This window comes from Panicum virgatum, chromosome 2N, assembly GCF_016808335.1.
Source record: "Panicum virgatum strain AP13 chromosome 2N, P.virgatum_v5, whole genome shotgun sequence".
In the NCBI taxonomy this organism is placed as follows: Eukaryota; Viridiplantae; Streptophyta; class Magnoliopsida; order Poales; family Poaceae; genus Panicum; species Panicum virgatum.
In genome coordinates, this window is record NC_053146.1 from 8307166 (window position 1) to 8378878 (window position 71713).

Genomic DNA, 71713 nt, shown 5'->3' on the forward strand with positions numbered 1-71713 from the left:
CATTCATTATGATGCTTCTTGGTTAATGATGCATGATAACAGATTTAATTTCTCATGCTTAACATTTTAAAAACCTGGGTTGTCACACTAACTCCATGGCACGAGCGGCCCCCGGTTCCATGGCGGATGGCACCTCCCTGGCGGACGGACGCGCGACCTCGTCACTGACTTGGGCGGCGGCGGCGGCGGCATCGCTGCCCTAGGGCGGCGGCGCTGTGGGGGCTTCGGATGGGGCCGGCGCTGAGCAGAACCGGCGGCCTCGACGCTGCCCTAGGCCGGCGGCGCTGTGGGGGCTTCGGATGGGGCCGGTGCTGAGCAGAACCGGCGGCCTCGTCGCTGCCCTAGGCCGGCGGCGCTACTGGAGATGGCCACCGACGGGGCTGTTGCAGGGCGGTCGGGCATCGATGGGGGCCGTCGGGGGCAACGCATCTGGGCGGTGACGAACGGAACGGAGGGGGCTGACGGAGCGTGACGGAATCGCCTGGAGGGGGGCCTGTGCAAATCGACATACTAGGGTGGGGGGAGAGGCGGGCGCCTAATTGCAAAATGTTCCCACCTATGCCCATAGCCCTTGGATGAGGATCCTGTAGTGTTGATTGGAGTTTCCAAAGTTTGCACAAGAGACTTGGTTTCCATAGAATACGGTGCCTTACATATTGGTAGTAGCGAATACTAGTAATCAAATCTTGATATTTCCACTCAATTGTTTCATTTCTTTTCTATGTAGAACCAGCAGCACTTCTTTTAGTTCCTGAGCAACCAGGCTACCCCCGGACCAAATAATCATGCTTGGCAAAAAATTTCCTGCTGAATAGTGAATACTTTTCACAAAATAACTGAGAATTGAACTAGAGTATTTGGAACTCTTCCAAGAATTGCACAGAAGTCCCCTAAGGCTATTGGTTCGCTGGTTCACTGGTCCAACGTACCTAAAGATCCGGTTGAACTGCTGGTTCGATAGTTTCGAACTGAAGAATTGAACCGCTCGTAAAATTTTCAAACTGGTGCAATATCATAACATATATTAGATAATTAGCAACATAGAGTTGACCACATGTACAAATAAACTGTTAAACAACACAATTATATAAACAAATTCCAACTAATCTAACCACAAGTCCACAAAAGATACTCAGAAATTATCATTTTGTGTGGTCGTGGTTGTTAACTCAAATAATATGATGACCAACATATAATAATCTATACCTATTACTAAAGCGAGTAATGTTTCCACCTAAATTTTTGGTTTGAACGTCTTGTGTCATTGACATGTGGGGTTTTTTCATCCCATATGCGAGTTGGACTAGCCTTTCGTCAATCGGAATCATAATTGGAATCTGGACAAATCAATCAGAATCATACTCGGAACTTGGATAAATCAATCGGAATCCAAATAGGATCACAGACAATCATTGTCTCGTATGATCACAACATGGCCTGCACATGGAGAACGGGAACAAAGTTGGTGATATTATTTTATTAGTAATATTATGTAGATTTATTATATTAACCGTAGCAACGCACGGGCACTATGCTAGTATAATAAAATAATAATATTTCATAATGTATCATATCAAGTATGTCTTAATTTTTATAAATTTCATAAGTTTTGGTACTCTAGAGTTGTTTTAGGGACATACAAAAAATAAATGTGCATGAAAATAATAATATATATAGCATTTATGAATTAAAAAACTTTTTAAATATTTACTATTATTAAACAACCTCATATGCTAAAATAAAGTTCGCCATTGGAAAGAACTCGTCGAAATAATCAAAGTTGACATATTATTAGTCTAATTTGGAGCCCATATGAAGTTCATATGAAAAACTATCCGGTTCAATTGAAATAGGCCAGCTCACCGGTTTCATAAAAAACTGGCAGGTCCAATCAGTTTTTACCTGTCTGATTACATAGACGGTCTGTAAAGCGAATCGAACCGCTATAGTCTCTGGTTCAATCTTTTACCGATCGGACCGCCGGTCTGATCCAATCCTCATAAGTCATAACCATGCGCTCATGTTCCGGCAGTGTAAGCTTCGCCGTAGATGGCAGGGACGGAGAGCGGAGACCACACCAGTCCAGGATCACATCAAAACTAAGGCAACAAGTACTCCTGCTAATGGGACGGGGTTTGACGGATTTTTTGGGTGGGTTTTAATACGGGTACTATTGGATGGGTGGAAACGGGTGACACTATAAAACGGGTTGGGGCGGGTTGGGTTGACGACACAGACGGGTTGGGATGAGTTGGGCGCTATGGTAGTAGATCGGTGCGTAAGTCGCATATCATCTTTTGTCGTGACTTCGGGTTGGGGCGGGTTGGGGCATTGGGCCGACGGGGTGGGTCGGGGCGGGTGGTAGTTAAAGCTCTTGAAATATGGGTAGGGGCGGATTTGGGGCGGGTTCAACCCCATTAGCAGGCGTAGCAACAAGTAAGAAATTCGAATGGTGCCGCCAAAACAATTCATTTTATTTGGCATACAAGTTCATTTTTATGTTTTTACAGCTCGTCGTCAGCCTACACAAAATTCAAGCACGCGTGCAATAACGCAAATAATGCTATGATCTCAACCCACACAAAGAACAGAAAATGTTACAGCACGTCGAGTGCAATATATATATGCGTTGCCTCCGTTGGTAGATGTATATATATAAATATATACATACACACGTAATCCGGCGCGCCACACGCTACTGCTGCGCGTGCGACGCCGGGGGATGCCCCATGCAGGCGCAGAACGCCGACGAGATCTTCCGCCGCCGCCTCATGTGCCGCTAGTGGCGCTCGCCGTCCGGCCCGACGACGACGGTGGCCGGCGAATCGGATGCCGCCGCTGGGCTCTCCACAATGACGGCAGCTGGCGACGACGAGGCGCCCGCAGCCGCGCCCCCGAACCCGACGGCGCCGCCGCCGTGGCGCATCATCGAGCGGGACACTATGCGGGGCGAGGGGTCCCCGGATACAAGGCTGGCGTCGGGGTGTGATGAGGATATCCTCCACTATTACCCGCTGACAAAGACGCAACAAAAATGAGCCAAAAAGTGGCCCAGTTGTAGTCGGGCGGCGACCGTGTGAGCTGCATAATCCCACCTTGCTTAGTTTGGGAGGAGAAAGCCACCTTAAAAGGGAGAGCCACTCTTCCCCTATTGGACTAGTCTTTTGGGGCGATTGGGCCTTTTCCTGAGTGGGCGCGCCGGAGTGCGGTGTTAAGATTGACGAGGCACAACAAGAGGCCCTAGTGGCATTGTAGGCCGAATCCGTGCGTCGTAATTTCGGATGCCGGTGCTAAGATTGCGGGATTCGGGAAATCCGGATCGGTGTGTCGGACTTTCCAATCCCATCTGGACCGAACTCATCATTTGGTATAGAGCTGGTCCCTTATTAAAGTTATTAAAGGTGTGGGAATGATGGTGGTGGTGGTGCGGCAGACGGGAGATCTCGACGGAGGACGTAATTGCTCAAGTGCTCTCAACGGCGGCGAGCTCGACCAGGCCGGCGGCGTCGATTTGCGAGGACTCTCTCGATCGGCCTCCTCTTCTTCTTCTTCTCTTGTATATATCGCGCCGGCCAGACCGCCGCGGCGGTGGCGATGAGTTGAAAACGAAGGGCGGGTGAGTTGGGCCGGGAAGGAGTTGAACGACAAGCTAGCGCTAGCGTCTCCAAGGAGGCAAGGATTCACTCCAACGCCCATCCACATGGGTTTCGATTCGAATGATTTTCTATTTTCCTTCGCGTTTTCTTTGGCACGATCTGCGCCTTCTTTATCCTTGGACATTGGGTTCGTGCCGTTTCTCAAGAGGGCAAATGTGCAATGCTCTCTGCCATAAATATTTGGCATTTTCAAAGCTTTTGTGCAAGTAATTAAAAAGATGCAGATTGCGTTTCGGATGTTTGGTTGATTGATGTATTTTTCAAGATATTTGGGAGCTTGGTTCGACTCATTTTGAGTTTTCTAGCCTCGTTTCCTAATTATAATTCGTTAAACTTTTCTATCTAAATTTGATCACTCGTTTTATTCAAAAATTTAAGTTATTTTAAATATTTTTAAAAAAATAAAGCAAGTCCTAACAAAAGAAAGAAATAATATTTTGCATAAATTTTTTGAATAAGATAAGTAGTCAAATTTAAAATCAAAAAATTCAGATGAATTATAATTTGAAACGAATGGAGTATTTACTATCATTCTCAGCGAACGGTGGAATTAGCACACGCATAAGAAGATACGACAAACAATCTCGACCAAGGCATCGACGGATATATAGTCGGAGCATGTGAAGGGGTGAGGATGACAGACAACCTAGAGCACCAGGGGGCAGGAGCTCGGCGCCACTGGAGCACTGCGTCGTGCTCGTGCACGCGGTGCAGCCTAAGCTCCTCGGCCGCGCTGCTGCAGGTGCTCGACGAGCTCGTCGATGTACCTCCCCTGCCTCGCCGTGTCCCAGAGAACCTCCCGCAGCTCCCCGGCGTTGCGCGCGAGCACCTTCCCTTCCTCCCCCACCATCACCCGCCGCACCGTCGCCGCGACGTCCTCGGCGGCGAACGCGCGGCCGTTCCACGGCACCTCCAGGCCGACGCGCCGCGCCGCCATCTGCCGCGCCGTGATGCCCTGGTCGGCGAACAGCGGCAGCATCACCAGCGGGTGCCCGAACAGGAAGCTCTCCACGAGCGAGCTCCACCCGGCGTGCGTCAGGAAGGCGCCCACGGCGGCGTGCGCGAGCACCCGCACCTGCGGCACCCAGCCGACGCGCACCACCCCGCGCCCGGCGGCGCGCGCGCGGGCCTCGAACCCGTCCGGGAGCTCCGGCCGCGCCTCCCCGAGCGGCCTCCGGAGTGCCCAGAGGAAGCGCACGCCGGCGAGCTCCAGCCCGAGCGCGAGCGCGCGGACGTGCTCCGGCGCCAGCGGTGCCTCGCTCCCGAACGCCACGTAGAGCACGGACCTCCCCGGCTGGGCGTCCAGCCAGCGCATGAGGCCCGCGGTCTCCTCGTCGTCGACGTGGTCGTCGTCCCCGGCATCCGAGGAAGCGCGGGTGGCAGCGTCGTGCGGCGCGAGGAGGCCGGATGGGAGGACGGGCTTGCCGAAGATGTCGCCGAGGAGGTCGCAGAGCGGGCCGTCGACCTCGCGGCTGCAGCGGCACACGAGGAGCGGGCAGCGCTCCGTCGTCTCCCAGACACGGGCGGCGTCGGAGACGCCCGAGGCATTGGGCCGAAACGCCCAGGCGATCCACTCGGCCTCGTGGCCGCGGTACGCGAGATGGGAGAACGAGGAAGGTATCCACGGCGGTGGGACGGTGAAGTCCGCCGCCGCGGACCTCGGGTGCGCGTCGTTGAGCACCTTGGGGCCAAAGAACGCGAGGCTGCCCGCGGGGATGATGAAGAACGCCGCGCACGGCACCCCGTGCTCGTCGGCGATGGGCGGGAGCCAGTGGTGCGCGAAGTCGAGGACGATCCAGTCCGGCTTCCTGCCGTGCCCTTCTCCGGACTCCCCGCCGGCGCAGGCCCCGGCGAGGAAGGCGGCGAAGGGCGCGGCGAGGCCGTCGAAGGCGACCTTGAGGAGCTCGACCTTCTCCGGCGACACGTCGGCCGTCGACTCGGCGCCGTCCGGGAGGCCCTCAACGCGCGGCAGGGGTAGTGGCGTGAGGAGGATGCGTGGCCTGACCTCCGGGACGACGGGCCTCAGCCTGGCGAGGTTCCTCGGGGCGGAGACGAAGGTGATGATGTGCCCGCGCTTGGCGAGCTGCTCCGAGAGCTCGAGGAAGGGGATCATGTGGCCGAAGGCGAGCCATGGGAACACCACCACGTGCAAGGGAGAAGCTTCGTCTTTCTTAGATTCTGCCATGGATGGTAGTCTTCTTCTTGGAGCTCGAACTCGATCGATGTAATTGTGAACAAGGTACACACGGATCTCGGTCTCGACGGGATGCAAGAACTAACAACTCGAGGATCTTACTTATAGTGGCAGATTGGCAGTGAGGCCACTGACATTATTGTACAAACAAATGCCCGCGCAAGTAAATCCGTGTATCACGTGAGTCATATTTTATTACAAGGGGCTTTTCAGACTCAGAATTGAAGATTTTTGCTGTTCTAATAAACTGTTCTAATTTGGACCAAATTTAAAGAAAAATGTGATAATATTTTGAATATCAAATGAGAATAATTAAGGCTGTTATAAAATATATTTTCGTAGTTTACTTATTGGATATGTTAGTTGTTGATACTTTTCTCTATAAATTTGGTTAAACTTATACTACTTCAACTTATAACTTAGGACAATACAAATGGCGGCGCAAGCAAATCTGTGTATCACGTGAATGATATTATATCAGGTGGCTTCTCAAACCCAGGATTTACTATAGCATTGAAGATTTGTAAGGATGGTCGTGAACTTCCAGTTTCATTACTTATGCTGCCTGTGAATATCAGAGTATATCTTATTGGCTCTATATTAGTTGGTGATTAACTTGTCGCCATTAGCTTTGACTATTTGAGAAGCAGAGTGCTTAACTATGATACCACGACAATGGGCTTTTTTTTATTTGATCATATATTTACTGAGAACCCAATGGCAATGCTAAGATTCAATAGTTTGCAATTGTCAAATTGTTTTTCTAATTTTCTAGTAGCTAAAAATCGATTTATCATCCGAAGGCTGCAGTTCTGTCTTTTTTTCTTCTTTTGTTTCTGGTATGGGCTGTGGGCAGAACATTACTTCCTTTTAGTCTGTATGATAGTTTCAGCCCATTTATGCGCCAGAGTTGGCCCGCTTCAATTTTGTTTTTTTTCTTTCCTTTTATAATTTGGTGTGCTATGGAGTCTTTAGGGATTTCTAATTTTCTTGTCCGGTTTTCTCTAAAAAAATTCCTTGTCCGGTTTCATATCCTTGTGTCCTCATCTGCATTATTTAACTTTTTTATTTATAACTAGTAAAATGTGCGTGCGCACGTAATATATTTTTGAACACGTATTCTATGTTCTAAATTGTCTCTATAAATTGCATTTGGATCACATACACTGTAGAATGAAAAAAATAGAATTATTACATTGCGGCGTCGAGGGAAAACTTGTGACTGTGGTAGTAAGTGCTCAATTTGCCGAGCTCCCCGCTTGAAGGGGCCATCGTTCTGATCGTCCATCATGAACTTGATGCTAGACACAAACTTGAGCCAAACAGGAAAACATTGAGAAGAACAGACATTGATTCAATATTCTAAATCAAAAAATGTCGAATTATAGGACCAAGAAAGTATCCAAAAGAAAGAATCATCATGCTCCAACCAATTTTAATTAGTTGGAGCTAGTGAGCACTCAGCCGCCCAATCAGCAACCAGATTATTCAACCAATGAATTTTCTTGTCTTGTTGAGCTATATACTCGTACTACTAACTACACATCCTTGCTTCATCTCTAGATGTTGATTCCATTGATTTACTACTAATCGCCGATGGATCGGAGGCCAAAAAATAAGAAGCAATCTGCGCGTTTACAAACTTTTCATCCCGAAAAAAAAAGATGGAGAAATCTGAGAGCAATTGAAGAGGAAAAAAGAAATCAAAACCCAAGCTTTGGATGGCCTCGTCGACTCGTCATTGGTCAAAGCGCGTCCAACTCCAAATGGCGTCGCGCACCCGCAACATGTCTCGGCCCTTGAGCCGGCCCGGCGCCCTGCACCACCAAAGCCCGAGAAATTTGTAAAAATGAGACCGCAAACATTGCTATTTGCAGTTTTGCCATTGGCCCCATATTTCACTGGGAGTGGCAAATTCACGAGTGGTCAGTGTTTGCAGTCCTAATATTGCAATTTTTCCCCAACGGCCGCGCCTGCCGCCGCGCGGCGGCACCCTCCACCCGCCGGCGACTGCCTTGCTATCGTCGTCCCTCTTCATCTCGAACAGCATCACTGGCTCCAGGTCCATCACGGCGAAGCAGCTTGGTCACACGGGGACCTCGACGGGCGCCGACGCCTGTCCCGGCCAGACGCGCAGCTCATGCTGTCTGCACCCTGTGTCGCGGCATCCGTCCGCCAACGCCCGTTGTCGCCGTGCCATCCTACCCTCCGCCTCCACCGGCCGGCAGGCCGCGGGGCAGGGCTCCCCAGCTCAGCGGCCGAGTACCAGACGTCAAGTGCCGGGATCGAGGTGGGCGCTATCGATCCCCTACTGCCGCCATCGCATCTAGTAGATCTGCTTCAGTGCAGGAGATGCGAGCGAGGGAGGCTGGGCGGCGGATGGATTACTGGATTAGTGGATCTCTGGTAGAGAAGGGAAGGGAGCAAGCACACGACATGTGATTGGTACGCGCGGCATCAAGCGGTGGCAGGTGGTGGCGCGCCGCCGCTATCGGGCGGCGGCGGCGGGCGAGCGGGAGGAGGGGAGGAGGCGGTGGCGCGGGGCGAGCGGGAAGAGGGGAGGTGGCGTGCGCGCGGCGAGCGGGAGGAGGGGAGGGGAGGTGGCGTGCGCATGGCGAGCGAGGAAGGGCGCGTGGCGAGCGAGGAAGCGGTGGCGCGCACGGCGAGCGACGAGGCGGTGGCACGCGGGGCGATCAGGCGGCAGCGGTGGCGTGCGCGCGGCGAGGGAGAAGTCAAGCGCTCGGAGCAGAGGGAAGTAGAAGCGCGCATTGACCGGCTGAACGGGTACGCGGGCGGGTAAGAAAATCATCTGGTGAGAAAAAAATGTCTTTTTGGCAGAAACTTCCTAACATGCGATTTTTACGGGTCTCCACCTCCTCCCACCTTCCTCGATCCTGACAGATGGGTCCGCGTGAGGGGTAAGGTGGACCCAGTATGGGTGAGAAAGATTTTCAATTTTTTCGATCTTTATAGTATAAATATTATTATTTCAATTCTAAATTGATGTTCTCATTTAATTTATTTTTTATATTTAAAATGCACTAGGTAGAGTTTTCTTAATTTGTTTGTAGCTCACTTTCACAAAGTACATCTATTCCAAAAATCAGCATGATTTTTAGGTAGACAAAGCGATACAGTTTGTGAAGAAATTTTGTCTAAGTTTTCTTTTATTTCACACTCCTACTAAATAGTTATTATTTCAAAAAGTTGATGTGCATAAAATTTTAGTGAAAGTTCGGTTGAATTCGTTTATTAGTTCTACATGCTCATTGCTGTTTATTTCACAAATCGAATCATTTTTTAGATTGGAAGATGTACATTTTGTCTAAAAAAGTTCAGAAATTGCTTTTTAGAAGGTTGCGTGAATTTTCTAGTTGCACAAACAACATGCATTGTGTGTAGTTTATCCATTGGTTGGTAAAATTCAAGTGAGAGCACTGAAAAAAATAACCAAATCTTATATAGAAGCACTTCAACATATAGCCCGCACGATATCAGCTGCAATGGATTAGCGTTAGCATGAGCATTCGATGACAAGTTTATTCAGCTAGCTGATTGTCACCGTTGAGGTGCCAACCCCAGCCGCGGTGTTCCCAGGTCAATAACCGGGTGACAATAAGGTAATTAATGAAGTTGATTAGACCAACTGAATAATTCGGAGGAGTAAATGGAGCATAAATTTTAAGTCTGGATTATGGACAAAGTGGATAGGTGAGAATATTAAAATATACCTTTTCAAGTATACTGTAATAAAAAAATTATTGTTAAAGTGAGTGCTTTGAAAATGAGTACAATATAATCTTTTTGTGATCAGAAGTGGCCATTTAGAAGGCAAGAATATTTAGAAATTATTTAGTTTGAGTCAAACTTTGTGACCGATGTACCTCCAGCAACACATCTAATCTTGCTCCATCAAGATTAGGTGCTAAATAAGGCTCAAAGCACATAATTTTAACTGTAGACATACAATAGTACATCAAACACCAATTAAAAGTTGACGGATGGCTCAAAAGCCTTATGCCCTTATTATGAGATATACAATTTTTTATCAGATTAATTATATCCTAATTGATCCTACATTCTATACCATATAAATTATAAACCATCCTGCAATTGTTCAACTTCAAGTTCCATCTCCTATGTATTTTCATAATTATCCAAAATATATGTGATAGTTTTGTTAAAAAGAATAATAGAAAAATTCTAAATTACTCCCCTCAACTATAGTTAAAGTTCGGATAACTCACTAAACTATCGTTTGGTTCATTTTACCCTCCAAACTATGCTTTTTAATTCAAATTACCCCCGTTTTAAGTTGCAATTTTACAAGATGTATACGCCATAACACATGTTAGAGAAAATACATCATATTTTTTTGTCATTATTTTGATAGATTAGGGTATTCAAATCTTTTGTCATTATTTTGATAGATTAGGGTATTCAATAAGAAATTAACCATTGAAGTTCAAAATTGTATGAAAAATAACAAAGAAAAATTTATTACAATTTTTTAATATGCACTCCTACCTTGAAAAACTTGAAATCAAAATTTAACTTGTGTATGGAGAAAAAAGGACAAATTATATTATAGAGTAAAATGAACTAAATAGCATAGTTTAGGAGTAAATTAAACTAAATTATACTGTAGGAAGCTGTTCAACTTTGGAAAAAAATTGAATTTTGTTTTCAAAATAAATAATTACGATGAACGCGTCGGGGTCCATGGTTGAATTGCATCCGAAGGAAGGAAACGCTCCTCATTTCCTCAACGACTGGCAGGCCTGGTACTGCCCCCGTCCTCTCTCTCGTTGCCAGATTCAGATCCATGCCGCCCGCCTCTCCACTCCTGTAAGCCCTCGCCGCCTCGCGCCTCCCCCTCCCCCTCCTCACTCCGCTGCCTCCAGCGAGGCCGCCGCCCGCGGGAACCCCTCGCGCCGCAGCCGCTCCCCCCGCCCCGGCGCCGCCGGCCCGGGCGCCCTCCCCCCCCGCCCGCGCGCGCCGCTCCGACAGCAGCCGCCGCCATGGCGCAGCCGCTCGTCGTGAAGAAGGACGACGACCTCGACGAGGAAGGTGCGCGCGTGCCCGGCGCCTCACGCCCTCCTCACCTCTCCCCCTCCCTTCGCTGCACCCGTGCGCGCCTCCGGTTGTGTGTGCCAGTGCGCGCGCGCGTGCTTGCTCAGATCTGCGCTCGCCGGGCCCTGGATCTGGCGCGATCCAGCCCGGACCGATCGCCGCGCCCTTCACCATTGCGGCTGCCTGGCTGACTGCTTGCTTGGTTGCTGCTGCAGAGTACTACTCGCCGTTCCTCGGCATCGAGAAGGGCGCCGTGCTGCAGGAGGCTCGCGTCTTCCACGACCCGCAGCTCGACGCGCGGCGATGCTGCCAGGTGCCCACCTACCCAGTCGCGTTTGATCCCCCTCCCCGTGGGATCTCGCGATCCATCTCGCTGTGCTTCTGGGAATGTGGATTTGCCTGCAGCCGCAGGCTCGCGTGAATGCCGTGTGGTTTCTGATGCTTGCTGTCCCGTGTCTGTAGGTTATCACCAAGCTTCTATACCTGCTCAACCAGGGTGACACCTTTACCAAGGTACAGTGGCATGTGGCTTGCCTTCCCGTGATCACAATTTGGCTGGGTTTGTCGACTTGGATTGCTCGGCCTAGAAGTTTACATTGCTCATGTACATGGAAAACTAATCTGAAGCTATGTGTACTCCGCATATATATTTAAAGTTTCTGTGATGTTTTGACGTCGCTAGTCATCCGTAAAGAAGTTGGTACTTGCAAAATTAGGTTGGGCACCTTGTACCTTGAATGACATTGGGTGTGGGGTTAGTTGCTAGTTTGATGTGCAGAGTATACATTGAGTTGTGCATTTTCCGAACACCCAAAAGTACAAAGGGGATCTGAGAGTACATAAAATCACATGTGTGGAGGTAGTGCAACTTCTTTAGTACATTAGTGTGGCCATTGTGAGTCCAGGACGTGTGGATGTGGTCTAGGTACATGAGTGTGGGAAAATTTTGTAGGTGGAGGCCACAGAAGTCTTCTTTGCAACGACCAAGCTGTTCCAATCCAAGGATGCAGGGCTTAGGAGGATGGTATACCTCATGATCAAGGAACTGTCGCCTTCAGCTGATGAGGTTCGTGAATATCAGTTGCTACTTTGTGATACTACTATGCATCCTATGGAATGTGAGAGTGACTTCATTTGTGTTTTATTGAGCGTAGGTTATCATTGTCACCAGCTCTTTGATGAAGGACATGAATAGCAAAACTGATATGTACCGTGCAAACGCTATTCGAGTTCTTTGTCGTATTATCGACTCAACTCTTCTCACCCAAATTGAGAGGTATTTGAAGCAAGCCATTGTTGATAAGAATCCTGTTGTTGCCAGTGCGGCCCTTGTTAGTGGCATCTACTTGCTTCAGGTATGTTCCACAGTTATATTTGTGCTCTTATTGGATATCTTGTTCCCGGCAGCTTTAGATCCTTATGATGTTTTCTGCATGTTTTTATTATTGGCAGACAAGTCCGGAAGTTGTGAAAAGATGGAGCAATGAAGTTCAGGAGGCTGTGCAGTCAAGAGCTGCTCTTGTGCAGTTTCATGCCCTTGCTCTTCTGCACCAAGTGAGTTCAACATTTTGTGCTTTTCTTGAGTAGGATGGGCATCTCCATAATATCATCAAATAGTCAAATGAATCAGACAATCGGGAAAAGCTTAACTATACAACCCTGGTTTATTTGCTACTTTGTGGGCAATAACAAGGAGCATTATGTTATTCACAATGAAGTCAAGCCACAAATAAGTTATAACATCATCTACTTGACATTTCAGATTAGGCAAAATGACCGATTGGCTGTCAGTAAGCTTGTTACTAGTTTGACCAGGGGTTCAGTTCGCTCGCCTTTGGCCCAGTGCCTGCTTATTCGGTACACTAGCCAGGTATGACTTCTAATTCTGCAAGATTTATATAGATAGACGATAGATATCTGAAATATGTTCCATCCACAGGTGATTAGAGAGTCTGGAGTAAACCAAGGTGGAGATCGTCCTTTCTTTGATTTCCTTGAGTCCTGTCTCAGGAACAAAGCAGAGATGGTCATACTTGAGGCTGCAAGAGCAATAACTGAACTGAATGGTGTCACAAGCCGTGAGCTCACACCTGCAATAACTGTCCTGCAGTTATTCTTAAGTTCATCTAAACCTGTTCTCAGATTCGCAGCTGTTCGCACACTTAATAAGGTTAGTCTACTTATTTTGATATAACTATTCTACATATTATGGTCGTCTCATTTAAGTTGAACTTTTGATCGTGTAATAGCTGCCAATAAAGAATCTATGATTTCCAGATTTCTGGGTTTCCTTTTCATCTCAGAAATCCAATAATACTGCAATAGTCCAATTTTCTGTACTATATTAATATTTATCTTGGCTTAAAAGGACTTTGCATTTTCATGAATGGACTGCCTAGAAAGGTCTAAAGCTTGAATGTTTGAAGTTAATAATCTTGGAATTTGTTTACCATAACATTCAGTTTGTGCTTGCTTTAAATTCTCCCAGTAGCCATATAATATGGCTCTAAGTTAGGACTGTCAATCTATCAACTCCTTGTCCTTGATGGTTCAATCAAGTCAATGCTTTGTGCCTCAACATCTATTTCATTGAATTCTTGGTTCTATGATTGTTTATACATTGTGATCCATAACAGTTGTCCTTTGGGTAGGACAAAGACATCTTTGGAGATTTGGTTATTAGACTGAATTGGTGTCATTTTTTTGGTGCAAGATTCAGAAATTACAGAATGACATTCTTTTATGATGCCTCCATGGACATTTTTTTTTATAACAAGTTCTGAAACTGCATTTATTTCCTTCTATTACCATACAAAACAACAGATGATGAGAGTAGCAACATATGATAAGAGTGTAACATTCACTTATCTTTTCACTTTTTGTTTGTTTGGTAACCATATATATTTCCATAATTTAGTTAAAACTAGGATACCTTTTCCTGTGTGATTGATCTATCATGGAAAATTTATGTGGCATTAACTTGCTTATCGATAGTACGACTTTGGGTTCTTGTATTTTCCCCCCCTCATAATCATATTCTATATTTTTACTTAGTGCGTGTGTTAATAACTGCACAGGTTGCATCAACTCATCCTTTGGCTGTCACAAATTGTAACATAGACATGGAAAGCTTAATCTCTGATCAGAACAGAAGCATTGCAACCCTTGCGATTACAACACTGTTGAAGACTGGCAACGAGTCAAGTGTTGATCGTTTAATGAAACAGATGACCAACTTTATGTCAGACATAGCTGATGAATTCAAGATCGTTGTTGTCGAAGCAATAAGATCCCTATGCTTGAAATTCCCTCTGAAATATCGCTCACTGTATGTGTAGTAGTATGTTTTCTTGTACTATTCCTAAAACTACCATTTTCATCTGAGCAACTTTCATATATTTTGTCCAGCATGAACTTCTTGAGTAATATTCTACGAGAAGAGGGTGGATTCGAGTACAAGAAAGCCATAGTTGATTCAATCATCATACTCATTAGAGATATTCCTGATGCAAAAGAAAGTGGTTTATTTCACTTATGTGAATTCATAGAAGACTGTGAATTCACCTATTTATCCACCCAGGTAATCATCTATTAATCATTCTGTAGGCATGAAATCTGGAAAATAGCAGTAAGATATTGACTTAATTTTCTTGTCTAGATATGTACCTTCTGCTGTGTAGAGAGTTTTTTTGCTTCTTCATATATAATAGGCTAATCGATTTGAAAACTGCAACTGCTGAGCATACATTATATCTCTAATTATATATCTTCTGCTGTCTAGAGATGATTATTTTCTTTTTCTGTAGATATTGACCTAATTGAATTGAAAACTGTACTGGACGCATTTTGTATCTTGCCATATTTACACTGAGATTGATTTATGGACTTGCCAAATATTTGTTCATAAACTTATATTTCTATATATTCTCATTTTGTGCTTGTGGACAGTTGTTTCCCCTTTAAAGTGGGGTGTAGAAATGATGTACTAGCATACCCTGAGCTACAGGGTAGTTTTTTACATTATAATCAATTTGTGTTTCTTTTAAATCTTGTGACAGATACTTCACTTTTTGGGAAATGAAGGCCCAAAAACATCAGATCCCAGTAAATACATACGATATATATACAATAGGGTGATACTTGAAAATGCTACAGTTCGAGCTAGTGCAGTAAGTACATTGGCAAAGTTTGGCGCATTGGTTGACTCACTCAAGGTAGGTACATAGTTTTTCATGATCCACAATATGTTTTTGCTCCGTCAAAAATCTATTGCACTTACATTTTTTTTATCCAGCCTCGCATATTTGTTCTGCTGAGACGTTGCCTGTTTGATGGTGATGATGAGGTTAGTGCAAAATTTCACCCATGATGAAAAAACTTATATGCTGTTTTGTCAAATTCAGTGACCTTTTCCACTGTGCACCTTCCTCATTTGCTCATTGCAACTTCGTCTAAGGAAGTCTAAATTGTGAAACGGAAGTTATGCTTAGATAAATGGCCTTGTTAGATTCTTATTTCTTAGACTGGAATGTTTCCTTTGCTGACATTTGCTATGCTATTTTTATCTCTCTAGGTGCGTGACAGAGCAACCCTTTACCTCAAAATGTTAGGTGGGGAAGCTACAGTTGGTGAGACTGAGAAGGATGTGAACGAGTTTCTCTTTGGTTCACTTGATGTTCCACTAGTAAACTTGGAGACAAGCCTGCGGAATTATGTATGTCTAGGTCACTTAAATAGAAATATTTTGCTCCATCTTCCTGGCACCTTATGCTATGGTAACTTGTTGACAGGAACCTTCGGATGCACCATTTGATATTTCGTCTGTTCCAAAGGAGACAAAATCACAACCAATTGCTGAGAAAAAGTCTACAGGCAAGAAACCAACTGGTCCAGCATCTGCTGTCAGTGGCCCTGTTGCAACTGTTGATGCATCATATGAGAAGCTTCTTTCATCCATTCCTGAATTCGCTGATTTTGGAAAGCTATTTAAGGTTTGTATGGATTACTTTTGCTTATATGGAATGCAAGCATAAGCACTGGCTGAATCACAATTCATGCTTTGTAACTTTTTATTCTCTCCTCCAGTCATCAGCACCTGTAGAATTGACTGAAGCTGAGACTGAATATTCAGTTAATGTTGTGAAGCATATTTATGATGGGCATGTTGTGCTCCAATACAACTGTACCAATACAATTCCTGAACAGTTGCTTGAACAGGTTTGCCACTTCTTTCATATGTAATTGCATATCATGTGTTATGATTAAGTGCCTTTCTTAACTCCTCAATTTCGCAGGTGGTTGTTTTTGTTGATGCTTCAGAGGCTGATGAATTTTTAGAAGTTTCCTCGAAGCCTTTAGAATCATTACCTTATGATTCCCCTGGGCAGACCTTTGTGGCTTTTGAGAAGCCAGACGGTGTCATTGCCACTGGCAAGTTCTCCAATATACTGAAATTCATTGTTAAGGAGGTATGTGTCTTATACTCTTCTCAATATACTGGACAGACCTTTGTGGCTTTTGTTATGTTGTCTTTCATACCCTTCTCTAAGCATTTTGATTTGAGTTTTGGTGTTCTGATGACATTTTTGACACCTGACCTGCTTTAGGAAACAGCGCTTAAAAATCTAGCTCTTTGGTTTTGGGTTCATACCTGGTTTTTTCACTGGAATTACCTCAACCAGGTTATTCCTAGGAAAAGGCTGAACCAGATTCATCAAACCTGGTTACTTGCAGAACTAATCTGGTTCTCCAGCCAGGTCCCTAGCTAATTCTGCTAATAATCATCTCATACCGACTTTATAAGCTGTAATTTGATCAAACACAAGATTTTGGTGTTTTGTCCTATATACTTGAAGGTTAGTCTGTACGTAAATAATGTTTGAACTCAGAATACTTATGTTTTACTTGACTTTTGTTTTTTTTTCTCTTGCTACTCATGCAAGTGGATTTAGCTTCTGCCTAGCACAGAGTTTGCAATTAAACTGTTAATTTGGTACTTCCTTGGCAAATGCACTAAACTGGGCTATAGATTTGTAAAATACATGGGAAAACACTTGAATTAGTTCTAAATAAAATCATATGACATACATACACACTTGAATCTAGGCAGAAAAAGAAAAAAAAAATTAGATGCTATTCATTTCCAATTTCATGTGGGAAATAATATTGCTTATGGGCTGTGACTCATTTTGTTGTATTTCAGGTTGATCCATCCACAGGTGAAGCCGAGGATGATGGTGTTGAAGATGAGTACCAGCTTGAAGATCTTGAAATCGTTTCTGCTGATTATATGTTGAAGGTGGGAGTATCCAACTTCCGAAATGCCTGGGAAAACATGGATCCAGAGAGCGAGCGGGTCGATGAGTATGGACTTGGAGTAAGGGAGGGCTTGGCTGAGGCTGTAAGTGCTGTTATAGGCATCCTTGGCATGCAGCCTTGTGAGGTTAGTCTTTCTGTTATCACTCGTTTTGCCCTATGAGATGAATGCCATGGCCATATAATAATAAGCTGACTTGTAATATTTTTTTCCTAAATTATCAGATAGTTGTTTCTACCTTATGCACAGAGAAAAGTTATGGGATTTAGAGTTTCTTATTTTTAAATAATTATCATGACCTTCACCAACAGGCTTTACACCGTACAGTTTGGTGCAATCCTTGTCACTTGGTTCAACTTGAATTTTCCTCAAACATTTGACAACATTATAAGTTCCAATAATTTCTGACTGAATCGATACATAGCTAAAAAAACTGAAAGACATGCTCTCCCCTTGAGCTATTACCAGGATTTCCAGTTCCTTTCCTGCTGATTATCACTGTGATTTATACCCAATGCAGTATTTAGCATTGATTGGCACCTTAACCTGACAATACCATTTGCCTTTTGGTTTGTAGGGTACTGACGCTGTCCCAAGCAATTCAAGGTCACACACTTGTCTGCTCTCGGGCATATTTATTGGTAACGTAAAAGTCTTGGTGAGGCTGTCATTTGGAATCACTTCTTCGAAGGAGGTGGCCATGAAGCTAGCAGTCAGATCAGATGATCCAGAGATCAGTGACAAGATCCACGAGATTGTTGCTAATGGCTAAAACATGAGCATTAGAGTTTTTCTTTGACTCTTCTTGTTTCGGCTTTAATACTACCGAAAGCTCGAGGGAATTCAATTAATTCTAGTATATGTAAGCTTGGTTTCCTGTTGGATCCATCCGTTGCACCGACATTCTTCTCGGCAGTCCCTAGTATACGTCAAAAACACATTTTTTTGGTTGATTTGGATCTGTACAATTTTTTTATATATGGACTGAGATCTGAATAGTGTATGTAGTAATATTCAAAGCGAAGTTTTGCCTTCATGTGTTGCGGATTCTCTTTGTTTTACAATTGTTCCACGTCAGCTTGACGGCTCTTTAGATAGCTCGCTCGCATGCCTTACGCACGACCTGCTGGAACTGGAAGCACATCCATTTTTTGTTTTGAGCATGCTATTAACGGATTAGCAAATCGGATTGCAATGTTCCACCCCGAAGGTGATTTCTTGAAAAAACGTTATCATGGTGAAATGACAAGTAACCTAGAAGGTTGCTAATACCCTCCTAAAGGAAATATCAGTAGAATTATGCCCCCACCATGCACCTAGATTACAATACGCTACTACATCAGTCCGAAATGGCAATTCGTTTTAGTTTTTTGATACATATATTTTGCTATGCATCTAGAAGTACAATATCTACATATATAATAAAAACTACATGGCTAATAAAGCTAAAATGAATTATCAAATTGTAATTTGGAACAGAGGGAGCAGTTTGGATAAGAGGGGATGGAGAAGCGTTCAAACATCATTAAGACCATTACTAATATTTTCATAAATTAGACCAAAATAGATCTTGTAGGCTAATACGCATTTAGACCCTCCCCAACTCCTTGTAGCAGCTTACAATCATTTTGCAGTATAGTTTCAAGAAAAACTGAATCTTTTGAACTGCACTATTTGCAACTTGCACCAAAGGCTTCGAGCAGATACACATACAAGTGACATGGAGAACCATCGCTGCCAGAGGATGTTTGGATCCAAATGTTAATGTCCAAAAATACTTTAGTTTAACAGTAGAACAATTATTTTAGCAAAAATATGTGTGCTCATATGTGCTAAAATTTAGCACTCAACTTTAGTCCATTTAAAATTGGTCTGCGGAAGGTTTGATTAAGTACGAGATAGTGACCTTACGTTGGAAAATTAAAAGAACGGACTTGATGACCAAAAAATAAACCGCTCATGAAAGCTACAAATGCTGAAATCATACGAACACAGGACGAGTGCGACCAGACATGATTCAAAACACAGCAATAAAGGTGGCAACTGGCAGGAGACATCTCAACTAGTACAGTGTAGAGAGCACCCCCCACCCCTCCTAATACACACACAGAGATGACGAGGGCAAAAAAGAAAAATCACATTCACATCTTACATTTACAGTCTACACCGATCGGGTTGGTTGCAACATCATCTTTTGAATCATCAGTGTCCTGCAGACCTGCACTCCCACTGTGCATTTCACTGCAAGCAGTGTCCAGCTCCCGCTGCCCAAGAAGCAAGAACCGGCCATCATGGTAGCAGCAGAGGAGGCCAAGCATGGAGGAGCCGCCTCTCCTCACCCTCTCCACGTCGTGGTGTTCCCGTGGCTGGCGTTCGGCCACATGATCCCGTTCCTCGAGCTCTCCAAGCGCCTGGCGCGGCGCGGCCACGCCGTCACCTTCGTGTCCACGCCGCGGAACGCCGCAAGGCTCGGCGCCGTCCCGCCGGAGCTGTCCGCGCGCCTCCGCGTCGCCGCGCTGGAGCTGCCGGGCGTCGAGGGGCTGCCCCGCGGCGCCGAGTCCACCGCCGACGTCCCGCCCGAGAACGTCGGCCTGCTCAAGAAGGCCTTCGACGGCCTCGCCGCGCCGTTCGCTGACCTCGTCGCCAAGGCCTGCGCCGGCGCCAACGGCGACGCCGCCGCGGGGTTCTCGAGGAAGCCCGACTTCATCATCATCGACTTCGCGCAGAATTGGATCTGGCCAATCGCCGAGGAACACGAGGTAAGAGATTGCATAATTTGCATAGCGCTTGTTTCTAGCCACTTGTTCGCAGAGGGGAGCTGCCCTCCGACGTTTGCAGAGGGGGGAACTTTCAAGAGTTCGTCCTTGCGATGAACAAGTTCTCCGGCCCAATTCCTGCGAGCCTCGTGTGGCTTAACGTTGGTTCCAACCAGTTAACCGGACACGTATCGAGCTTGGGGCCGTACCCGCAGCTTGTGGAAGCAGATTTTGTGAGGAACAGACTTCATGGGCATGTGTCCAAGGCCTGGGCTTCAAGTGTCAATCTGACCGTACTGAACCTGTCAAGAAACATGATAGCTGGAAGCTTGCCACCTGAGCTTTCAAACCTGGTAATGTTGGAGGTACTCCTGCTCCACACCAACAAACTGACAGGCAGGACACCACCAGAGTTAAGCAATCTGCGCAACCTGTAAAAGCTCAATTTATCGCAAAACCAATTTTCAGGTGGTATACCACCTGAATTTGGTCAGATGAGCAATCTTCAGTATCTCGTTATATCGATGAATGAGTTGAGTGGACCGATACCGCAGGAGCTTGGGAGTTGCAATGGGCTTCTATCATTGCTTATCAGCAGCAATAACTTGAGCGGAGAATTGCCGGTGACCATGGGTAATCCGGGGAACCTGCAGCTCGTGTTGGATGTGAGCAAGAACAGACTCACAGATGGGCTACCCAGCCAGCTCGGGAACTTGGTGAAGTTGGAGACATTGAACCTCTCCCATAATGACTTCAATGGGAGCATTCCATCTTCTTTTGCCAGCATGGTTAGTTTATCAGCACTTGATGTGTCATACAACAACTTGGAAGGGCCCCTTCCAACAGGGCAACTATTTCGGAATGCCTCAATAGGATGGTTCCTCCACAACAATGGACTTTGTGGTAACCTCTCCGGCCTTCCAAAATGCTCTTCAGACCCAAAACTGGAACACACCACAACTATTCGCAGTTTGGTGTTGAGCATTTCCATTCCTTTATGCATCGTTACTGTTCTTGCAACTTTTGGAGTAATTATGGTTAAGAGAAGTAAGACACCACAAAGGACTGCAGCCCCGGATAAAAGAGAGGTGCTTTCGGTGTGGAATTTCGATGGGAAACTAGCATTTGAGGATATCATTAAGGCAACAGAAAATTTCAGTGAAAGGTACATCGTTGGGTCAGGAGGGTATTGCACTGTCTACAAAGTTCAACTTCAAGAGGGGCGATTGGTTGCAGTGAAAAAGCTTCATGAAACCGAAGAAGAGATTAGTGATCAAAAGAGATTTATCAGAGAATCGAAGTGTTAACAAAGATTCGGCATCAGAGTTCGTCAAGTTGTACGGGTTTTGCTCTCATCATCTGTACAAATTTCTAGTATATGATTACATTGACAGAGGAAATCTTCATGAAACACTGGAAAATGATGATCTAGCAAAGGAGCTAAACTGGCAGAGGCGAGCTGCCATTGCAAGAGACATCGCCCAAGCTATGTGCTACTTACACCATGAATGCAACCCACCAATAATTCATCGTGACATAACAAGTAACAACATCTTTCTCGATGCAGATTTTAAGGCTTATGTTGCAGACTTTGGCATAGCAAGGATTATAAAACCTGATTCATCGAACTGGAGCGAACTAGCAGGGACTTATGGTTACATAGCACCAGGTATGTTGTTAACTAGTTTCTGCTTGCACCTAGCAAATATATAAAAATATTTTTTTCTCAGACCATCATCCTAATAGTTTGTAATTTTGGTTCTTGTGCTCTCTTCTAATGCAGCATACACATCTGTGGTGACGGCGAAATGCGATGTCTATAGCCAGTGGCGAAGCTACGTGTTGGCGTTGGGGTCAGCCGACCCCGACGATCCACAAAAGAGCACTTGTGCCCAGCATTTTTTCACCACGTTGGACCCCAGTAAAAAAATTGAATGACCCCGGTCCAGCAGCCCAGCACACGCAAAGCTTGTAATTGTAGATGGGCCCAAGCCTCAAGCCAAAGCCAATGTCTACGTACAACAACAAGCCAGGCACAAAGGCGCACACTGCTTGGCCCATGTCCACACCAGGCCACCAAGGTCCAATACTCCAATTGGTAGACCAAAAGACAGATCGCAACTTGGAAAAAATAGATCGACTCTTCCCCTTCTCTCTTCTTTTTCATCTTGCTCCGACCTGGCGAGGCGGCGACCCGCCCTAACCTTGTCCATCCATCTTGCCATCTCGTGCATCCTCTCCTCATCTCATCGATCACCGTGATGGAGCCTAGGAGGTACCAGGTAACCTCAATTCCTCAGCGTCAATTGGCAATCTGATTTCCCTATTTTATTAAACAAGCGAAAAAAAAATCTGCAGAGTTGAAGAGATGTAGGGATCCTTGGGTTTTTGTAATTATTAATTCAGTTATGCGATGAGAAAGGACTAAAGGAGAAGCAAAGAGGAATTTTTTTTGTTTGTAACCAGGGAAAAAGCTTTGTTTTTTAGCTGTATTCCTCGTTCCAACAAGATGCCAGGTAAAGAGATTGCATAATAGTGACTACTTTAGTGTTGCGTTCAGTATCTAATTTAGTGTTTATTTGTGTTGACTAATTTTTTAGGCAATCAAAGCACAATGGAGCGATTTTTGAAAAGAAAATTGCCCCTAGCTGATGATAACGATGAGAATCTTCATAGATGCACTTCAAGAAGAGATGGCACTGCACCAAACGCCAATCATTTTACTCATCTTTCTTCACGGGTCTCACGACAGGAGGTAAATTTTGATGAACTTCCATATGATCCAGCAGATAGAAGGAGAATATCAGATTATATAGGCGCAGTAGCTAAAAAGAATGATGATTCTAGTGATTTTTTTTGACATGGTATCCTTATTGCTTACTGTGGCGGGTGCTTCTTGCAAACGTAAATATATGATTCGAGAAAGTCAACAGGAGAGAGTGAAAAAAGCCATAGGCAGTGGACAGCTTAGTAGTGGAATTGGATTAAATCAAGAATAGGACCTTCAAAGAGCTGGAGACACACGTTGGGGTTCTCATTATAAAACCCTCAAGAGCCTTAACAATCTGTACCCTGAAGTTATTGAAGTGCTCCATTATGTTGAAAAAGAAGGTCCAAGTGATGCAAAGAGACGTCAAGCTCGTGGTCTCTTGAACTATCTCAAAGATTTTGATTTTGTGTTCCATTTACAGTTAATGTTGCTTATTCTAGGACATGCAAATTCTTTGTCACTGTCATTGCAAAGGAAGGATAAAGACATCTTAGAGGCCATGTTAGAGGCAAAGTTAACCAAGCAAAAATTTCAGCAAATTAGAGATGATGGCTGGGACTCTTTATTGGAGGCCATATACTCCTTTTGTGAAGAACATGGCATTCCTAAGGTTGATATGGAGGACTATATTGATCGTCATAATCCAAGAAAAAAGACCAATCGCACCATCTATCAACATTATAGATATGATTGCTTGAATCCAATTATTGACTTGCAGCTTGCAGAGTTCAGTGACCGTTTTAATGAGGTAAATTCTAAACTGCTTACTCAGATTGCTGCTTTCAGTCCCAAAAATTCTTTTGAGGCTTTCAAAGTTGAAAGCTTGATGGAGTTGGCTAAGTCGTACCCCGATGATTTTAATTCAACACAACTGAAAGATCTTGGACTTGAGCTTCCTATTTACATTGATAATGTGCGAGCTGATGAAAGATTTGCCAATTTGGATACTATTTCTGAACTTGCTAAGCTGATGGTGCGGACAAAAAAGGATCTTGCGTTTTCTTTGGTCTATCGGCTTCTCAAGTTAATACTAGTTCTTCCTGTTGCCACTGCATCAGTTGAGAGATGATTTTCAGCAATGAAAATTGTGAAGACAATATTGCGAAATCGTATTGGTGATGAATTTATGAGTCATTGTATCATATGCTTTGTAGAACAAGGATTTCTAGCCACAATTCTAATCGAAGATGTAATTGTTCGCTTTAACACGATGGAGGACCGTAACCGTAGAGGGCAGCCATAGGATTGAATGCTTACTTTGTATTTGTCACAATATGTGAATGTCCTTTATCATATCATTTTATTGATATTAATATTTTGCATGGTACTATATTTTACCAAATTTGTATTGTAAGTTTGTGCCGACCCCGGTGGCATTTTATCCTGGCTTCGCCCCTGTGTGGTTGTGCTGGAGATTGTGATGAGGAGATACCCTAGGGAGCTGCAATCCCTTGCTTCCCTGGGAGAGCTTAATGATCTTGCGATGGATCTATTGGACCAGCGCCCATCGTCGCCAACAGGTTTGGAGAAGAAAGAAATTGCTCTGCTCATCGAAGTGGCATTTGCTTGCCTACAAACTTCTCCCCAGTCAAGACCAGAAATGCAAGATGTCTATCAGAAACTGATTCACCACCAACCTTCATATTTTGCCTCACCTTCAGGTACACTCGCACTAGGACAAATAGCAGATGGCGAAGTGTAGTGTAAATTGTACTGTCACGAGGATAAATGGTCTCGATTTTGAGAAGCTGAGAGTTGTATAATCCATGATTATGAGCTTTACTACTTCACCGAAGAAAAGTATCAATATTGAATAAACTGTAAAGTCCAACGAAGTAGTATGTGGCCCTACATGCGCATCAAAGCAATATCATTGCTGCTAGTATGATTCCATTTAATTTTGAAAAAAACTTTTTTGTAAAATAATGTTTATAAAAGTATAAAAACATTTATTACTAGCATCATGGTTCAAGGTTCCTTCTGAATAAGAATAGTTGCTGTCTTGTGTGGAATCAAATTGAGATCTGGTGCGGACGGGCTATTGGCCCAGTGGTAAAGCCCCAGCGTGGGAGGCAGCCGGTCGGGGTTCGCACCGCACCTCGCCATATTTTTTTTCGGAGTTTTCTTCAGCAATGGGATGATGTGCCCGTCACTTTGCACTCAGTAGTCTGTGTGTAGGTTGTAATTTAAAGTTAAATAGAAAGTGCATGTGGTGTATGGTGTGAGTTCAGATGCTACAGTTTTTAAAAATGAGATCTGCTACAATAGCAGCTTCACCATGACGACTGCATCAATTTATGAGCATTACCACAGTGTTTCTAATCTGCTGGGACCTCCCAACGGCATCCCATTCCCATGTAGGCTCCGAAACACTTGCATGTGGGGAAAATTCTATAGGTGTTTAATCTTTTGGCAGTTTGATAGTTTATTATAATACTTCAGCCTCTTAGCAGCTTGAATGTACTATTTCAACATATATCGTTTAAAAATTTCACGTGCAAAATGTTGAGCTAATCTTCTTAATACGATTCGTGCACCAAAAGGTCGGTGGCGATAGTGGCCACGTCAGCGCAGTTCACCTCGGCCGTCGGATCGGCCCATGGACGGCCTGGATCACGCGTTACCTGTTTTTTTTCAAAAAGAACCCTGAATTCAGTAGAAATCAGCCCGCAGTCCCTCCGCGCCTCGCCAGCCGCCCCCGCTCGTGCGCCGCCGCTGCGCCTGGAGGAGCTGCCGCCGGCGCGGCGAAGCTCGAGGAGGGTGCCACCACCGCCATAGCCGGACGTCGAGGCTGCCAGATCCGGCTGCCGCCGCCACGGGCGGAGCTCGAGGCCACCGGATCTGGCCAGCCCCGCCGTCTCCCCGCGGTGCCGAGCTCCAGGCCGCCAGATCTGCCCAGCCCCGCCGTCTGCCGTCGAGGCCGCCCGATAGAGCTGCAGCTCGCCGCCCCGCTGCCCGCCACCAGACAGAGAGGGAGGGAGAGAGGGAGAGCAAGGAGACCGAGCCACAGCGCCTGCCACGCGCGCTCGCCCACAGCGCGCTCGCCGGCCCCCGCTCCCCGCGCGAGGGCCTCAGCCGCGACGCCGTGGCCCCAGCGGATCTGGCCAGCCCCGCCGTCCGCCCGCCTCGCCTCCGTCGGGAGTTGGCCGCAGCGAGGCCCGTCCACACCGCACAGCTCCGCGGCTGTGGGGAGGGAGGAGGGGAGGGGCGTAGCGGCCGGGGAGGGAGGAGCGGAGGGGCACAATGGCCGGGGAGGGACGATGGGAGGGGCGGCGCTCCCGGCGTAGCAAGCAGGGGAGGGGCGCCTCGCGTGCGGAGAGAGAGAGAGACCTCGCCCATGCCGTCCGCCGAGGGAGAGCAGCCTGGAGGCCTGAAGGAGCTGGACTACCTACAGCCGCCAAGCCTGCGCCGTCTCCAGCTAGCTCGCTCGCTCCGCTAGAGCTCATCAGCGTGTGCTCGATATCGCCCAAGGTCGCTTCGCCGCTTGAGCATGCCCAGAGCCGCACTGCTTGCCCGCGTGCAGGAGATGCGATAACCAAGAAGGGGTAGAAAGAAGATGAATGCGCAGCCGCATCTCATTCTCATCCGTGCGCAACGATGGATTGGGCAGTGGGTCCCACGCACGTGGTGGATGCCACGGCCACCCAGCGTCCCAGCAGCGTCCCACCATGCCAAGGAAGCTTCGAGGAAGCCGCCTCCCCTGCCCATCTATCGGCAAGTGTTTGTCTCCGGTATATACTTGGTCGTTAGATGTGACACGACACCTTCAATCTTTTAATATCCTAATCTATTCCCAATTAACATTAAGGTAGATACATTAAGCTAAATTTCAAATCACATCATTCTAAATTTCATAAAAACAAGCATAATCGATATCATTATATTTACTAGAAAATCGTAGCCAGGAGGCATTTCGTTGTTGGACTATTTCGAGATAGTTTGATCCTTGACATAATGACATGATCTACATTTTTAGAAATTGTAGTAAACATCGGAAATGCGAATTGGAATCTTTGATGATTCGAAAAGAGACATCATCGAGCCACGTCGACAGCAAATCTCGGCCGTTGCATCGCGCGACGGATGGTCCAGATTGGGCTGGTGGCCAGCAAATTTGCAAAAAGAAGCCCTCGGATTTTATAAAAATCATGCCCGCTGTCCCTCTCTCCTCTCAGACTGGCAGTACAATCCTCCTCTAAGGTAATTTTTTGAAAGCCCCTGTGTTCTTTAACAAAAATAACCCGCACTACATCCCTCTCTCTGAGGTACTTTTTACTCCACATTCAAAAAATCTACAAATTTCATATAAAGAATATAGAATTCAATGCTCTTTTCCAATTCTCCTACACAAATTTTCACATTTCAACCGAACATACACTTCAAAACAAAATATGCCTAATATTACAGAATCTACAACATTTATTTAAGAAAAATATTTATCCTACCACAAGTTAAAAAATAAAAAAACGTAGCACAGGTACATCCACTGTCCGCCAGCCATGGAAAGGCACCGGAGGAAGGAGCAGGAGAGGGCAGAGTGCCGGGTGCCGCAGCTACGCCACTACGCGCCCGCCATGGAAAGGCACCGGAGGAAGGAGCAGGAGAGGGCGGAGTGCCGGGTGCCGCAGCTACGCCACTACGGTCGAGCTCGAGCAAGCACGCGCGATGGCGCTGCCCTCCCCGAACCAAGACACCTACGTGAAAACAACAAAGCGACAAATTTGCCTTGCCTATGTCGCCTAAGAAAAAATTAAAGAGCTACCTACATAAAATAACTATTACTCTACATATTAGTTTATGTACCACTAAAGTTGTAAGTAATAATTATAATGTCGGAGCTCACTAAAAAAAATAACTAACACAGGCAAGAGATCTCAAAATCAACGGATAAGAAGCCCCAGTACCCATCCGATCCTTAGCTACCTCAACTTACTATAGCAGACGGAAAATCAGAGGCCCATCTGCAGTGGAAGCAGTCTACACACTGGCCATACGCGGCAACGCCGCTAGCATTTCTAGGACATTACATATTGTTGAACAAGGTTTCTTAATTGTTAAATAAAGTCTCTAAAGATGTTGAGTGCACAAGAAATATCTCTACTGAGCATGTAAAAAGTGTTGAACACAAATTTTTTTCTAAATTATCCCAATAGGTTTTAACAAATTTGATGAAAAGAAACCCCACGGAGCAGGACTCCGAGTTTGACGCGGACTTGGAAAGCCGAGTTCGAATCCGACTCGCCATGTCAGGCTGTCACCCGTGGGTGTACAAAACCAGAACCTCGCGGCCGCACGGCGCCCGCGCCATTCTCCCATCACCGCCGCGCCCTTCTCCCATCACCGCCGCGCCCTTCTTCTCCAAGGCTTTCCGATCCTGAATCCGACCGCGCACGGCGGCGGCACATGGAGCCGTCCTGCTCCGTAGCCTCGCCGCTTCCGGTGGAGCGGCTCCAGGGCGACGTTCTCGCCGAGCTGGACGAAGCCGCGCCGCCGCCGCCGCCGCCGCCGCCGCGCGTGCCGGTGGCGTGTCTCGACGGGGAAGTTCGCGACGAGTTCCTGCGGTTCCTCGAGGAGTCGCGGGTCGCGGCTGCTGCTGCCGTAGAACCGGAGCGGCAAGAGCCGCGTGTCGGCGGCGGCGGCGGTGCCGACGGATACGATGACGGCGGCCTCGTGGTGGACGACGACCACGGAAGCTTCGTAGACGACCGTGGCGAGGATGGCGACGGCGACGTCGGTGACGGTGCCAGCGCCATGGTGGAGGAGGACGACGAGGACGCGGAGGCGGTGCTCGAGCTGCTGCTGCCACACATCCTGGACCTCCCGGCGTTCAGGGCGCGCGCGGCGGCGCCGGCGCCGTCTTCTAGCTCTGACGAAGAGATGACCTCAGTAGAAGAAGAGGGCGCGAGTCTACGATCAGCTGCTGCCTAGTGATTGCAGATTCAGACATCTGACATCTCCTGATTATTAATCTGCTCTTTGATCATCTGAAAACAGAGTAACTCTGTATCACGGTTCAGCGTCAGATACACAACTCTGATTTTTTCACCTACCAGTTCTGGAGCATTGAAGTATAGTTTGCTAATCAATGGGGAAATTCATTTTTGTGCATGATTCAAACTTTTAAAGTTATTTTCTTTTACCATGCGATATATGGAGAGACAGGAGCAACAGCGCAACGCCTGAAGTAATCCCTGAGCAAACAGAAGTAAACAACGAAATTCATAGACAAAAGTGGTATCACCTAGAATCAAAAAACAACAACGAAACCTCAACTAATATGTTGTAATAGGGGCTCTGCCGCCTCCATGTAACCTTTCAAATCGTGGAAAGAAAGGGATTGTTCCCTAGTTAAATAATTGCATTATTATGATACAACAAAAAAATGAAAGACCATTAAATGTGACTCAATTCAGCAATATTGCCATAATTGAATAGATTGACATAAACTCATGTCACATTCATTGGTCTAGTGAGAGCATCAGTCGCAGCTGCAGCCTGCAGGAAAAATATATACGGGAGCCAAAACATATGAAAACATCTCCAAGAACAATGTTACACATCAGGTAGTTATTATTTTGCATCTAGCATCACTGAGGACTGCAGGGGATCTCATAATAACAATCAAATTCTACCCAGCAAGTCAGTACAATCGATGGATGCTGTAGGCAATTTGCTCCTAGGAATTTCATAAGAGAGACTACAAGTATACAACAATGGAGAACTGTGTTGTCGAACAGCATGTTGAAATAGAAGTGGCAATCTTTCTAGACTGCCATCAAAACTGAACATAATCTGGGCACACGAAGCTGCATGATAAATGCGCAGGCAAGATCAGAAAATTACTAATAGCTAATTATTTCAATAGAAAGAAGAAAGATAAAAAATACTAGTAGAAAAAAGATAAAAAATTTATTAATAGCTAATGATTTCAATGGGATGAAAAAATTGCTTAGAAAAATACATGCATTATGTCTAGATTACAAATCATTATTGTCATCTAAGAAAGGATTGCATAACATTATTAATAATCATTATTTGTGGATAACAATGTATTTTTGCCTTAACAATATTCTACAGCTACTGCAAAACTTCAGGTGTGGTATACTACCTCAAACAAAGGCAGCAAGCCATCTCATCTCTGAGCCGTTTCCATTTGATAAATAATAGATCTTTTTCCACTTCTCTTCTGAAAAACTCTCACGCCGAATGATCTTTTGCCTGGCCAAGAAGTAGATTTCCAATGCTCATTGATTGAACTAACAAGTAATATATACACTTGGAAACTTGTGCGAGCATATGCCAGAGTCAGCCGAGGCAGAAAATACAACACTACCACCAGTTTTTTTTAAAAAATGACAATTTTCTAAAAGGACTACCTCATATAATAGTAACACACAGTCTCAGCTTCTTCTAAGGTGTAACGTGGAAACATCAAACGAGCGTCAGAAGGAACATCTGGAAGCTCCTGCCGTAGTTTGCCAACAGCCGTTGAGTGTGAAAAGGCTCCTACCATCATATCATTGTGTAACATTGACCTATAAGCATTGACCTGTTGAAAATTAAGAAACAAGTGTAACATTAAGAAACAAGTGTCACACGACCTACACAAAACCTCATCTTACATATGTATTTTGATTTTCAAGACAAAAAACAGTTACTATCATGAGCTGTGAACTATGCACAGGAAATCAAGTACTAATGTTAGAAGTGCTACAATGCACATTGAACACACACCTGATAAATTTTTACAGATTACCAGCTAGAAAAAAATGTACACCTTCATTTTTTTTATTAAAGAAAACTCCCAAACCATATACTTGCTATATCAGGCAACATAACAGAGCACATGAGAGGTTACAGAAGATAAGAGAATGAATACACATAAATGGGTAAGAACCTTAACAATTTTTACTAACCACAACCAAAAAACATGAAAATAAGCAGAAAGGATATGCAACCATTTTCTGCTTTCAAATGAGGATGCTGAGGGGCATAAAGGAATGTAATGCTTGAACATTATGTAAGCAGCTCAGTGCAACAAACCATTGTAAGCTCTTTCGCATGGATTGGTCGACAAGATCTAACAGTTACGGGCTCCTGAAACTCACTGAATGTAAACCAACTATTGTACTGCACAAGACACAGAAAACATTCCATGTAATCGGGTGTTTAATCCAGATAACCATCAGTAATTGACGTCACAACAGCCAGTTCAATTATGATCTCAACACTTGAACTTACCTGATCAATTGCAAACAATACAGGCACATCTTTAACAAGGGATAGTTCCTTCCTTAAGCGAACTACAACACCAACAGAAGCATGCGTGTGGGTTATCCCAGTCTGGATGAGATCATACAATGTGGACCCTTCAGGCATTTCCACTGTGTCAGCCCCTTTCATCTTTCCAACACCAGCACCTTCTCCCAGGGGGATAGGCTCGAAAATTTGACATGGTAATTGCAGTAATCGTGTTTCGTTGTACTTCAAGAAATCCTGAAGCAGCAATAGAGACATATTTAGAGGAATGTTTTTTTTTCTATCCAGCATGCTTTAGTAGCAAGGTATTCCTAGATATGCATCCTATTTGCATGATACATACGAGGCTTAAGATGTACTATGTTCTAATTATAAAAACGATGTTGTGGATATGCCGTACATGCCGACACCAATTATCTTTCAAAATATTCAGATTGAACACATATAATTGATAAGTACATAAATGTATCCAAAGCACTTTCATGGCATTGATTTCAATAGGATCTATAATATGCCATGATAAAAATTAGTGGTGAGCTTTTTTTTTTTGAGAGGGTGAGCTTCGCATTTTGAGGCTGTGTATGTTCAAAACATCACAGATCATCTGCTTTCTAGCATTAATGTGTACACTTAATATATAATCCATGGAGCCAAGTAAAATAAAAGAAAATATATGCAATGATCACACATAAGTTTTGTCCTAATAACATATTATCAATAAACTGAAATTTGAGAAACCCAATTCGCTATGCCATAGGAAGTATGAGCTAATGATAGAAAATAGCATGAGTAAGACATGTTTAAAAAAGGAAATCAAATCTTTAAGCAAATCAGCAACCTTAACATATATTATATTTCGCAGTGACAATTTGTAAACAAAAGAGGCTCTAATAATACAAACTTAGATTTGATGTTAATTAATTATGCATGACCACCGCTCAACACATTGTATTCTTGGATTTGTTGTCACAGTTGATGCTTAATAGTACATCAAGAACACAACTACAAAATTAGGAGTGTGCAGGCAGATTACAAACCAGTAAAACAAGCAAAACATATAATAGTGCATTCTATTTGCATCCATAGAAACTGAAAAAAGAAAAGAGGAACGTGCAAGATAGTCTATTTGAGGTAACCAGAACATACAAATCACAGAGCTTAGCACCTGCAAGATCTTGGCAGCTTGTATTGGTGTATCAAACAAATCACTGTATGTGTTTCTATAGAAGAATCCTCCATGAGTCCAATCCTTCCCTTGTGGAACATAGAATACCAGCCATCCTTCAGTACGTGCCCAGTGGACAAGCATCGCAAGTGCAATGCTTTTACCGCAACTCCGTGGGCCATCCAAGACAATTTGTTTTTTGATATCTGAAAGCAGACAAGCAGGAGTTGAAAATATGGGATACAATGTTGCAGCAAATATACATCAGAGGATTCAGCAATGGACTAGGAAATTGAACAATTTCTTTGCTATTAATCTTGCTAGGTGAAAAATAATACCACTTCTTTCATTAAAGTTTCTTACTTTTCTTTTCCTCTGATAGTATACCTTATGAGCCAAAACGGAACTAGGCCGAACCAATGGACATATGAACTTAATTTCCAGTGCCAATTTTGAGAAAAAAGAAAGTTGCCATACCACTAATCAGTTAAGTAAGGAAATTGGACCTTTTTCTCGCTATTAATCTTGCTAGGTGAAAACTCATACCATTTTTAGAATTAATAAACCTAGTTCCTCAACGGCTTTTCTTGTATTTCCTTCTGATAGTATACATTCTGAGTCAAAAAGGAACTAGGCTGAATCAATGGATAGTTACCATCATTTCTAAGGTCAATTTTGAGAAATAGAAAGTAAAGTTGGCATACTATTACATCGGTTCAATCAAACCACAAGTATGATGCATGCTAATTGTTAACAGGAGTAGCATTTGCTTATTAATATTTTTCGCAAGAGATTAGCATGATGCCAATGCTATCAGCAACAATCGTGTTCACTAGAATCTGAAAGAACCCAAATCATCCATGCTAACAAAAGACTTAATCAGTGCAAACCATACAGGCAATGTACATACTACATGTAAAATGCACAGCATTTTTCTTCTGAAGCTAACACATTAATAAGAGGGAGCAGCACCGAAGAATCCAATATGTGTAAGTATCAACACTTTACACACCTTTGAGATTGGTTGTAACGGCCGGATCAACAATCCTACGGAAGTTATCCCTGAGATCTAGGAAGCTCTTCCTCACCATTACAGCACACCGTCTTGTCTCTTGAAACTCCTTCATCATCCCTGCTGGCAACCCTTCTGGTAACATGGCATTCCATTGATCCAAACTGAAAAGAAATCCCACATACATAGAAATGAAAGAAATTAATTCCAAACAATATCCAATAGCACAAAAAAAATCAATCTGAGCTATATTTAGTTTCCTGATTGCAGCAATGCATCTTATGGTCGTAACTGAATACTCTGTTACTTCAGACGAAAGAGGATACTAGAAAATACAACAGGATACAGAATGTTGCGACTATCTAAGTTGGACCAAGGTAAGATTTCATCATTTAGGCATACGCATTCAGAAAGGGATAGCAATTTAGTCAATGAGGAAAGCATCAAATGGACTCAAAGTTTGCGAAAATGAAACAGATCACAAAACTTGCTCAAATCAACAGGGCATCTAACTAGCATTAATCCCCAAACTCCACATTGGATCATAGATGAAGCAATGCACAGAAAACTCTACAGAGGATCAAATTCTAATTAAAATGATTTCTGACCACATCCCATACAATCTACCATTTCAAATTTGGATACCACAGTAATCTCTACCTGACAATTATTAATTTGGCCAGAGAGATCGCCCGTAAGATCCGAACCTCATTAGCGGTACCAACACAGAGAAAATCCAAGCGCATTTGGATCCAACTGAGAGGGAGGAGGGTGCCTACGTGAAGTCGACATAGACGTTGGCGTTGCGGTGCGCGAACGACCCGAACGTGTCGGTGAAGGCGAAGAGCGGCCGGCCACCTGGGCCGACGTCGAGCGCCGGGTCGTAGGTTGGGGGCAGCGGGTCCGTGGGCAGCTCGAACTCGGCGTCGAGGTCGTCGCCCCCGCCGCCGCCGGCGAACTCATCCCCATCGGCGTCGTCTGCCGACGCCCCGCCCCGCGGGTCCTTAGCGCGGACCTTGCCGCGGTTGGACGTGGACGACGCCGGCTTGCCCCCGCCCTTGGCCTTCGCGTAGGACCGGGAGGCCAGGAGGAGGGAGGCGAGCGCAGCGGGCGGGTCGGGGAGCGCGGTGGCGCGAGTGCCGCCGGAGGATGCCGCGGCGGCGGCGCGGCGGAGGAGGGGGCGGAGGAGCATTTCGGCGGCGGGGTTTAGGCCGGACGGCGGAGGATCGGGAAAGGGTTTCGACTTCGGAGCTTGATTGGACCCTTCCTGGGTCGTCTTGTGGTTGTGGGCCCTAATGGGCTTTCGATCTCGTTATTAATGGGCTAGATATTCCAAGAACAACTTGGCCCATATAGAAACCAATGGATAGTCGAAGTCGATGGGCTACGTAAGAATGCCCATTAAGCTGCTCCTGGTTTTTCTCCCTAAAAAAAAAAGCTGCTCCTGGTTTTGGGTGCAAACCAGTTGCAGTGGGATGATAGTCTTTCTAACGATCGGTTGGATTTGGTTTGCTTTCATGAAAGAAACCGTTTGATTTGGTTTGGGACAGTAGCAGCGTCGGGCGGCTATTGTGCATGTTTGCTTTGACTATCCCTTCTCATCGTCTTAGTTAGCAAGAGGGCGTAGCAACTAAGAACACAACCAGCACCAGACTCCTTCACGCATGTCTCCATCTTCCTCACTGCATCTGATGGGCGGTTTGGATTTTACGTGAGATGGAACAGTCCGAAGTGGTTTATGTCAGCATGTTTAAGTAAAATAGTTTGGTGCGGATTTATCACTACTAGAAAACAGGCCAGAGATCCCGACCAAAAGTACCAGTTGTTTTTTTTCAACCGGTGCTAATGTGAGGCATCAGCACCGGCTGCAACAGCAGCCGGTACTCGTGGCCTGTACCAGCCCGGCACTAGACATTGGGTACCGGGTCGTGGCATGACCCGGTTCCAATGCTTCAACATGGGCACCGGGTAGTGCCAGAAACCGGTACCAAATAGAGAAGGCGACAAAGACACCGGTTTGTGACATTGTCTGGTGCCTATTTTTCAGTCATTGGCACCGGGTGAACAAATGCACCGGCACCAAAAGATGTAGGCCCTTCCTTCTCGATACTTTTAAACCAGGCCGGCTCTTCTCGTCTACTCCTATCTCTCTACCTCTCCTCTCTCTCTACCTTATCCTTTCTCGCCTCGCGGGCGGCGCAGAGGCACGCGCAGCGGCGCCGGCCTCGCAGGCGCGGGGTGGAGCGCGGCACGCGCACGGAGCAGGGCGCAGCCTCGCCGCCGCTGCCACTGCGGGAGCAGGCCGGCACTGCCGCCGCCGTGGTGGAGCGCGAGGGCCGCACCACCGCCGCCGTGGTGGAGCTCCTGTATGGCCTGCATGGTGGCAGGCGAGAAGAGCAAGCTGCCCGGGGTGAGAAGGAAGCCGGACCCAGACCTCCTCGGCGCATAGACCCCCCCCCGCACGGAGGACTCTACCTCTCCCTACTCCGCCCACCCTCCTCGCCGCCGCGAAGAGGCTGCTCCTCCCTCGCCTCGTGCTCTCCGCCTTCCTACCTCGCTTCCTCCTCCGCGAGTCCTCCATGCTGCACGGCGTCGGCGCCGTCGCCTCCGCCAAGCCCAGATCCGCTGCCCCAGGTACGTACGCCTCCGCTTGCCCATGCAGGCTGACCCAAGTGGTGATGAGCGGCTGACCGATCCCGATGCGCCTCGCTTCGCCTCTGCAGCGTGGAGGACGGAGCGCGAGGCTGGAGCGTGAGGAGCATGTGCGTGGTCGCCGCGGCGGCCAAGGGAGGAGCGGGCCCGAGCGTGGCAGCAGGAGCGGCGACGACCAAGGGAGGAGGGCGGATCTCGGCGGCCAAGGGAGGAGGGCGGAGTTCCGGGCCCGAGCGCAGCAGCAGGAGCGGCGACGGCGACGAGGCGAAGCTCCGGGCCCGAGCGCCGGCAGCAGGAGCTCGGGGCCGAGCGCCGGCAGCAGGATGCCTGCTTATTTTTTTTGTTTGCCAAAAATGATTTGGTACCGGTTGGTCTTTCCAACCGGTACCAATTGATGCCTAAGGCACCGGGTGAAAAACCCGGTGTCCTAGACTGAGGCCAATGGTCTTGGTTTGGGGGTACCGGTTGTAAAACCGGTGCCTAAGCACCTCTTCAACCGGTTCTGAAGGCTTATTTTCTAGTAGTGTATGTGTTAGTGGTGATTACAGACTACTAGCAGCTTTTATGCCCATACAGAAACCAATGGACAGTTTCGGGAATAAAATAGTTGCCAATCATACATTCATGTTTGAGATCCAAGGAAGCTTTCCACACGGAATATTTTGGTATGCGTTGAATTGCCCATTTACCCGTATTTCTCATGGCTTTTTGAGTGGTTATTAGTTGGTGCATAACGGCATGAGAGATCAATTCCTCAAACATATAAACGGGGCATATTAAAACACTGCTCTTGGCAATTAAATCATCATCACGAGGAACAATTCGACATACAAATCCAAGTACTCGGCTTGTGTCACAAAATCTACAAATTGCAAAGCTAGTTTTTGTTGGTCCATATTCACTACTACATTAACAAAACCACATTCTTGTTGTCATGAAACTTACAAAGTTTTCTTTGAGTGGAAACACTTTTCATAAATTTAAAAGGCTCACCGATATCACTGGTCACTGTCGGCGATATAGCTCCGTTAAGAGATTGATCGGCACCCTTAGAACAGACTTCAAACCTAGGCATGCAATGGCCATGGCCACGAAATGCTTTTAGCAGAGGCACCTGTCACTTTGATCATGGAAGAAGCACATCCGTCAGGGCCAACGCTTAAGGGAGCGCAAAGGCCTCGACCACCGAGGTATGGCGCATGAGGCGGGTGTCTGGCTGTTGTTCCTGCTCCTCAGGTTCCGCTAGGTTGTCGAGCGCTGCACCGTCAGGAAGCTCCGGTGCCTTGACCACCACCTCTTGCGTCACGACCGACTGTAACACCCTAATTTAAATTTTAATATTTAATAATAAATTTAATTGGTTTTATTTAATTTTCTAAAGTTTATATGCTTAGTCTTGCATTTAAATTAATTTTTTTTCATAAGTAATTAAAATTTTCATAGGTTTAAACATGTTTGTGCATTCATGCTGGTGCATAATTTTATTTGATTGAGTGTGGTTTGAATTCAAATTCAAATTTGAATTCAAATAAGTTTAGTTTGGTTTGAAATAGGAAATAGAAAAGGAAAAGAAATAGAAAACCCTAACCGGACCTAAACTCAGCAACCAGTCGGCCCGACCCACTTTCCCCTCTTCCTGTTCGGCCCGGCCTGCCTCCATCTCTTCCCGCTCGCAGCCCAGCGCCAGCCCGTCTCCCCCGCTCCGTCCGGCCCAGAACCCCAGCAGGCAGACTCCAGCCCGCTCGCGCGCCCCCCTCTCCCTGACAGCCCGGTCCCACGCGCCAGCGCCCTCTCCTCCTTTCCTTTTCTTCCTCCTCGCGCCGGGACTCCTCTGCGCTGCTCCGCATTGCCCGCGCGCGCGACCCCGCTGCCCCGTGGACCGACCCCAACCCCGCAGACCCACCGGCCAGCCACACCGCGCCCCCTTCCTTCTAAAACCTTCATCGCCCGAACCGGGATCACGCCGAATCGTTGGGCGATCCGCTTCACCCGCGCACGGATCACGCCCGCGATCTCCACTGCGTCCACGCTGGGCACGCACGCCCAGGATCCCGGGCCTCCTTTAATTGGCACCGCAGCCCTCTCTGCGCCCTCATCTCGCCACACCGCCGCCGCCTCTGCACTCGAGATCCACCCCGGCCACCCCGCCGCCCTGCTCCGCCGTGCAGAGCACCCCTGCGCCGCCGTAGCCTCGCCGCGCCGTCGCACCCCAGCCCCGACAAGCCACCGCAGCAGCTTGGCCCCGAGCCCAGGACCATTCCCGAGGCCACTGCCCTCGTCCTCCACCACGACCGCGCCGGGATTGCGCCTGACATCTGCCGAAGGTGAGCTCGGCCGCCGTGCAATTGCTCGCCGCCGGTGGCTCTCTGGCTTGTCTGACCCCCTCTACACCTCCGCAGCACGACCCCGCATCTCCTCGGCGGATCTAGGAGCCCGGAGACGCCCAGCAGCGACCTCCTCCGCGAGCTCCGCCACGACCCGCCGCCCGGACCTCGCCGACGACCACCCTGCGCGCCGAATCAACCCGACCCGAGCCCTAGGTGAGCACCACCTTGATCCCCACTATCTTTTGCACCGGTTGTCTTAGCCCATAGCACGTAACCAAGGCTGAAACGCCGGCTTGCCGGTGCTCCATCGCCACCCGCCCGGGGTGAGCTCGCTGCAGCATAGCCTAGCCCCGCACATGCTTTGCCTTGGCTTGCACTGGTTCTGCGCACGCACGTAGAAGCCACAGCACCCAAATCCGAGCCCCAGAGCCACCCAGCGCCTACGCGCCGGCGAGCGCCGTCGCACAGGGCCGCCATCGCCATCGAACCCGCCGCTCCAGGCTTCCCCATGCCTCGCTAGGGACACCAGTGGATTACCCATCCCGCGCTCGTGCTCTACGGCCAAACCGCAGGCCAAAAGACCCCCTGTAGCCCCCAGACCGCCTGCTCCGACGAGTCCCGGTGAAGCGCCGCCGCGGAAACTCAGCTTCGACGGACAACGCCGCCCCCCCCCCTCGCGACCCCGCGCCCTGAGCCGTCCGATGTAGATCCAGTGGCCCAAATGAGCCCCGCGCGCGAGTCAAAGGAGCAGATACCGGTCAGCGCCTGCAAGTTTTGCAAAAGAGACCCCGGGTTTCTCTGGAATCAACCCGTGGTCCAGTTAGTTCAAATTTAATTCCAACCAGGCCTAGTTTTTAGCACTTAGACCCCTGAGCTTTTTAGATTTCGAACCCGCAGTCCAGACCCTGTGTTTTTACGCGCTAGCCCTTAGAACTAAGGTTTAATTACGTTTAGGTCCTCGGTTTTTGCACAGAACCCCTAGAACTTTCAGTTTTCTCACAGTTTAGCCCCTGGACTTTGTTTTAGCTCTAGATTTCACGTTCTAGCTCCGTTTTAGGTGTTCTTTATGTCCACGCGATCGATGTAACGCGTAGAACAGTTCTAGCTTAGTTTTTTTTGCTGTTTTTATGTATTGTTGTACTATTTCTTAGTGTTAGCCTTTGTTTGCATGTATATTTATGTTGTTGCCTTATTTTTGGCCATGTGTTCGTGAGTAGACGTTGAGCTACCGGAGGAGCATCAGTACCAGTACCCGGAGCAGCCACCGTCTTCACAGCAGTTTGAGCAGCAAGAGAACTTTGAGGAAGACAAGTATAACATGAACACCACCTATCACTTTTAAATACAATTTCATATTGCATTTTAATACAGTATGCCTATAAGGACTTTCCTAGCCACTTTATATCCCTTATATATATCCCTTGGGTTGCATTTTGGTTAGTTGTGCTAGGTGGCGCGCTATAACACACTTGGTCCTTTTTAATTAATTTGATTAATGCTATATGCAACTTAATTCTAGGAGTGGCCCGCTTGAGTGGCTCACGTCTCGTTAAAAAATGATTTTTCTATAAACTTGGTTTAGGGGGCTCGCACTGTGTTTTGTGCTAGCTGCTCTCCATAAGGATCGTACGTCATTAGAGCGACAACCTGGGACAACCGCGCAACCACAAGACTGGAATGGGACGGTCTTGGCTTACTAATTAGGTCTTTTTGGTTTGGAGTAACTTACCTGCGGGGCAAGGGTGGTAAGCTTCTATGGTCCCTGCTCCTCCGGCTTGGTCTGTGCTCCGTGTCTTGTACCCCCGTGAGGTGGGCCCCATCGTCGCTGATCCAACTCTTCGCAGTTACGCCTTACCAACGAGATTCTTTGTAACGGCATCGTAGTGAGTTTGCTAGTCATCTCACCTAAGGAAGTGTGATGAACAACTAGCGTAGCTCACGACTTGTGGGTAAAGATGTGCAACCTCTGCAGAGTGTAAAACTGGTATACTAGCCATGCTCACGGTCATGAGCGGCCTGGATCCTCCTTTTAATTAGTGGGGTTACCTTCGTGGTTTCGGTTTGGTTCTCAGTAGTTCATGATTAATTTTGATTAATTACTATGTAACTGGGTTATGGTAAATCATCAACTTGTAGTAATTAGCTTTAATAAAATTTTTGCCAAGATTAAAAGCTAATGCAGTTAAATCAGCCAACCTTAGAGCCTCATAGTTTGTGTTATACTTATTGAGTACAAGTTGTGTACTCACAGTTGCCTCCTCTACTCTTTTTCCTTTTGTTCTTTTTGGGATACTCTACTGCTGCTCAGTTCCCAGCGACGCGGAGGAGTTCACCCGGAGCTACCAGGAGTACGAGGACTTCTAGGCGTTCGTCTCCCAGTCGACGTCCCTGTGGCGCCCAGCTTCCGAGAGTTTTCGTATATGTATTTACGCTTCCGCTGTATCAGACATTTTGTCATTCATGTAATAAATAACATTCGTACTCGCTTTATTATGTCTTTTACGTGATATGTGCTGTGATATACTGTTCATTCTGTTGTATATACGTGTGACTTGATCCTGGCACATATATGATTGCTCGGTTTATGTCCTTTTATAAACCGGGTGTTACACCGACTTTGCAACCGTCGCCTCTAGGTGAGTCTACTCTTGTCACGCCTCCTCCTATTCCGCGGTGCTGCTAGCAGGTGAAGAAGCTCCGGTTGGGGTTGCCCTGTAGGTGGAAGTATGGGACCCAGGACGTGGTTGAGGTGCCCCATGACAAACGCGTGGCTCGCGTTCTCCTCTTGGTCGGCTAGACACCGCCACCCGGGACTGGTGTACATCAGATGACCCCTGAAGATCCTCATCCACCACAAATGGAGCTTGAGGAGCCTAGTCAAGCACTAAGGAGGACAATAAGGAAAAGCAAGCCCAACCCAAGGTATGCCATTGCTGCCCTTATTGATGAATTCCCCATTGAGCCATCTTCTTATGAAGAAGCAATCTAAGGCTTGAAGTGGCGTAAGGCAATGGAAAAAGATATCAAGGCACTGATTGAAAATCAAACATGGGACTTAGTGTCAAAGACCAAAGGAAATAAAACCTATATCATGCAAATGGGTCTACAAGGTAAAGACCCATCTAGATGGCTCAATCGAAAGGTATAAGGATCGGCTTGTTGTTCGGAGTTTCTCTCAACGGTATGGGCTAGACTATGAAGAAACATTTAGCCCGGTGGCAAAAGTCGTATGTTTGCTAACTGAAGAAGGCACTCTATGGCTTGAAGCAAGCTCCACGAGCATGGTATGGGAAGATCGGGGAGTTTCTCGTATAGAGTAGTTTCAAAGTCACTCCATCAGACTCTAGCTTATTTATGAAAGCAAAGGAAGGAAGACTAGCAATAGTCCTAGTCTATGTTGATGATTTGATTATCACGGGAGATTATTGCGAGGAAATACAGAGGACAAGAGAAAATATCTCAGTCCGCTTTCAAATGAAGGAGCTTGGAGAATTGAAACATTTCCTTGGACTTGAGGTGGAGCGCACAAAGGAAGGGCTATTTCTAGGTCAACAGAAATATTCCAAGGATCTTCTACAAAGATATGGAATGCTTGAATGCAAACCTTTCTCTTCTCCTATGAATCCCAATGTGAGGCTACAAGAAGATGAAGGAAATGACTTGGAGGACATGACTATGTTTTGACAGTTGGTTGGGAGTCTTATCTATCTTACGCTGACTCGACCAGATATTGCTTATCCAATTGGAGTAGTTAGTTGATACATGAGCAATTCAAAGAAGCCTCATCTTGATGCAGTCAAGCGTATCCTCAGGTATGTCAAGGGAACCACCAACTTTGGCATTATGTATAAGAAGACAAAAAACTACAAGGTTACTTCATATTGTGACGCCGACTACATTGGGCATAGTGGCACACGACAATCAACCACTGGATACTTCTTAGGATCAGGATCCATATCATGGTGCAGCAAGAGATAACCAACTGTGGCACTATCTAGTACTGAAGCAAAGTATAGTTTAGCAGCAATGGCAGCACAAGAAAGCACTTAGCTCAAGCAGCTAATGGAGGACCTTCCACCAGCTGGCAGAATACCAAGTAAGGATTTTTTGTGATAATCTATCTTCTATTTGTTTGGAGGAAAATCCAATATTCCACGCAAGGACCAAGCACATAGAAGTTCACTATCACTATATAAGAGAAAAGGTACTTGAGGAGGAGATTGAGATGGTGCCTACCAAGACAGAAGAACAGATTGCTGATATCCTCACCAAGGGCCTTCACAAGGCAAAGTTTGAGAAGTTTCGAAAGATGCTCGGCATGGTCTGGAAGACAACTCTAGAGGGAAGTTTGCCTTGAGGGGGATTGTTGAGAAAGAGTGTAAGGCAAACTTCTAAAGTATTCTTCACAATGCAAGAATGAGATATTTTCTATGAAGGACTCTAGAACTAGTAATAAATAAATTTAGAAAATGTTAGAATATTTAGGAATTCTCTAGAAGGGGACACTTGTCTAAATATCTTGTCCCCCTTTGCCTTATAAATAGAGATCCCCTCCCTTGCCATGGCATCCATCCATGAGCATGATAGATGAGAGGTGGTGAGTGCTAGGCTAGCCACTAGAGGAGAGGGTGTTGTATGCTCTTGTATAGTATAGTGTTGCAATAAAATCTTGTTCTTGTAAGTGCCAAGCCATATAGTTTCTAAGTACTTAGTGTATAATTTGTGTCCATGGAAGGTTGGCTCTATCACCCAGGATCACAAAATGGTATGGCCTTCATCGAATGTTGGCTCTATCATCCGGAAGCCAGATTCATCTGTTGGTAGCCTCTGTCACCCGAAAGTTAAAAGACGGATCTACCATTAAAAGGACTCAATACACTAAGTAACTAGAAATTAAAGAGGGTGACCGAAGAGTTGGTGTGTCATAGGCATAGGTCCTCAGCTTAGTAGGTATTAGGGTCACCCCTATTTTAAACATTTACAAACACATCACATGAACCATCCAATTTTCTGCAAGACATGTACAAGAGAGGTTGCTCGAAAAAATGAATAGGAGAGCTACGTGTTTTTGAGTAAATGTTGTATGAGGGGGAAAAACTTAGGTCATGAAAAGCCATAAAACATGTCCTTTACGCTGATAATAAGTGGGTGGCAGATGAGCAACAGAGAACAAAATATTCTTTGTTAGTGCCAAGGCATTGGAGACTCTCATGGATAAAATCAGACAATCTTTGTGTCTAAGAAAACTAAAGACAATTTGCACACTTGGTTATCAACTGTAGTTCCTGCAATCGATGCCAAATAGGTACTAAAGTGTTGTGGGATAATGGTTAAAGAATCTTACTTGTCAATGCTACATGTTGGGATGAGATAAGTTTTCATTACATCAGTGTGTCATGACAATTGACCCCACCAATTTCTTAAGCACCATAGAGTAATTTTGGTCTGCTTTGTGTGAGGTTGCAAATACAAGGACTTTAGCACTATACAAACATGCACTTGGAGATATGACAACCTTCCAAATTCACAGTTGGTATCACTGATACAATAAAGCTTTGATAACAACTGTAAAGTGAGCTTACTTAGATGAGGAAAAGATACGACTACCTGATCCTTGAATAAATCACCTAGCAACGTTGTAGTATCAACTAGTTGCTCCATCAGTTGGCACTGATAAACCATTATCTCCACTAAACAAGGTAGTTGAAGAAGCCAGGAAGCATGTTTTATGGCACAATCAAACAAGGACACCACCCGTAGATTCAATTCAGCATTACTCCAAGTCACCTTTTCAATATGACCAAGAACGAGCTATTTCAGTTCTGAGAATAGGCCAAATTGATTATAAGCAACTTCTCTTTAAATCACAATCTCTTTAAAGGTTTCATATAGAGTAATTGATAACTCTATCAGATTTTCTATATAAGACAAGTTACTGAGATATATTTTTCCTCCATCTGCAATCTGTATAGTTTTTTCGTGTACGAGATTGTCAATACTATCAGAGTGACCTTAAGCAGACTCTTGGTAGGCAATCGAGAATTTTAAACTCTGTTGTTGTATACACACAAATACCCAAATCTTCCGGTTTCTCTATTAGATTTTTCGATTCGTGACAGAAGTGAAGACATGTAACCTTGCTAAGGGGTTTCAAATAAGGAAGGCTATGAATATTACTGCTATTGAGGGTAGTGACATCAGAGAATATTTCTAATACCTGCAGCTTGTTGAGCCTTGAAATCACCCAACAAGGTATTTGCGTAAGGTAGATCATTTGCCTTCGATATAGGAACTTCAATTCCGAAAGATGAAACAATTCCTTTCGCAAGAAAAAAAGATAAAAAATTCAAATGAAGTGAGCTAATTTTTGTGCTAGAGAAGTTAAAATACTGCAGCTTTACCAAATCATGGATTGCCTTTGGAACGGTTGTCGCCACCGCTGTCGTCGACGCGGGTTATTTCCACTCGCCATCATGGCAAGGTGCCGTCGCGATCGCCAACCAATACCAAGAAACTAGCGGAACCAGGTCTGTGTGTTAACTAATTAATACTGGAACTCCTGATTATACGCGGAGCGCACAATTATCCGGGCAGAGGTCGTGATCCCATCCTTGATCTGCCTAACGAACCGTCGATGCCGTCTTTGTTCTCCGGGAACTCGGACAGGACGAGTGACGGGTGCCGCCTCTTGGCCGCCACGCAGCCACCTTCACCCGGTACCAAAGAGAGCCTTTGGCCACCGGTTCTTTTACCCGGTGCCAAAGACCGAGACTTTTAGTCTCGGGTTCGTAGTACCAGTTCTAGACCTTGTGCTTAAGGCCCATATCACCTAGGACCAAAAGGCTTTTTCCTAGTAGTGATTACATGCATTCAACTTACAGGACATAATTCTACTCGTTTCAATACTTGTACAACATGTTGGATGCGGGATGTACAACTATATGAGCAGATGTCGATATCCCGTCCTTGATCCGACTAACCATCACGTCAACACCATCCTTGTCCTCCAGAAATCTGGACAGGACGATGGACAGGTCTCGCCATTGGGCGGCGACGACGCACCCTTCGCATCTTCGCATGTGATCTCGACATCCAACACCAGCAGCCCCAGGCTCACGGCCCGCTCATGACGAGCCTCGCGAACCCCATGTCCTTCTTCCTAGCCCCGATGCCGATACCATTACTACAAAAACTATTTGTAGAAACCCCTTGATTTTTTTCAAGGAATTGATCAAATGACCCGTTGCTACAAATGAAACAGAGTTACTGTAGCAACCAACCCGCCACTAAAAATGCATTTTTAGGATGGGTCACCCCTCACCTGCCCCTAAATTAGGGGCGGGTTGGATGAGGTGGTGACCCGCCCCTAAATTACCTTTTGTAGGGGCGGATCACCCCCTCACCTGTCCCTACAAATAATTTTCAAATTTATTTCAAAAATTCATTTAATTCAAAAATTAAAAGTCTATTGTGATTTGTAGAATTAGAAAAATTGTTAAAAGCACATTTAATAGTATAAAGTGATTATGAGTATGGAAACCAAAAATTGAGCCTTTAGTTGCATGAGATAGTGGAGTGAGTGAGTTATACATTATGATTTTACACTCTTCACCATTATATACACTAATATTGTTGGAGTATGGGGTAGCAAAAACAAAAATTTTCTACCGCATAAACTAGGATTACTGCAATTATAGATCACGGGATTACCACTAGACGCGCGGATGCAGAACTTCTGTCGCGCGTCGATGTAGTCGAACAGATGGAAGCCGGCAGTGCAGTTGCGAGAACCTCCTCACGTGCGGCTCGTCCTTGTGTAGCAGATGCGGCACCTCCAAGGTATCCACACGTACGGGAAGAAGCATCGCAATCCGGATTGCTAGATCCGCGAAGGCGACCTAGGGCTTGGGCGCGAAGGAGGGGAGATACTGTAGCGCGCCGCGGTAACTGTTCACGGCGGCGTTAACCGTGAATAGTAAATGGTCTAGGGTTTAGGCGCCCCATTCCCTCAGTTTATATAGCCCCTTAGGTGGGCTGTCTTGGGCGCCCCCTTTTGGGCCGAAAAGGTCCATTAGTGCACCTAAGCCCAGTCTAATTCGGATCTCATCCTTATCATGCTTCTTTCCCTTAAGTGTGTGACCCTATGGGCTCACATGCGAATAGACATGGCCCAAGTACTCTTACTCGGCCCAATAGTAGACAGTGGCCTCTAGCAAGACATGTCAACTCCTATACGCACACAAAGATCATATCAGACGAGCCGCCACAATATCATATACATGTTGTTCCTTTTGCCTCACGATATTTGGTCTAGCTCCAAGCCAACCGCTCTTTCTCGATCCTGTGATTCGGACTCCTTGGTTAACTCTTAACCCCAGCATGGCCATGCATTTCCTGATCCGAATCACTCGAGGGGCCCAGAGATATCTCTCTCTTGTAGAGAGGGGCAAATCTCATCTTGACCGACTATGTCTCACAGCATGCTTCTTGACAGACCCGAAAGCCACCTTTATGACTACCCTATTACGGTGCAGCGTTTGATGGCTCCTAAGTAAGTCGATTCACATCTTGAGTACATACGACGATCTCAGGTCTTAGGACACAGCGTACATATTGTGTAATGAGAAGTCATCATCTCGTGTTGGGTAAGTTCAGACTCATGTCCCACATGAGCCCACATTATTAGTTTGACATCTACGTGTCCATGACTTGTGAAACATAGTCATCAACTAATACATGTGCTAGTCTAATATCCATGTGTGTCCTCACATGAACTCCGACTAGGAATAGCTTTAGAATAACCATACAAGTAAAGAGTCTCACAGACAATTCACATAATTGTCAATCAATACAAGTTGTCTTTCATGGATATTCAAGGAACACTTCATTAATCATGAATACAAGGAAATATGATCATCTCTATGATTGCCTCTAGGGCATATTTCCAACAAATATATGGTTTTTTTTATTTTGTTATATCCTACATATCATAATAGGCTTATGGTAAAAAAAATAATTTTTTTGATATATTTTGCTATATGTTTTCATTTAAACAAAATTTTAGAATAAAAAAATTATTTGTAGAGGTGGATCGAGGCGTCACCCGCCCCTAAAAATCAATTTGTAGGGGCGGCTGGTGTGGTGACCCGCTTATAGAAAGTGATTTCTAGGGGCGGGTCACCCCGTCATGTGCCCCTAAAGAGTTTGAACAGAGAAGCAAGTAGGGTTTAAAAATTTCACGCGTGCCATGGGCGTGGGCGGGTGCTTATATCTCTCATTCTCTCCCCTTCTCCTTTATCTTTTTGCATGGATAGTATGTTACCCATCCCTAAAAATAGCTTTTCTGTACTAGAGCGCCAATGCGAAGCTCCTCTAGGATGTTGGTGCCTGAACCTGGGAAGCACCTCCCATTCCAGGTCATCATGGAGCTTCCTGCTTTGGTCATCTCGGGCTCGAGGTCGCCGCATGCGTGGTTGTCGTAAACCTGGAGGACGACATCGACAAGCCAGATGCATGTGTCATCTAAGGGTACATGGAAAAGGAATGGATGCTCTACACATGATGGTGACCCACGAAAGTGTGCGTACTTGGATGTTGAGGAACTCAAGGAGAGGTGCGACCTGGAGAAGGAACATTATCCTTGAGAGGTCGCCTTCTGAAAACATGTCCATTCGATGGAGCTCCTTTATGGCTCGTTCGGTTATCCCAGAATGAGGCTTGGAATGGCCCGTTCCACTTGTATCCTTTCAGGCCCATAAGGAAATCAGCCCGCAATAAAAAATTGGTTCGGTTTGAGCTGGCCCGGCAACGAAACAGGCTCGAAATGGCCAGTTTCCCGCCTCCATGGCCCGGAACAAATCCCCACGTCCGACCCAGCGGATCGAATCCTGCCGCCACGCAGTGGCGGAGCCAGCGTGGGGCCTAGGGGTCTCAAGCCCCCTGCCCCCCCCCCCCCGAACTTCATGGAAATTAGAGGAAGGATGGAGAGAAAAAGAAAGAAGAGAGAGATGAAGAGGAGGGGGAGGGGGCTGAAGGAAGGAGAAGGAAGATGAGCCCCCTACCTCAAATTCCTGCATCTGCCCCTACCTCCACGCTAGATGTTGTCACGCGACGAACGCGTCCTAGCACGTGGTGGCGGCGGCGGCAGGAGGCGACGGCGCGGCTACCACCGCAACGGCAACGGCGACGATGACCACCTCCCCTCCGACGTCCACGCTCCCGGTCCCCCCTTCTCGCCGGTAGGCCGTCTCCTCCTCATCCTTCCCCTCTCCTCATTGATTTCTTGGTTCTTTGGTTCTTGAGCGCCCTCCGGCATTGGTGGCTGCCGCCTATCTCCGCACACGCAATATCTCGGCTAGGGTTTCACTGGAACGAGTGAGCTCATGCGATATGATTGGGAATGGGAATTGAGCACTGTTCTGTGTGTATAGGCACCCTAGCTAGGTCTCAATCGAAGGTTCCAGAAGTTACCCGGCAGTAATTTTGTCCTGTGTATTTATTAGCACTAAAAATTACAGAAACCATGCTGTATCTTCAGATTTCCTTTTATGCCATGCCGTCAAGCTTTCTCACCACGGTTCAAATGAGTTTTTTGGTAGATTTTTTTAGGTATTTAGAATTCTTATTTGCATAAAAGACCATTGTTATGTAAAACTACAGATAGAGCTTACTTTTCCAGCTGAGCATATATTTCTGCAATTTTCTGTGTCATGTTGTTATGTAAAACTACAGAATTCTTTTGGAGTGTGCATTGGCTGGCTCTAGTACGTACAGGCCTGCGCACATTCAAATATGGTCATATGTATTTTTTTTTGCTTAATTCAGACTATTTTGGGGTGTGCTTAGCAAATGGTTCTGGTAGTGGGAGTAAGAAGAATATAGAATATATAAACGTGGATTTCCCAGTTTGGGGAGAATTATATACACTGCGTCTGCAGTGAGCCAGTGAGGGAAATGGAGAACAAAAACTAGCACCAGTGAATATATGCTGTATATATGCTGATCTGATGATTTCTTGTGCTTTCTATGATATAGTTTCTCTTAACTTTTCTCCCATTAGTTCAATTGAATGTTTGGCCTATTTGTGTTATGTGCTCATCTGGCTAGGTTTATCTAATGGCTGACACAAACATTTTGTTTGAAATCAGCAAATAGCAAATACATGCTTCTGTGTTATGATATTAGTATTTTTTTTGAAATAAATATGATATGATATGATATGATATTAGTAACTGAAACAATGTCTGGGAAGTATTGGTACTGATACTGCTGTACAGAAGGTGGTCAAGGACACTTGTTGAGATGATGTGGAGAGGTCCATATACCAGCCTGCAGAAACTCTTCTCCTGATTCAGCCGATTCACTTACCACCTTGCTCCTTGCAATTGGTAGGAGGCATGTCATCAGATAATATGCAGTACATGTGTCTTCTGCTAGTACTGTTCTCTGCTAGCAACAAAATATCTAGGGACTAAGCCTCTAGTGCAAGTCCAATAGAAGAGCGGAGACTTTTATTTCTAGGCAAGTCAAATGAAGGTAAAACATGATTTCCTAAAGTTTGGAGCTTTTATCATAAAAGATGGGTTACAAGTGAGATTCTGGGAGGATATATGGTTAGGCAATAGATTTCTACGTGAACAATACCCTCAACATTATAACATAGTCGTGAACAATACCCTCAACTTTATAACATAGTCAGGAAGAAACAAGATACAGTGGCTGAGGTACTATGTACACAGACTCCAAATCTATCTTGGCATAGAAATCTAATTGGCAGCAAGTTAGCAATGTGAACAATCTTGTCTCACGTCCTGCAACTGTTGTGATAAGCCAAGAAAGGGATGAATTTAAATGGAAACTAGACCAGACAGATGTTTTCTCGGTGAAATCACATTATCTGAGATTAATCAAAATACCCCAAACTTCAACAAGAGACTATGGAAGCTGAAATCAATAAAGTTTCTCTTAAAAAAAAGGTTTCACTGTGGCACCAATGCTGATGCAACAATAGTGGTGGTAGCTCACTGTTGCATTGATCGAATTGCATTGCAGTGGTTAATCTGAACACCACAAGATCACCTTGGATTCTTGACTCACTTTAGAATTAGAACTATCCAAAACATTGCCTGTAGCCATCTTATCTCGGAATGCATGAAGCGATCAAAATCACCAGCAATGTTCTAGTACAGCTGTAGTCTATTTTTAATTGTTAAGTGCATGTTTATTAATCTATACATATGTACACGTACAGGTGGACTGGATGTTGGAGTTGCATCGGCGGTTCGTGCAGGCGGTGGAGCAGCTGGGCATTGGCAAGAACGTGCCATCCCAGTTCTCTTGCATTGTCCAGGCACAAGAAAACTTACATTAGGATGTTGTGTTGTAACTTGTAATGGTTGATCGATTGCTAACGATCTATTGTGTTAAATTAAATACTAGGAAGAGGATTTTGTTGCCCATGCAGTTTGAAAAAAGATGCTTGAGGCACTTGTCATAACTGTGATAGAGACATTTTTGTGTGTCGCAAATCAGACCTGCCATAACATGTTACTAACTGATGTTCTTGTATTTGTATGGCTTTAATTGCTTCATGGACTGGGTAGGAACATGTTAAGATCCAGGAATGGTTCCTATCCAGCCGAAGACGTTTTTGTAGGGGGATGGAATGGTTCCTGGGCAGGATTTAAAACAGACCAGGAACGGAACCCAAGGAACCGAACGAGGCCTTAGCTTGCTGAACGCAGCTCGCAGAGTCCTTGGGTTCTCCGGCTGCACCCAAATCTGTCGAACAATCGTCACCATCAGTGTCAGTCAGATACACAGCTTCACTAGCATCGATCAAGCATGCCATGGTATGCAACGCAATTAAGAAACATGCAATTAGGTCAATGCAATCACCTTGCTGTTGCCAAAAGCCAAGCAAATGATCTGGAGGTGATGGGCGTTTTCCAGGAGCTCTCTCAGGCTAAAGCTCAGCTGCCATGTCTTAGCCCAGTTGTCCAGGGTTATTTCCGGACGGAGCTGACCCGGGGCCGAATGGGACGGGGAACGTGACGGGGCACGACATGGAGGTCCATTCGCTATAGACCAGGTCGACCATCCTCGGCGCCTGGATCAGATGAACCCTTGCAGCGAGGAGGCCCTCCAGGAGTAGCACCTTGAGCTGCGAGCGTGGCGCATCAATGGCGAGAGCACGGACGAGGGGTCGGCGAACCCGCAGCCGTCGAGGCTAAGGCTCTCCAGAGCCGCGCACGTCTCGTGGAGCGCGCCGACGTCGGACGGGGAGCGGAACCGCAGGTTGTTCAGGCTGAGCGCCCTAAGCGACGTGAACATGGCGGTGGCGGTGGCGGGGGCGGGGGCGGGGGCGGGGGCGGGGGCGGATCGGATCTCGAGCTCCAGGCCCCGCACCTCACCGTGGGTGATCGCGCCGCCGACTAGGCTGCACGCGTCGCGAAGGTAGTCGAGTTTGGTCAGGTACAACGTGAGCGCCAGGGTCCTGATCGTCCACCGCTGGTCGCCGTTGGCGGCGGCGGTGGGCGCGGCGAGGATGCAGCACGCCGGTGAAGCTGGCCGTCACCCGGCGTCGGTCGCGGTGCGCGGGGGCGAGGAAGGTTTCGACGCTGATTGTGAGCTCGGAGACCATCAGCGGCAGCGTCCGCCAGTGCCTTGAAAGGACACAGGTCCGGGCCAGCGAGCGCGCGTCACCGCGAAGCCTCTCCAGGACGAGGAGAAGGAGGTGATCAGGCAGCTTGCTGAGCCTGTTGTGGCCTTGCGATTCTGTCACACTCGATTTCAAAAAGAAGACCAAATGTATCACATATGTGCGCCAGGATCAAGTTTCACACATATGGAAGACGTCATCAGTGGATATATCAAAAGCAATGTTCAACAGCGTAAACAAAAGGAAATAAGTACTTTATTACACACTCCGATAGGTAGACACGGAGGTCTTAAATGTTTCACCACTAATATATTCGAAATCTTTAGCATATCTTCGTAAACTCCCACAGGAACATTGATTGGTGAACGCTCCTAGAACTCCTCAAAGTCACTGAAGTACTCCACTTCATTGTTCTCTTCTGAACAACAATTAGGCAAAGATGAGTACACTTATGGTTGGTACTCATCAAGTGGGGGAAGATGCAAGGCTAGTAAGGAAAAGCTAAGGTTTATAGCAGTTAGCATTTTAGTTAGTCAAATTTTATTAGCAAGCACCTAATTACTAGATATAAATTTATACCAACCCACTTAAACATAAAGATCATAAAGGATCCACCATTAAATAACTAGAAATAACAATTTAATTATTCTTCAAGTTCAATTATTATATAAGGGTCCAAGCCGCTCATGACCGTGAGCACAACTGATATATCAATTTTACACTCTGCAGAGGTTGTACACTTTCCCCAAAATTCGTGTTCCCCTGTGTCGACATGGTTTGCAAGGCCCTTAAACACTTCCTTTGGTGAGTGGCGAGGGGTCCACTACGAGGCCTTTACAAAGATTCACCAGCTCATGACAACCCGCTAAGGTTTCAAGTCAAAGCGGTCATAACCCTCCCTAATGAGGATGTGCCATAAAAGAACCACAAATCAAAGCCTCAAGAGGACCGGGCTATACCCCGTCGATGCTTCCCCTCTTGACCTTTCAGTAAGGTCACCACGAGCTAGTGTTTCTAATTAATCAGCTAAGACCAGAGCCATGTGGTATTGTTGTTGTACAGTTTTCTTGAGTGGTTCTCCATATTCCAATTAAATAACATGATCTTATAATTAAAACAAGTATAACAATATAAATAAAGTCATGTTTAATATTCCAAAGATTATATCCATAACCATCCCAAGATAAAGCATCTAAGCAATTCTACCCAACAAAATTATGTAAACCCAGTGTTCCAAGGCTTGGGTAAACGACTAGGTAATGTCCTTAATAGGATTCCCATCAAGTTTATGCAATACAACAACAAAGTAAAGTGAATTAACATGATATTAACAGGATAAAAAAATATGCAGAGGGGGAGGCCACTTGCCTTCCTCACCAAATTGTTGTTGTTCCTCCTCGATCACTTGCTCTTGGTCACCCTCGAATGACACGTCGTATACACGATCGCACAAGCAAAAACATGCACAAAATAAGAAACAGTACAAAAATAGTGTAAACAGAACATAATAAGCTTAAAAGGATGTAGATCATGATTCAAGGATCGCGTGAGCGCGAGAATCGGTAAAATCGGAGTTAAAACGTGAAAGACGTGACTAAAATAGGTTGCAGGGGCTTGTTTGACAAAACAGAGCTTCTAGGGGTTAGCTTTGAAGAAATCAGGGGCTAAAACATAATTAAATATATAAACGGAGGGGCTAGAATGAAAAACAAGGGTTCAGGGACGGCGGGTTCAATTTCACAAGAACTCAGGGGCTCAAACGGAAGAAAAAAGACCTCTCTAGAATTACTTTTGAACTACTCAGGATATTGGGTTGATTTTGATAAAATATATGGGCTCTTTAGCAAAAAGGGCACGGGTTAACCGGTATTGACTTGACTGGAACAGATATGGTCCGTCGGATTGCCATCCGACGGCGGATAGGCGGGGAGGGCGGCTCGGCTCGACTCGCGCGGGCGACGGCTTTCGGCTCTGCGTCGGGTTGGCTCGGCTGCTGAGCTCGGCTTGGCGACAGCTCGGCCGAGCGGCTCGGCAGGGCGGCGCTGTGCGCCGGCGGCCGGCGGAGGCGGCGGTGGTTCGCCGGAGAAGGCCAGAAACAGCGCTCCGGGGCTCGGTTTGCGACGGGGTTCGGCCAGGAAGCTTGAGTATGCGACAGGGAAGACGATGGCGACCTCGGCGGGGGCACGCAGGGCCGGCGAGGTGGCTTGCCATGGCGCAGGGCGGCGGCGGGTGGTGAGCTCGCCGGGGAAGGACGAACCCGGCCGTCCGATGCTCGGTTCGCGATGCAGAGGAGCCGGAGAGGAAGAGGAGGCAACGTGGAGCACGATGGAGGGGTCGGGGCGGTTCTGCGGCGGTCGGAGAAGGGCTCTTGATGACGAGCAGAGGCGGCGACGGCGGAGCTCGTCGGCGTGGTGGACTCTGGCCGTCCGGGGCTCAGCTCCGCGCGAGGAGAGGTCGAGGAGGAAGAGGATGCGGCGATGAAGATGAAGACGAGGTCTACGGGTCGGTGCAGAGGCCGGAGATGTGCGTTCCACGGCGGCGAGGCGCGTCGGTGCTAGCTCCGGTGAGCAATTGCCGGTGCTCGAGGACGAGAGAGTGAGAGGAAACGGATCAGAGAGGATCCCCACCCTTGCGCGAAGCTCCGGACAACTTTCTGGCGATGAAGAGGCTTCGGCGAAGGAGATCGACGACGGCGGCGCTGCAGCAAGCTTGTGTGGCAGCGCTGCGGCGCAGAGAGGGCGAGGGGGTGTGGAGCTCGGAAAGGGAGGGAGGGAGCTCGGGTGCGCCTTTTGTAGGCCGAGGAAGGGAGAAGGAAGGGCGGCGAAGCACGTGGTGGCCGGCCATTAATGGCCATGGCGAGGCCGTTACAGACCGAGGAAAGAGGGGAGGAGAGGGGCTGGAGGAACGGCTCCAATGAGCCTTGATGGCGAGCCGGAGTGGAGGGGGAAGGGGAGGCGTGCGGCCGCGGGAAGGGAGCAGCCGGCGACGCTTGGAACAGTGGGGGAGAGAGGAACCGGCTGGAGGTAGGGGATGACCCTGACGGGTGGGCCCCACCTGTCGGTGAGACTGAGAGAGGGAAGGTGGGATGGGCCGGTGGGGAAGGAGTTGGGCCGAGCAGAATTTGGGCCGGGTCAGGAAAGAGAGAAAGAAAAGGATATGGTGGGCTAGGTTGCAAAGGAAAAGAGAGAAGATTTGTTTGTTTTTTTTCAAACACAAACACCATTTGAATGATTATTTTGAATTCAAACAAAATTTAAATTTTGGGTGTTAAAGATTCCTAGCCGCCGCCGTCGTGAGCGTGCCATGTGCCATTAAAAAAAATAACCTCGAGAAGCTGCCTTAGTGCGAGCGCACAGGGGGGAAAATATTTTGGAGCCCACTCCGCAGCTTCGATGTTTTGGAGCCCACTCCGCAGCCTGTACACATGCAGGTAATCCAATGATTGAAATCGAGCAAATTTATCTTTTTAGGTGGTTTTTTAATTTAAAATAATTACAATATTTAAATTTAAACTAAAAAATTCATAAGTAATTCTTTTGGGTATTCATTTGAAATCAATAAATATGAAACAGGTACCAAAAGTTTGCTAAAAATATAACCAAACTATTAGTATGGTACTGGTCAATTATTCAGATGAATTTTTATGTTCATAATATTTGGTTCTTTATAGTTATGCCTATTATATTTAAATAACTAAGATTCAAATAAGGAATAATAGATAAGCTACATTTTTAGAAAAATTTTGGTAGTATTTTTGTATTTTTTTCGATTTAATATGAACTAGTTTTGATTTTTTTAGAACTAATTAGAATTTTTTTATTATTTTAAATACAACCACGTTCGAAACTAACCTAAGGTTAAATGTTCTGTATTGGTAGTTGGATGGCCTCTGTTTAAAATAGTACTTTTGTAATAATTCAAGAGCGTAAATCAAACTTTTTCCTATATTATACAGCGCGCGAATTAGGCTATGGATTCTAATGGGCCTAATCCTATTTGGGTTGGGATACTCAACTGTAGTTTTGGGCTCATTTTGGCTCATGAGTTGCGACCCAGCTCGAGCTGGTTCGTTATAGATACCGAGTTAAACACTTGGCTCTGCTTGTTAACATCATTCAACGAGCCGAGCCGAGTCGAGTGGGCTAGCGAGGCATGAGGTTTTCTTTGGGGGGTGGCTAAGGGTAACCCGCGTAACCCCATGTCGAAGGGTCACAAAGGTACCGTGAGCTGATTCTTCGTTAGTTGGGTCCAAACTACGAAGCTAGATTGGTCTAATATATTAATTTGTGGTAAATATTAAAAAATTGAAATATTTTTTGAATTTGAAATAATTTTTTTTATTGCTAGAACAATTGTTCGAACAACAAAAAAATTTGTTCCATCTATGTAATGGTTTAACTGCCCGTTATATATGACTTCTAATATTTAACGTTTTTCCCCTGTAAAGATGGGGTAGGACGTCGCCGTCCATATTGATAATCGGGCCTAAACCGAGTCGGATCCGAATAAACGAGTCTGCATCGGATCGAATTGGTGAGTCATCGAACTGGATCAGATTCGGTCCGAAACCAACCTTAGCTTGTCCATAAAAAAGAGGAGACGGCGTGCGTGATTTTCCATTGCCCTCGTGGAGGTTCCAGTTGAAGATGGCACTTATGGTGCCCTCGCGGCAAGATGGACGTCGCGACGCCGGCGAATCGCAAGGCCTCGACAGGCTCAGCGACCTGCCTGATCACATCCTGCTCCTCGTCCCTGGAGAGGCTCCGCGGCGACGCGCGCTCGCTCGCCAGGACCTGCGTCCTCTCGAGGCGCTGGAGGACGCTCCCGCTGATGGTCTCCGAGCTCAGGATCAGCGTCAGCTCCACTTGTCAGAATAAAGGTTTGATTAAAGAGGGCGTAGACTTAGGTTTCTCACACTCTTTCCTATCCTCCCTCTCCCTCTCCCTCTACCTCATCTCCACACGAGGCGCGCGGCGGCCTCCATCTCCACGCAAGGGCGCGCGGAGGTGGCCTATGTAGCATCCCGAAAATCTACTGAAACAAATCACTCGCCAAAAATCGTTTTCAAAATCTTTTTCGAAGTTGAGCTCAGATCATTTCAAAATCTTTTTCCGTCCGAGCTCCCAATTCCCCGAAAATACTTCCCGGCGTTTCACCGTCCGACACCCAAAATTAATCGTCATCCTTTCTCCTTCTTTTCCTCGACCCGCGTGTCGTGCCGCATGCTCGACCAACTCCGCGATCGCCGCCGCTAATCCCGCCATCCCGACATCAGTACCAGTTATCATCCCATCTCTCTATTTCTTTTCTCTCGTTCCGCGTGCAGTCGCCGACCGACCGAACGCCGCAGCACGCGCTCGCGACCGTTGCCGCGAATTCCGCCGACCCTCCCCCTCCTTTTCTTTTTCCCTTTTTCCCTTTTTCTCCTTTTCTCATTTTCTTTTATTTTTTCCTTCTCCTTCTCCCTTCCTCCTCCACGCGCTGCACGCCGGGCTCCCTGCTCGACGCCGCCCCCCCCCCCACTCCCACTTGCGCTGCCCCACCCCCACCAGCCACCTCCACTTGCGGCCGCCCCGTCCCATCCCCCTGCACGCGCCGTGCCCCCTTGCCCGCCTCGATGCTCGCGCTCGCCCAAACAACAGCGGCAAGGATGAGCCGCGAGCAGGGCCGGCCACGCGCGGCGCCTCGCCATAGGCCGCCGCTCCCTCCACTTGCCACCGCCCCTGCCGCCCCGTCTCCTCGCCATCGCGTCCGCGCCACAGTGCCGCGCTAGAGGACGCCGGCAGGTGGCCAAACTAGCCCCCACCGCCATTAATGGCTACGGAGCTCGCCGGCCACCGCACTCCCTCCTCTGTGCCTCGCCTCACCTATAAATAGGCCCCCCATCGCGCGCTTCGCCACCACCAAAACTCAGTCCTTAATTGTGACAGGATGGCTATCTCCCAACCTCCTTGCTCTACCACAATGGTACGAGCCTCCAACGCATGACAATCCACCCAGGGAATGCCATTCATCCATCCCATCTTAATATTTTATTCTTTATAACTCAATCTCCCTGTTCTCAATACTCACGCATTTTCCTTTTTATAAAGCATGTTGCAACTATTTTAGAGTGTAATAAAACGAGTACCGGGTCCTAAGCGGTGCTCTAGCAGCGATCAACATCCAAATAGAATAAATCATATTTAGACATTAATCTAGGTGGTCAATGAATGGTTATAACAAATCAAGGGGTGGCTATCTAACCATGTTTTCAGCAGTAAAAACATATGCAATTTTGTAAAATAGGCTAATAGGTTGTGTTTATAAAACTGGGTCGAAATATGCAATCAAAAGATGAGATTGAACTTGCCGTTCACAAAGCCTTCCGGGAAGTCTTGATCGAGGTACTGTCCTTCGGGTTCGGGCTCGCGGTACTAGTCCTCGCACACCTGCTCGTGGTACTGATCGTCGACGGGTTCTCCCTCGTTCACACCGTGATCTACGGTGCACACAAACAAGCACACAATAAAGGAAAAGAAATAAATGTTTTATCGTTGAGCTCGAATCGGAAGAAATTAAGATATGGAGATAGGAGTAATATTTTTGGGTGGTTTTCAAATAGCATGGCCGGAATTATGTTAGAAAAGGCGTGATAAAGTTTCGGGGCAAACGGAGGATTTTTGGCACATGAAATGATAGGCCGAAGAGGGGTTTAGGGGCTAAATAAGGATCTGGGGGCCTATTTGTAATTATTTCTAGGAGTAACAGGACTTGAATAGAATTTTGGAAAAGGTTCGGGCTACTCTGGAAATTAGGCAGGGACCTACTCATAAATATTTTATATAGTGGAGGGGCATATTCATTAAAAGAAATAAGAGAGGGCTTCTTTGTAATTTTTTTTGGGATGGCAAAGACTTGATTATAATTTCTAAAAATATCTGGACTACTCTAGTAAGGGGCAAGGGTTTATCTAGAATTACTTTCATATGGTGGAGGGGTTACTTCATGAAAAGGAATAATAGGAAGGCCTATTTTGCAAAAGGGTTAGAAAGGGGGAGTCTTAAATGAAAAGGAGAGAAGGGAGGGGGTTTTGGGCAAAATCGCCCTCTTCTCCTACCTCTCGACAGAAAGGACTGAGGAGGGGCAAGGTGCCGGCGGCGGCCATGGGGCCGACGGCCTGGGGCTTCGAGCGCGGCCAAGGGGCGGGGCACCCCCATAAATAGGCCCCCCACCGCGCGCTCCGCCACCACCACAACCTCCACCGCCGCCTCTAGCCCCCTCCCCCGACCCTCCAGCTGTGGCAGAACCGCCCGACATAAACCGGCTTAAGTGCGCTAACCATCGTTGCAAAGGCAATTAGGTTTAATTCGCACAACAGACGGAGCACATCGGAGGTCTGTCGGGTAAATCCCCGATAAAACCACTTAAACCTGGATCGAACAAAGCAGCATAACTCACGCGAAGGCGAGTCCAGAGATTACAACACCTCACAATAAATTACACCACAGAGTTTAACATAAAAGTAGTATTACAAACCAAACTCCAAATTTACAAAGTACTTTTCAAAGCCAACATATAAGAAGTTCACCAGAGACTTTTATTTTAGCGGAAAGTAAACACGAGAACTAACGACGAAAGGGGTGTCACGAAGAAGCCCATTTCATGACATCACTCGCTCTTATCATCGTTGGCCGGGGACGGGACCCACTCCACAGACCAACCAGGCGGAAGAGTGCAAGGCCATGTTAAACTGGCAATCATGTCCTCAAAAGTATTTCCTGAAACAAAATGAGCCACAAGCAAGGCTGAGTATTCTAATACTCAGCAAGGCTTACCCGACTGAGGGTATACTTAGCCCTTTATCTAGACATGCAAGGCTTTTGACTTGAGGGGTTTGTTTTGCCGAAAAGCAGTAAAGAGTAGATCCTTAATTTCATATTTTAGCCTTCAGGTTCTAGTTCAATTAACCATTCTAGCTGAGCATCTATCCAATAACATCCATGGTGGAAACAATTATCTTTCATCAACCAATCAACTATATTCATCATCATAATCATCTTCCACTTCTTACTCTATGCGGCAAAAGGGTTAAGCAGTCTCAATAACCGGTGAGAAACGGACGATTCGAATCGAATTTGTTAACCTGGCCAGGCAGACCTAAACACACGTCACAGTAATAAATCAATTAGCTACTGTTAATAAATCAACAAAAATTACTTCAAACAGAAGGTAAACAGAACTAGCTATCCTGCAAAATTCATCCCAAAACCTATAGCCAAATAAACAGAACAATTCATGTAATCAGACAACTTCTAGAACAAGATTGAATTACACAGGTTAGACCAGAGTATAAAAGAAACTAAAACTTTAACAGTAGGTCTAAAGAGGGATGAATTAGCTACTGTGAATTTTTCAGGATTTATTATGCACAGAAATAAATAGGAGAAAAAAAAAATAAACAAAACATACATCAGTTCAACAAGATTAATTTTTAGATCCTGTTCTAGTCATGAACTTGGGTTCAAACTTCATGGACCAACTAAACTATGCAAAATTAATACTCAGAAATATTTTCATGATTTATTATCAAAGTAAACTATTTATCATAATTAAAGTATACTAAACAAGGATTAAATCAAAGAATTAGCTACACATGAGAACTGACCATAAAATTTTTATAACAACACTAGTGTCACATGAACAAACCACCATAAAAATTTCAGAGCATAACAAGGCTTCAAGACATAATTAAGAAAAAGAATAAACAAAGCCTTTATGCACCTAGTAACATAAATCTAATTTTCCAGCAAAAAGTTTCAACTAACAACCATCATATTATGATTCTACTGCATAGATATTTTCATAAGGATTCCAGAACAACTGGATTTTCTATTTTACGAATTTTCTACGAATTTCTATTGAATTTCAAAGTTTACAGCTAAAAATTACAAAGGAGTCCCTACAGCACTATTCATCTGAGTCACAGTCTATTCAAACAACCCTCTGGACTTTCTTGAATTTCAACCCGAGGTCCTTGGCTGGGGTTTGAAATAGGGGAGCTTCGGGCGGCCGCATTCCGGCGCTTGGGGTCGTCGGCGGCGAGGGCCCGGTGGGGGAAAAGCAAGAGGAGAGCGAGCTCTACCTCGGGATGGCCTCGGTTGGGGCTGGGATGGCCGGAGCGGGCGGCGCCGCGGAGAGAGGCGGCCGGCGGTGGACTGGGCTTGCGGCGGCGGCGTTCCGGCGGGCTTGGGCATCGGCGAGTGGGTCGGGGAGCACCAACGGAGGGTGGGGGTGCTAGCTGCGGGGTTGGATGGGCGCGAGGAAGGCCGGAGGAGGGAGCTCCACGGGGCCTAGGGATGGGCGGCGCAAATGGCAGGCGGCGGCGGCTCTGGACGCCACGGAGGGCTCGGCTCAGCGCGTGGAGCAGGGAAGGGAGCAGAGGGGGAGGGAGGAGACCCGTTTGCGCAGCAAGGGGAGGGGAAAGAGCCAGGCGAGGGCGCGAGCGGGCTGGGGAAATGGTGCACGGCACGGCTCGGCTCGTTTGTCGCGGTGGCACGCCGACGGCAGTCCTCGGTGTGCGCGTAGGGAGGGAGTGCCGTGTGGAGAGGCCGAGAAGCATCGCGGAGGAGCCAAGGACGGGGCGCGGGGAGAGCACGGCGTGTGGCCGGCGGCCTTAACTCGACGGCGACCTCGGCTCGGCAGAAAACAGGGGAGGGAAGAGAGAACAGAGAGGGTAGAGAGAGAGAGAAAAGGAGTTTGACTAATTCAAATTCAAATTTTTCTCAAAAATTCCTTTTGAAACATAGAAAACTTCGAATACGAAAGTTGTAGAGAATTTAAAAACCTACCACTCTTATTTCAGGAAAAAGTTTAATCGAGCAAAGGTTTAAAAGTTATTTTAATTTTTCGAAAACTACAATTCAAAACACTTATCATTTCATGTAATTTTTGCCACTTTTACCCCTAAAGTTCAACTAGACATTGATTAATCTTTTCATGGTGAACATGTCTATTTATTTTCATATGCCTAATTGAATTGGTGTGAAAGTTATTTGAGGTCCCTGACCTATGCACACAAACACACATACACATACACACATATGTTATTTTCCAAAAAGAGATGCATAATTTAACTTTCTCTTGTTTATTTAGCATCAAACCACACTTAATATTTCTTGCTTAGCATGTTAAAACTCTGAGATGTCACAGCCTACCCCCCTTAAAAAGAATCTCGCCCCGAGATTCGAGTAACTAGGCTAAGTGTGGAAGGTGTGTATACCTTGGAGGGAAGCTAGAAAACCACGGTAATGTTCATTTAGATAGGTCTCAGTCTCCCAAGTGGCTTCTTCTTCAGTGTGATGACTCCACTGGATTTTGTACATTTTAACTACTTTTCTTCTTGTCACCCTTTCTTTCCGATCCAGAACTTTGATAGGATATTCCACATAGGAAAGGTCCGGTTCTACCCGTATATCCTCTTGTTCGACAATCTCCGTGGGAACTCGGAGACATTTCTTAAGCTGAGAAACATGGAAGATGTCGTGTATGGCGGATAGTTGCGGAGGAAGTCTCAATCTATAGGCCACGGGTCCACAAGCTTCGATGATTTCATAGGGACCAACATACCGGGGAGCTAGTTTTCCTTTCACTCCAAATCTTTGTACACCCCTGGTTGGGGAAACCCGAAGGTATACATGATTTCCAACTTCGAATTGCAAGGGATCCCTTCTTTTGTTGAAATAGCTCTTTTGCCTAGATTGTGCCGCCTTAAGATTTGCTTGGATCACCCTCACTTTTTCTTCTGCCTCAGTTACAAGATCAGGTCCGAATGCCACTCGTTCTCCGACTTGCGACCAACTCAAAGGAGTACGACACCTTCGACCATACAAGGCCTCAAAGGGTGCTATTTTCAAACTTTCTTGATAGCTATTGTTGTACGAGAATTCTGCTAGAGATAAACACTTATCCCAACTCTTGTCAAAGTGAATGACACAAGCCCTCAACATGTCTTCTAAAATTTGGTTTACTCTCTCTGTTTGTCCATCGGTTTGAGGATGATAAGCTGAGCTTCGAATCAGTTTGGTACCAAGAGAAGCTTGCAATTGTTCCAAAAAACGTGCTGTGAATTGGGTACCACGATCAGAAATGATCGTTTTAGGTACGCCATGCAGGCAAACAATGCGATCGAGATAAATCTCAGTATATCTCTTGGCATTATAGGTGGTGTGCACTGGGATGAAATGGGCCGTCTTTGTAAGTCTATCCACGATAACCCAAATGGAGTCGTGCTTCTGGGATGTGTTTGGCAATCCAACAATGAAATCCATACTTATGTCTTCCCATTTCCATGATGGGATAGACAAAGGTTGAAGAGGGCCGGCTACCTTCAAGTGGCTGGCTTTTACTCTCCGACAGGTATCACATTCCGAAACATACTTAGCAATTTCCCTTTTAATCCTAGTCCACCAGAAGTTTTGTTTAAGATCTTGATACATTTTGTTACTGCCTGGATGAATGGAGAACTTGGAAAGGTGTGCCTCATCGAGGATTTGCTTTCGGAGCTCATGATTCTTCGGAACGATTATGCGGCTTTCGAACCATAGAATTCCATTGTGGTCTTGGCGGAAACATTTATATTTTTCTTCACCTTGGGAGAGCTTCTGCTTGATGATGTTAATACCTTCATCATGTAGTTGCGCCATGATAATTTGATCGTGGAGGGTTGGTTCAATGGAAATGTGGTTTAAAGTGCCTTGGGGAATCATTTCCAAATTGAGTCTTCTCATTTCAGAGCACAGTGTCTGGTCATAAGATTCCACGGCTAGGCAATTACAATGAGTCTTGCGGCTTAGTGCATCCGCGACTACATTGGCCTTGCCCGGATGGTAGTGCACCTCGAGATCGTAGTCTTTGATTAATTCCAACCATCTTCTTTGTCTCATATTTAGATCGGCTTGAGTGAAGATATATTTGAGACTCTTATGGTCTGTGTAGATATTGCAATGAGTGCCCATAAGATAGTGTCTCCAAATCTTCAGAGCATGAATGACGGCTGCTAACTCGAGATCATGAGTAGGATAGTTCTGCTCATGTGGCCGAAGAGATCGTGAAGCATAGGCAATGACTCTATTTTCTTGCATGAGCACACAACTAAGACCCGTACCCGATGCGTCACAATACACGTCAAAGGGCTTGGCATTATCAGGTTGAGCCAGAACAGGGGCCTTAGTCAGCAACTCCCTTAGAGTGTGGAAAGCTTTCTCACATCTTTCATCCCAGACGAATTTCATTCCTTTCTTTAACAGCTCGGTCATAGGCTTGGCAATTTTTGAGAAGTCCGGAATGAATCGACGATAATATCCGGCGAGACCAAGAAAACTGCGAATCTGATGAACGGAAGCAGGAGATTTCCAGTCCATCACTTCTTGCACCTTACTAGGATCAACAGCTATGCCTTCACTAGATATAGTGTGACCCAAAAATTTCACCCTGTCTAACCAAAATTCACACTTGGAAAACTTAGCATATAACTGATGATCTCTAAGACGTTGAAGAACGATGCGCAAGTGTTTGGCATGGTCCTCCTCATTCTTGGAATAAACAAGGATGTCGTCAATGAAAACCACGACAAACTTGTCAAGATCAGGCATGAACACTGAATTCATAAGATACATGAAATAAGCAGGTGCATTTGTGAGGCCAAAGGACATGAATAAATATTCATATTGTCCATATCTTGTAGAGAAGGCGGTTTTAGGAATATCACAGGGTCGGATTTTGATCTGATGATATCCAAAACGAAGATCCAACTTGGAAAACACCCTAGCTCCAGCCAACTGATCAAATAAAACATCAATGCGGGGAAGGGGATATTTATTTTTGATTGTCACCGCATTGAGAGGCCGGTAGTCCACACACAACCTTAAACTATCATCCTTTTTCTTCACAAATAGGGCCGGACAACCCCAAGGTGATGCACTAGGGCGAATGAAACCTTTGTCAAGAAGTTCTTGAAGTTGAATCTTTAATTCGGCCAATTCCTTAGGTGGCATTCTATAGGACCTCTTTGAAATAGGTGCAGTGCCTGGCTGCAATTCAATAACAAACTCTATGTCCCTATCCGGTGGCATTCCTGGCAAGTCATCCGGGAAAACATCGGCAAACTCGCATACCACTGGGATTTCTTCTAATCTGGATCCGCTTATGGCATAAGCACAAGAATTGGTGCACTCTGGGGAGGGTAAATAAAGAGTAGTGGCTCCTTGGGTTGGAGAGTTTATTTCAACGGCTCGGGAAGGAATGTCTAGGGTTACTCCATGTCGAGTCATCCAATCCATTCCCAAAATAACATCTAGGCCTTCCAGTCCTAAGATGACAAGATTGCTGTTGATGATTTTACTACCCAGCTTGATTGGCACAAGCCGTATCATTTGATTAGATGCAACTTTACCACCGGGTGTTGATATCATGTATGACCCCTTTGTATGACAGAAATCAAATCCCATTTTTGCACCAAATTTTGCACTAATGAAACTATGTGATGCACCGGAATCAAATAATATCACTGCAGGCTTGTGATGGATAGAAAATGTACCCGTCATTACTGGCGCTCCTTCCGGCAGTTCTGCAAGAGTGGTGAAGTTGACCCGACCTTGCTTGACCTGAATAGCCTGCCTTCTTCCCTTGTTCTGGTTGCTTTGAGTAGACCCTTGACCCTGGTTTTGTTTCTTAGGCTGCGGACACTCTCGGGCAAAATGAGTTGAGCTCCCACAGTTAAAGCAACGATTTTTGTCGCCTAGACGGGCTGGTGGTGGGGCGAATGGTCTGGGACCAGTTAGCTGAGGAACAGGAGGTCGCATCACACCCTGTTGCTGCGGCGGCCTAAAAACCCAACGCCCTGGCTGAGGGGCCTTCTGAGGAATTGTAGGAGAAACATTCTGCACGAAACGATACCTTGATGATTGAGCACTCGAGGGTCCAGGTGGAGCCTTCCGCTTCTTCTCAGCACGATGAGCCACAATGCAATCCTCTTGGGTAATTGCCAGATTAACCAACTCATTGTATGTATCGACTTTAATGGGGTTCAGACGTTCTTTGAGTTTGGTATTGAGTCCTCTGTGGAAGCGGTCACGCTTCTTAGCATCTGTGTCAGCATGATAGCCCGCGTACTGACAAAGTCCATTAAAAGCTTGGGCATATTGAATAACCGTACGAGTCCCTTGAGTAAGAGCCAGGAACTCATTCAGTTTCCTTTCCATAAGACCCTCTGGAATATGGTGACCCCTAAATGCATCCTTGAATTCATTCCAAGTGACAATATGATCAGCCGGGAGCATGCCATGGTAGTTATCCCACCAAAGACGCGCAGAACCGCGAAGCTGTTGCGTGGCAAAACGAACTTTATTTTCCTCTGAACATGGCACCAGAAGTAGTGCAAACTTGGACTCGATTGTGCGAATCCAAGCATCCGCATCCAGTGGTTCTTCTGTCCTGTTGAACAGAGGAGGCTGGGTTGCAAAGAAATCCTGATAACCAGCAGCTTGAGGTTGATGGGCGTGGTGTCCACCTCGCTGCTGCCCTTGGACAAGTTGGCGAAGCAACTCAGTCTGGGCGGCCAGGACTTCCGCAATGCCTAGTGGTGGGGGTGGCGGCTGCTGCGATCCGCTACCACTCGCGTTCACGAAACCCTCCGGATTGCCACGCGTAGATCCCACCATCTGGAACATGCAAAAACTCTTTTGTGAGCAAGTAATATACAATGCCCCAAAATACAAAAGAGTACTGCAGATAAATGAAACTTGCATGAATTATATGACATCATGGACAAAAGGTTGTTCGTTTCAAGAACAACTCTTGACAGCAGAGGGGTATTTTAACATTCTACAACTTTGTATTCTACTCAAGCACTTCGGCAAATAAAGTCCTGTGCTGAGTTCGGTAACTTCCTATATCCAGACACGGCAGACAGAACAGAGTCTAGATAGACCTTAGGTGTGGAAAAAATAACATGTGCTCAGGTGCAAACCTCAGTATTCCCCACTACCCACATGTACAATTATTGATTTCCAGTTTAAAATCATGATGCATGCACGACCTATTCGTCCTCCCAAAACAAACAACTGCCAAATAGCTTTGGACTTACGGGGTTAGCGCCGGTAGCATAGCACAAAATTACGTCTCTCCCAATATATGTCTAGCCGAATTCTACTGTTCTTAACTTAACGTAATCGCGGTTAGTGTACCTGCAAAAGATGCATAGCATGTATATATATGAATATCCACGACTGGACCCTTCGTGCCAGCACTCACGAACGGCCCCCATGTGTCCTACGCCACATGGATAACACATATGCAGTTGCCCATATATTCACCCATACATTGCCATTCACTATAGAAACAGCAGCCATACAATTTTCCGCCGCATGGCCAATGTTAACATACGCCACTGAGATAGCGTATTCACGAGTTCCTTTACTCCCAATGTAATCGACCGAGGTCGATATATTGGTAGCAGCTCAAGTAGGCCACTGCTTGAGCACAGCATTCGGTTCGCATCACCGACGGAAAGGTCAGTCTCCCTCAGCTGACTGAGTATACTTTACTCCCAATATAGTCAACTGATAGTTGGTATATTGGCAGAACCTCAAGTAAGCCATTGCTTGAGGGCAATGTTCGGCTCGCATCACCGACGGGAAGGTCAGACTCCCTCAGCTAACTGAGGATCCTTACCTCCTTACCTTAGCGTAGGTGCGTCGTTACAGAATTCAAGGGTTGATTGTGCACAAAATAAGGTCTGACAGAAGGTAAAGTGCTGGAAGTCAGGTACATACAGACATAAGTTAGATAGCCACCTAGTAACTTCCCATAATTTCCCTAGGGCTTTACGAACTAGGCACCATCCTTAACGAACCAACGTATTTTGCAAACGCAATTGTTATGGCCAAAATTTAATGAAAATCCTTCAAAAACTTGTCACAACCTCTGGTGCACGCTTTGTTCGGCTCTGATACCCAGCTGTGGCAGAACCGCCCGACATAAACCGGCTTAAGTGCGCTAACCATCGTTGCAAAGGCAATTAGGTTTAATTCGCACAATAGACGGAGCACATCGGAGGTCTGTCGGGTAAATCCCCGATAAAACCACTTAAACCTGGATCGAACAAAGCAGCATAACTCACGCGAAGGCGAGTCCAGAGATTACAACACCTCACAATAAATTACACCACAGAGTTTAACATAAAAGTAGCATTACAAACCAAACTCCAAATTTACAAAGTACTTTTCAAAGCCAACATATAAGAAGTTCACCAGAGACTTTTATTTTAGCGGAAAGTAAACACGAGAACTAACGATGAAAGGGGTGTCACGAAGAAGCCCATTTCATGACATCACTCGCTCTTATCATCGTTGGCCGGGGACGGGACCCACTCCACAGACCAACCAGGCGGAAGAGTGCAAGGCCATGTTAAACTGGCAATCATGTCCTCAAAAGTATTTCCTAAAACAAAATGAGCCACAAGCAAGGCTGAGTATTCTAATACTCAGCAAGGCTTACCCGACTGAGGGTATACTTAGCCCTTTATCTAGACATGCAAGGCTTTTGGCTTGAGGGGTTTGTTTTGCCGAAAAGCAGTAAAGAGTAGATCCTTAATTTCATATTTTAGCCTTCAGGTTCTAGTTCAATTAACCATTCTAGGTGAGCATCTATCCAATAACATCCATGGTGGAAACAATTATCTTTCATCAACCAATCAACTATATTCATCATCATAATCATCTTCCACTTCTTACTCTATGTGGCAAAAGGGTTAAGCAGTCTCAATACCCGGTGAGAAACGGACGATTCGAATCGAATTTGTTAACTTGGCCAGGCAGACCTAAACACACGTCACGTGGTTACTCACAGAGTCACACGTGCAACATTTCCCTTCAATTCCCGCTTCACGGAACAGGCCCACCGCCCTCAAGTACAGTAGTACGACGACTCTATACTCGCCATTAGCTAGATGTGAACGAGTTCAAGACGATGGGGAGTATATTCCGGCTGCGGTTCAATCCAGTACTTAAGCTTACCGATTACCATATTTTCGGCATGTGATTAGTACGTTCAAACGCTTAACCACCACTACCACACACTGTGGCCTTATCACTTTTCACTAAACAGACGGGGCATCTAGAGTATCACGACCCCACCCGTAGACCTTATAGTGGTAGCAAGAAGTAAACAACCAATTCCTATAATTTCTCGCGAGTGACCGGAAATCACTCGACTTCTACCGAACCATTAGCATAGCTAACTAGCGACCTACACATACTAGTGTTCAAACATCGGTACCTAGGATCATGCAACTAAGGTTTCAGTCAAATCCTGTAACTTAAATGCACAAGTAGATAGGAACAATAATAAGTTGCATAATTTAAAATAGAAGGACATGCTCCGAGGCTTGCCTTCCTGGGCGTAACTGGATCTGGGCTCTTCCGAAATCGGGTTCGGGTCTTGCGTAGCTTCAGTTAGATTAACTTGAGCTTCGCGCTGCTCACTCTCGGACTCAGGCACCAGCTCGTAAGTTTCGTCAGCGAGAGTAGTAGTATCTATATGAGATGCAATGCACATGGGTAAGTCGTTGTGATGGTAAGAATTTATGAATTATTTCACAATAAAGGTGTAATGCAAACAAAACCCGAAGTTAAAGAGTGAAACACTTTCATTCATATTTTACTGGGCAATCGTTTATAGAGTAGTAACTCAACATATCTAACTACACAAGACATCATGATCAACAGCACAAGAAAGCTATACTAACTTCCAAAACAAATGGGAGTAGTTTCATATGGCAATTAAAGCATGGTTGGTTAATAAATCAACAACTCCGCACACATATAGTAATAAATTCAACAAAAATTACTTCAAATAGAAGGTAAACAGAACTAGCTATCCTGCAAAATTCATCCCAAAACCTATAGCCAAATAACTAGAACAATTCATGTAATCAGACAACTCCTAGAAAAAGATTGAATTACACAGATTAGACCAGAGTATAAAAGAAACTAAAACTTTAACAGTAGGTCTAAAGAGGGATGAATTAGCTACTGTGATTTTTTCAGAATTTATTATGCACAGAAATAAATAGGAGAAAAAAAATAAACAAAACATACATCAGTTCAACAAGATTAATTTTTAGATCCTGTTCTAGTCATGAACTTGGGTTCAAACTTCATGGACCAACTAAACTATGCAAAATTAATACTCAGAAATATTTTCATGATTTATTATCAAAGTAAACTATTTATCATAATTAAAGTATACTAAACAAGGATTAAATCAAAGAATTAGCTACACATGAGAACTGACCATAACATTTTTATTGCAATACTAGTGTCACATGAATAAACCACCATAAAAATTTCAGAGCATAACAAGGCTTCAAAAAATAATTAAGAAAAAGAATAAACAACTAGCCTTTATGCACCTAGTAACATAAATCTAATTTTCCAGCAAAAAGTTTCAACTAACAACCATCATATTATGATTCTACTGCATAGATATTTTCATAAGGATTCCATAACAATTGGATTTTCTATTTTACGAATTTTCTACGAATTTCTATTGAATTTCAAAGTTTACAGCTAAAAATTACAAAGGAGTCCGTACAGCACTATTCATCTGAGTCACAGTCTATTCAAACAACCCCCTGGACTTTCTTGAATTTCAACCTGAGGTCCTTGGCTGGGGTTTGAAACAGGGGAGCTTCGGGCGGCCGGATTCCGGCGCTTGGGGTCGTCGGCGGCAAGGGCCCGGTGGGGGAAAAGCAAGAGGAGAGCGAGCTCTACCTCGAGATGGCCTCGTTGGGGCAAGGATGGCCGGAGCGGGCGGCACCACGGAGAGAGGCGGCCGGCGGTGGACTGGGCTTGCGGCGGCAGCGTTTCAGCGGGCTTGGGCGTCGGCGAGTGGGTCGGGGAGCACCAACGGAGGGTGGGGGTGCTAGCTGCGGGGTTGGATAGGCGCGAGGAAGGTCGGAGGAGGGGGCTCCACGGGGCCTAGGGATGGGTGGCGCAAATGGCAGGCGGCGGCGGCTCTGGATGCCGTGGAGGGCTCGGCTCGGCGCGTGGAGCAGGGAGGGGAGCAGAGGGGGAGGGAGGAGACCCATTTGCGCAGCAAGGGGAGGGGAAAGAGCCAGGCGAGGGCGCGAGCGGGCTGGGGAAATGGTGCACGGCATGGCTCGGCTCGTTTGTCGCGGTGGCACGCCGACGGCAGTCCTCGGCATGCGCGTAGGGAGGGAGTGCCGCGTGGAGAGGCCGAGAAGCATCGCGGAGGAGCCAAGGACGGGGCGCGGGGAGAGCACGGCGCGTGGCCGGCGGCCTTAACTCGACGGCGACCTCGGCTCGGCAGAAAACAGGGGAGGGAAGAGAGAACAGAGAGGGTAGAGAGAGAGAGAGAAAAGGAGTTTGACTGATTCAAATTCAAATTTTTCTCAAAAATTCCTTTTGAAACATAGAAAACTTCAAATACGAAAGTTGTAGAGAATTTAAAAACCTACCACTCTTATTTCAGGAAAAAGTTTAATCGAGCAAAGGTTTAAAAGTTATTTTAATTTTTCGAAAACTACAATTCAAAACACTTATCATTTCATGTAATTTTTGCCACTTTTACCCCTAAAGTTCAACTAGACATTGATTAATCTTTTCATGGTGAACATGTCTATTTATTTTCATATGCCTAATTGAATTGGTGTGAAAGTTATTTGAGGTCCCTGACCTATGCACACAAACACACATACACATACACACATATGTTATTTTCCAAAAAGAGATGCATAATTTAACTTTCTCTTGTTTATTTAGCATCAAACCACACTTAATATTTCTTGCTTAGCATGTTAAAACTCTGAGAT

At 46.0% G+C, this 71713-nt stretch overlaps 3 protein-coding genes and 1 pseudogene across 3 annotated transcripts; 2 read left to right on the forward strand and 2 right to left on the reverse strand.

Moving 5' to 3' along the window:
* Positions 1-4138: 4138 nt before the first annotated feature.
* LOC120658704 (putative UDP-rhamnose:rhamnosyltransferase 1) lies at positions 4139-5920 on the reverse strand. Its single transcript, XM_039936938.1, has one exon. It carries the CDS (start codon positions 5839-5841, stop codon positions 4372-4374), a length of 1470 nt encoding a protein of 489 aa, XP_039792872.1. The 5' UTR covers positions 5842-5920; the 3' UTR covers positions 4139-4371.
* A 4679-nt stretch (positions 5921-10599) lies between these two features.
* On the forward strand, positions 10600-18275 carry LOC120659649 (coatomer subunit gamma-2). Its single transcript, XM_039937852.1, has 18 exons — positions 10600-10920; positions 11139-11236; positions 11386-11436; positions 11876-11989; positions 12078-12278; positions 12376-12477; positions 12686-12793; positions 12863-13093; positions 14001-14251; positions 14332-14503; positions 14982-15137; positions 15218-15268; positions 15497-15637; positions 15714-15914; positions 16009-16140; positions 16218-16391; positions 17126-17365; positions 17817-18275. Exons 1-18 carry the CDS (start codon positions 10872-10874, stop codon positions 18009-18011), a joined length of 2667 nt encoding a protein of 888 aa, XP_039793786.1. The 5' UTR covers positions 10600-10871; the 3' UTR covers positions 18012-18275.
* A 1255-nt stretch (positions 18276-19530) lies between these two features.
* On the forward strand, positions 19531-24590 carry LOC120662351 (annotated as a pseudogene).
* Positions 24591-29201: 4611 nt separating this feature from the next.
* LOC120659650 lies at positions 29202-34432 on the reverse strand. Its single transcript, XM_039937853.1, has 8 exons — positions 33981-34432; positions 33202-33365; positions 32190-32395; positions 31007-31261; positions 30809-30895; positions 30142-30314; positions 29874-29983; positions 29202-29571 (listed from the first exon to the last, which is right to left on the reverse strand). The coding sequence occupies exons 1-7, from the start codon at positions 34391-34393 to the stop codon at positions 29875-29877; spliced, it is 1407 nt and encodes a 468-aa protein (XP_039793787.1). The 5' UTR covers positions 34394-34432; the 3' UTR covers positions 29202-29571; position 29874.
* Positions 34433-71713: the final 37281 nt, after the last annotated feature.

Bases quoted from the DNA above. Each gene is read 5' to 3' on its own strand.
- LOC120659649 (XM_039937852.1), top strand. From the start codon at position 10,872: ATGGCGCAGCCGCTCGTCGTGAAGAAGGACGACGACCTCGACGAGGAA. The intron at 14,252-14,331 runs GTATGTGTAGTA...TATTTTGTCCAG, and splicing joins CCTCTGAAATATCGCTCACT to CATGAACTTCTTGAGTAATA. The intron at 15,269-15,496 runs GTTAGTGCAAAA...TTATCTCTCTAG, and splicing joins TGTTTGATGGTGATGATGAG to GTGCGTGACAGAGCAACCCT.
- LOC120658704 (XM_039936938.1), bottom strand. From the start codon at position 5,841: ATGGCAGAATCTAAGAAAGACGAAGCTTCTCCCTTGCACGTGGTGGTG.
- LOC120659650 (XM_039937853.1), bottom strand. From the start codon at position 34,393: ATGCTCCTCCGCCCCCTCCTCCGCCGCGCCGCCGCCGCGGCATCCTCC. The intron at 30,315-30,808 runs GTTTGTTGCACT...AATTTTCAACAG, and splicing joins ATGCGAAAGAGCTTACAATG to GTCAATGCTTATAGGTCAAT. The intron at 29,984-30,141 runs GTAGTCCTTTTA...CTTCTTGGCCAG, and splicing joins GTGTGTTACTATTATATGAG to GCAAAAGATCATTCGGCGTG.